The 72,089-nt window shown below is 36.5% G+C and overlaps 2 protein-coding genes across 2 annotated transcripts; both read left to right on the top strand.

Annotated features, from left to right (window-relative positions):
- The first annotated feature begins 1,877 nt into the window (after positions 1 to 1,877).
- Positions 1,878 to 7,547, top strand: LOC119767071. The gene is made up of 3 exons (XM_038254506.1): positions 1,878 to 2,001; positions 2,413 to 2,578; positions 3,492 to 7,547. Exon 3 carries the CDS (start codon positions 3,529 to 3,531, stop codon positions 7,012 to 7,014), a length of 3,486 nt encoding a protein of 1,161 aa, XP_038110434.1. The 5' UTR covers positions 1,878 to 2,001; positions 2,413 to 2,578; positions 3,492 to 3,528; the 3' UTR covers positions 7,015 to 7,547.
- An 11,009-nt stretch (positions 7,548 to 18,556) lies between these two features.
- LOC6032185 (protein sickie) lies at positions 18,557 to 64,259 on the top strand. Its single transcript, XM_038254916.1, has 6 exons — positions 18,557 to 19,450; positions 45,276 to 46,505; positions 61,559 to 61,642; positions 61,699 to 61,803; positions 61,867 to 62,260; positions 62,869 to 64,259. The coding sequence occupies exons 2-6, from the start codon at positions 45,318 to 45,320 to the stop codon at positions 63,870 to 63,872; spliced, it is 2,775 nt and encodes a 924-aa protein (XP_038110844.1). The 5' UTR covers positions 18,557 to 19,450; positions 45,276 to 45,317; the 3' UTR covers positions 63,873 to 64,259.
- Positions 64,260 to 72,089: the final 7,830 nt, after the last annotated feature.

Raw genomic sequence — 72,089 nt, 5'->3', positions numbered from 1 at the left:
CGGCGTCACCGGAAGCTGAGTCGGAGTACGGGGCCCCGAGAAGAAGGAAGAGCAGAGAGAAGGTCAGATCGACGTCGTCGTGCTATCTTGTCGCACCCGCCATTTTGACGTTCCGAGAAAAACGCGTTTTAATGTTTGACCTTGAATATTCAAAAACGAGAGCACGCAATGTAAACAATAACAAACACGTTTTGTTTGGCTTACCATTCTGTGCATTGTCCCAAAGTTTGGTTGAAGTTGGTTGCTGGAGTCCCGAGTTATAATTACAAATGTTTACGGTAGTCTAGCTTGTACGTGCGACAAACGCATCCTGACTTTCCTGGCCTGAAATCCCTTTGGCCTTTTGTCGCACTTACATCAATTTTCATGGAGTTACAAGATAGCACGACAAGATTGAAACTACTTTCATATGTAAAGTGACAAAAATACACGGAGTTTTTTCGGTTTTTGTTGAATATCTCAGGATTGAAATCGAATTTTGGGGATCTGTGAAGGTCAAAAGGTGAGGCATTGTGAGCTGCACAAAATGGCGTTCTTAACTCAATTTGACCCAAAATGCACGTACGACAAGTTAGCACGATGGCGACGAGATAGCTGTAAGAAAGTGGGAGTAAATAGAAAGAGTTCAGTCGAAGTGATGGAGTTTTACCTTGGCCGAAAGCATTTCCCAAGCTTACCGCGATTCAGGACCGCAAGCATGCCGACCCTGAGGCTACATGAGGGAGTCTCGGTAGCGCTCGTGAGCCGGTGGTAACCCGACAGTTACAAATTGCTCTAAAGTGATTTTAAAAAATATATTGGAGATGAAAGAAGTTCCCTTTCCACTTTACATGAACATTTTAAATTTAAATTTTATTTGAATTCTAAATTTGTAAAAAGTTAAATAAAATTTATGATAAATGCCACGTCTCCCAGGTAATGCTCTCGCAACCATATATTTTGAATTATCAGGAAAATTAAGTTCAACGCACGTAACTGTGAAGATACCAATACCAGGAAATATCGACAAGCCATTTTTTGTTTCTTCATATCTTTAAAATTCAAAGCAAAAAATATAATCAGGTAAATTAAGTTCAACTCAAATGTTTGTGAAGATAACGAATAATCCCAGGAAAAATCAACATGGAACTTTTTTTATATCTTCATATCTTCATAAAATTTGACTGTTTGGTAGTTTTGCAGTTTTGTCTTTGCATTCAAAATCAAATTGGTCGTAAGTGAGTAAAAACTTTTTCAAACGACCTATGCGCCATGAGTTCCCTATTTATATAGGACCTTTTGAAAAAATAAGCAAGAATTGACCCTTCCGATCGAGTAAATTTACAGTTCAATTCAAGAAGATATTGAAAAATTTTACTTTTCGATACAAGTGCTGTAAAGTTCAACTTTTCAGCACTGGTGTTGAAAAGTAATAATTTTCAAATTCGTTATTTTGTTGTAAGTAAAGGGAGGCCGTTTCATCGTTCGAGAATGACAGGAAAAGTAATGATATTTTCTAAACATTTTTGATATATTTTTGATCTGATTTTGATTTGAGTACAACAAACATTCAAAAACTTAGAATATTCTTGTTTGTATCAAAATTGAGCATGTTTACAAAAGCTAATATTCTTGTTCAAAAATGGTTCAAACTGCAGTAAGTTACCTCCAACTATGCTGAAGGTTGGCCTTATTTTTGGCAAAGAGTGAGGAAGACATCAATCACATAGGTGGGTTAAGTTAGTTTTTTTCTGATTAATATTGCATTGTGTTCAACTCTGGCGCAATATCCTTATCATTAGCAGGACGGACGGATTATAAGATAAAAACTGGTAAAAAACGAAAAAAAAAATATAAATATCACACGGTGCTCATATGGCCACAAGCGCATACTTTGTTCAGAAGTTCGATAGAAAAGGTTGAGCTCCGTGTGGTTCCAGAACATATTTTCAAAGTTTGTAAAAGTGTTAAGCTTGAAGGAAATCAGTATTGGCACAAGGACTTTAATTAAACTATACTTAGGTAAGTATTCAAAATTTTGGAACTGTACATTTGAATCTTCAATACAACTGACTGAAATACATCAATTACTGAACGATGGACAAAATTAAGCTCTTTTAACACTTGTAGCCCCTAAAAAAAGTTGAAAATGCAACTTCACCGGCTCTTTCAATCCTTGGAAAAAAGGTGGAAATGCTCTTTTTATTGCAACTTAGGGTAGACGCATCTGTTCTGGATCTACCTTGTTGGAGGTGATTCTTGACATTCATCCGGATCAAATGCAACAAGAATCATCTAAATCTAAAATGCAACTTTATGCTAAAGTTTCACTAATAAATTGATTATTACATTAACATTCATAAACTGAACAATTACAATCTCATTTTTTACTTTTCCATTTTTTTTTATTCTTTGTTTGTCATAATCTTTTAGATTTTTATCAAAATACTCATGATAACAATGAAAATCAAATTGGTTTGCTGCACAATCCATTTCCTGTCTTAATTAAGGAAAAAACCCATCCGACTAGCACGTAATCGAGGACCTAAGCAACTCGAAATTGAATCATATCTGGAATTTTGTAGGCGCCAATTGAAAAGTAAGTACTTACTGAAAAGATCATATATATTAAATACAGTTAGGTCATGCATAATTAGCTCTAGATAAGTCGAGAAAACTTGTAGACATCTAGAAAATCACAAAGTTTCATATTACAGATTATTTATTAAATCCACTTTCAGGATGATTTTCAATCACTCTTTAAAGTATAATCAAGATTTTACATGATTAAACTGAGTGAAAGACGATTTAAGCTCAAAAATTATCCATGTGCAAAACGAACTGTCAAACTTTGTGAGCGCTTTTCTCTGAACTCCGAGTTGCCACGATATCTCGAGATAGGATGGAACGGGTGCCACGATATCTCGAGATGAGATGGGCCCAATTTGCTGAAATTTGAAGTGAAGACTCTCGAGACATAGCGCGTGTGCGAATTTAGTTAAAATAAATACAAAAAAAAACTAGTGATTATTTGTATGAAAAACATCAAAATATTTTTCATCTTTTCTTTAATAAAGTTATTGAAAATCGGCCAGTTTTGAAAACAGAACAGCAATATCTAAATATTTTAGAACAATTCAAAGTACACGTGTTTCTGGGGACCACAAATTTCATGCGGGCCTGTAGCTGAGCTTGTCCACATGCTCTTAAGTAGTGTTTAATGCTGATTTATTGTTGTTCTGGAGACAAATTGACTTCACGATCGTTTTTGGCTAAACACTACCTTCCCTTTACTAAGCAATCGAGCACCAGTTTTATTGGTCCTAGCCAGGAATAGAATCCACGATCTTCCGCTTACCAGGCTACATGGCTCGGTTGAAAACATCTAAGAATCGAAGAAAAGTTTTCATCATCATCCTCCTGATTCCCCTTCCCTTCCCACGTCCTGTCTTTTAACATCAATCCCTTCCCCTACTAACCTAATAAATATAATGGTTTGATTTCATTTGCAGTAAGATCACAAAATCGATAAATCAACTCACTGCCAAGATGACATCAACTCATTTCGTGCGCACCAAGACCGGCAGCGATGGCATGGCATATCAACGGAAGATTGGCTTAAAACTTGCACTGACCGCAACCCAGCAAAAGAGAAACTTCAAGATGGCTACCGAAATGACCATTGTCGGTAAGTTCGATGATGTAGTCATCTATCTGGAAGATACCGGAGAATGGTGGCTGATCCAAGCGAAACACACAAAAAATCCTGGTGAATTGACTTCCGAAATGCTTTTTGGAGATGATAAGGGAGATTTCGCGTTGATAAAGTATTTAGAATCGTACTGTAACGTTCAAGATGATTGGCCATATGAAGAAAAGCGGAAGTGGTTTATTGTATCAACAAACCGAAAAATACACGACTCATTAAAAGGGCAAATAAGTAAAGACAATAATTTGGATAATCTGTTAAGTTTCGACACATGTACAGAGCATTTCAAGCTTGAACCAAACACAGAACAACTCAACGCACTTTCAAAAAAGGCCAATCAAAACTTTGATATGTTTTGTTCCAAATTGAAAGATAATCTTCAAAGCAGTGATTTGAAAAATAAATGTAAGTTTCTTTTAGAGCACAAAACTCCGTTAAAACAATTGTTCCTCAAATCGGAAAAGCAGTTAAATCTCAAAGATGAAATTCCAACACAAGACTTCAATCTTAGAACACGTAAACTGTTCGAGTATCTAAAACAAAACAATTGCACAACGGTGTTTGTTGACGAAAAAACGCTAAACGATTTTTTCAAAGGTGAATCACGCAAACAACACATTCCTCCTTTTGTTGATGAAACAATTTTCAATAATTTTATCAATGATTTAATTTTATCGGTCTCACAACCGAACGATGCAGAAATGTCAAAAATACTGCAAAAGGAAATGCGCGTTTGGATGCGAAACTTCATTCCACCGGATGATTTTGGGAAGCTCCCATCGAGTGTTGTTATCGATTCTTATAAATCGATAGAGGAAAAATTTAATGCATGGGACAATGTTACACAAAATGCAAACTTTCTAAATCTTGAAGAGACACAAAAATGGTTGGACAGCATTCAAATTGAAATCAATAGTTTGGTCAATCAACTTTCGAAGCGATCATGTTCAAGTTTAAAAGAAATGCAAAGGTATTACATTAATCGTAGATTATCGTATTCATCAAAGCATTCCGATAGTTCAACATTAAAACAAATTCAATTCGACGATCTGAAAGACCATCATTTTATCGATCAACTTTATGATAAATTTAAAGATCAAAAATGTTTTCTTCTAGTCGCAGAGCCTGGCATGGGTAAAAGTACTCTTTGGCAATATTTAGCTTTTGAAGCGCAGAAAAAGTGCCCAGAAAATTTTGTTTTTTTATTTTACATGAATAACATTTTCGCGAACAACCAGGAAATACAAACGATTGAGCACGCTCTTAAGATTTTTGATGGTCATTGTTTTGAAGAAAGTTGTAAAGTATTCAATAACGATGCAAATGAAATTATATTGTTTTTGGATGCCTTTGATGAAACCGAATCAAATAATATAGACATGGCACTGAAGAGCATCAAGGTTTTGATGGAACGACAAAACACTAAAATTCTAATAAGCAGCAGGAAGAAGGAACAACAAAAGCTAGAAAAGTTGCTTAAGATAAAAGCAATGTCAATAAAACCGCTAAACTATGATGACCAGTTCAATTTTCTTAAGAAGTTTTGGAACATTCAAGATCCAATTTCTGATGAAAATAAAATAAGGTTGGAGAAGGTGTTGGAACCGTTTTACAAAAAAACTCTTAATAAGAAATCTGTTTTTCTGGGAATACCACTTCTCTTGAAAATGTTGGCTGAAATTTGTTCCGACTCTAAGAAAAATTATACTATTTCTTTGCCAGATTTTGAAAAAGTTAGCAAAAACTCTTTAACAATTGCAGATATTTATGATAAATTTATAACAAAAAGTTTGCACTTGACGTACAACAAAGTGAACAACAAACCATCCGACACAGAAATTCCTCGAAAGATTCATGGTTTAATAACCGAGTGGAAAATTGAACACCAACTAATTGCATTGAAAGAATGGCTGCCATTAGAATTATGTATTCTTCTTTATGGAGAAAATTATGACTCAAAGGTACATAAAATCATAGAAACAATTGTTGACGCAAGTGAAGAATCTCTTATTATCGAAGTTTATGACAAATATCCACGATTTATTCACCAATCGTACAGTGAATTTTTAGTTGCCGACTATCTCAAAGAGTTTGTGAAACGTGGAGATGAAAATGGGCAAAAAGAAATCATAAATATTTTTCACGAACAAGATGTTATTCGTATGTTTTTTTTCGAAATGGTAAATAGTGAAAACAACGAAAGGCTTTTAGAATTTATTCGCTCCATCGGCGAAATAGCTGCTTTTTGGGCATGTGAAATCAATTGTAAAAAAATAGTTGAACATTTGCAACAATTCTACGACTACAAAACGATTCGCTACGATTATGATAGGGAGTCATTGCTCCACGTTGCAGTTCGTTCTAATGCATACCAAACATTAGAGTATTTGTTGTCACTGTCTACAAATTCGAACGTTATTGCTGATGAAAGTGATTCTTCAACTCACCAAGCTGCTGAAAAAATGTTGGATGTCAATGTTCGCAACAAATATGGGCACACTCCTCTTCTTGTAGCTCAAGGAAATGATTTGGAAATATTAAAACTACTCATATCTAAGGGTGCAGACATCGAATCAGTTGATGGAGATGAAAATAAAATTTTACACAATGCTGCTCTATGGGGTTCAAATGAAGTGATTGAATATTTGATTGAACTTGAAATGGACATAAACGCTCAAAATTCCAGTGGAGAAACTGCCCTGGATTTAGCAGCTGGACTTAACAAAATTGAAACAGTCAAATTACTTATCTCAAAAGAAGCAAACATCGCATCAGTTGATGGAAATGAAAATACAATTTTACACAATGCTGCGCGTTTGGGTGCATATGAAGTGATTGAATATTTAATTGAACTAAATATGGACCTTGAAGCTAAAAATTCGGATGGAGAAACTGTCCTGCATCGAGCAGCTCAGGGTAACAAAATAGAAACAGTCAAATTTCTCATCTCAAAAGGTGCAAACATCGAATCAGTTGATAATTCTAAAAATACAATTTTACACATTGCTGCTAAATGGGGTGCAAATGAAGTGATTGAATATCTCATTGAACTAAAAATGGACATTGAAGCTAAAAATTCCAGAGGAGAAACTGCCCTGCATCGAGCAGCTCAGGGTAACGAAATAGAAACAGTCAAATTTCTCATCTCAAAAGGTGCAAACATCGAATCAGTTGATGGAGATGAAAATACAATTTTACACAATGCTGCTCGATGGCGTTCAAATAAAGTGATTGAATATTTGATTGAACTTGAAATGGACATATACGCTCAAAATTCCAGAGGAGAAACTGCCCTGTATCTAGCAACTGAACGTAACAAAATTTAAACAGTCAAATTACTCATTTCAAAAGATGCAAACATCGAATCAGTAGATGGAGATGAAAATACAATTTTACACGTAGCTGCTTTAGGCGGTGCAAATGAAGTGATTGAATATTTAATTGAACTATAAATTGACATTGAAGCTAAAAATTCCAGAGGAGAAACTGCCCTGCATCTTGCTGCTAAAGTGCTTGGTACAGTTAAGTTACTGATGTCAAATGGTGCCAATATTTGGCAAGTTGACAACACAAATAACACCATTTTTCACATTGCTGCTCGTTTCAAGTTAAAAAAAATACTTAAATATCTAATTGATCAAACAGTGTTTGATGATCGGAATCCTATTCACAGAGAAGCATTAAATATTGCTACCAGTGCTTTAGAAGCAGAGTCGGAGTGGGAGACACTGTCGGAGTCGGAGTCGGATCACAGTTAAAAGAAAGGATTTTATTGTTTCAAAAGTGTATTACTGGAATACTGGATTATGTTATACTTATACAGCAATTCCCCACGAAAACAGCACGGCCGTATAGGGCATCGCTGAAATTTTCAAACTATTGCAAATTTAGCGAAAAAAGTTTATTTTTGCCGTTTTCACGACGTAGGTCACCCTAATGACCAAACAAAAAAATACGCGTCTTATTATTTCGCAAGGGAACTCCCAGTACAATTTCGAGCCCGATCTGATCGCGAATCGAGCGATTAGAGGGAGGGGTTCCCGTGGTTAGAATGAGCTCAAATTTGGAATTTAGCCTAGTGTGGCCTAGTGATGGGTCAATCTTTGATTTCAGAAGGCAACCCCGAGAAAGCCCGGCTTTGAACCACCCTAATATATAAATTTTAACTAGAGTTGTGTTTCTTTTTGCGAATATAAAAAAAAGAACCCATCTTGTAAGGGTGATAAATTTTAAAGTGAAAAAAAAGAAAACAAATCAAAGACAAAGGACAAAGTATCAACCAAACCAGATCATTCGCAGAAACGCAGAATGCGATAAAGTTAATGTCAGCACGTCAATGAAAATGTAATGACATATAAATACATAATTTTTAAATTTCTTATCCGAAAGGAAAGAGAGCGCTTTAAACATGTGATTTTAGTCAACATTGAGTGAACATTGTAACATTGCCAAATACATTTTACTAATATTGGATTAGAGCAATTTTGGAGGTTATTTTGGCTTTACAATTTAAACAACGGCTCAAAACAAAGCAATGGGAAGAATGTTTTTTTATTTTTTTGATTCGATTAAACTTAGCTACAATAAATAACAAAAATGACTACAGTCGTGCCTCGGTTTAGCACCGCATATGGGGGATGCAAAACCGAGGCGTGCATAACCGAGGCACAGAGCTTATGGGATTTTGGCTATATGGGAGACATTGGCTATAATTCTATGAATAATCATGCAAACATCAAAAAATTATAGTGTTTTGGAATCGGGATGATGTCAGCTATCCATTAAAATTATTATTTCATGAAAGTTTTCACAAAAATACGTATTTTTCCTGTATTTCGAAAATGCATTTTTTTTCTCTAAAAAATCCAAAAATATATTGTTATAGCAATATGGGTATCAAACGATCGGGATTTTTTCAAACATTTCGAATGTAATATCAATATTCTTTGAAAATACTCCAAATTTTCAAAAACTACGTATTTTTGAAATAAATACTCAAAATTTCAATTTTTACAATATGGGTATCAAACGATCGGGATTTTTTCATACATTTCGAATTTAATAACAACATTTTTTGAAAATACTCAAAATTTACACAAAACTAGGTTTTTTCGAAAAAAAAAAATACTCAAAATTTCAATTTTTACAATATGTGTATCAAACGATTGGGATTTTTTAATATATTTCGAATGTAATAACTTTTTTATTGAAAATACTAAAAATTTTCACAAAACTACGTATTTTCGAAACAAAAATACTCAAAATTTAAATTTTTACAATATGTGTATCAAACGATTGGGATTTTTTAATATATTTCGAATGTAATAACTTTTTTATTGAAAATACTAAAAATTTTCACAAAACTACGTATTTTCGAAACAAAAATACTCAAAATTTAAATTTTTACAATATGGGTATCAAACGATCGGGATTTTTTCATACTTTTCGAATGTAATAACAACATTTTTAGATAATACTCAAAATTTTCACAAAACTACGTATTTTCCAAAAAAATACTCAAAATTTCAGTTTTTACAATATGGGTATCAAACGATCGGGATTTTTTCATACATTTCGAATGTAGGGGAACAGCATCTAATTCCAGCGTGCCTCTAATGTTGGCAGGTCAGAACTTTGACATCCACTTAAAGCTAATTAAAAGCGTTTTCAACTAAAATCGAGTGATAAATAGCTCAATAAGAAGTGAGCAAGCAAGTTTCTATCAAAAGTTTTGCAAAATTAGTTGTTTAAATAGTGAAAATCAGCAAATTGGATGGAGTTAGGAGCGAAAGCTTAACCTGCCAAATATACGAGAATTTCCCCTAATATTTTTTTTTTAAATACTCAAAATTTTCACAAAACTACGTATGATACCCATATTGTAAAAATTGAAATTTTGAATATTTTTTTCGAAAATACGTAGTTTTTGAAAATTTGGAGTATTTTCAAAGAATATTGTTATTACATTCGAAATGTATGAAAAAATCCCGATCGTTTGATACCCATATTGTAAAAATTGGAATTTTGAGTATTTATTTCAAAAATACGTAGTTTTTGAAAATTTGGAGTATCTTCAAAGAATATTGTTATAACATTCGAAATGTATGAAAAAATCCTGATCGTTTGATACCCATATTGTAAAAATTGAAATTTTGAGTTTTAATTTCAAAAATACGTCGTTTTTGAAATTTTGGAGTATTTTCAAAGAATATTGTTATTACATTCGAAATGTTTGAAAAAATCCCAATCGTTTGATACCCATATTGTAAAAATTTAAATTTTGAGTTTTTTTTTCGAAAATACGTAGTTTTGTGAAAATTTGGAGTATTTTCTAAAAATGTTGTTAATACATCGAAAATGTATGCAAAAACCTGATCATTTGATACCCATATTGCTATAACAATATATTTTTGGATTTTTTAGAGAAAAAAAATGCATTTTCGAAATACAGGAAAAATACGTATTTTTGTGAAAATTTTCATGAAATAATAATTTTAATGGATAACTGACATCATCCCGATTCCAAAACACTATAATTTTTTGATGTTTGCATGATTATTCATAGAATTATAGCCAATGTCTCCCATATAGCCAAAATCCCATAAGCTCTGTGCTTCAGTTAAGCACTGGGCCGTGCTTAACCGAGGCAGCTGTACGGTGCAAAACCGGGGCAGTGCAAAACCAAGGCGTGCAAAACCGAGGCATGACTGTACACATTCTCAAGTTGAAGGGAATAGTGAAACACGTGCACCTTGATTTTTTTTAAATATATAGACAGCGCCGAATAGTTGTTTGCTCCAAAGTTTGTAGGCACAGAATTAGTGATTCGCTTTGCCAGACTTGTATGGTCTTTTCTTGTTCAACTTGCATAACACGATTTTCAGTATGCCAAACCAAAATCGAAAAAAAAGCAACACAAAAATGTCCTAAATCGCAGGGTCGTTTTGTCCTGTGTGCATAGCCTCTTTCTCTCTCTCTTTCTCTGTAGAGTAGGGTAACGAGACCTTGAAAGTGTGATGAACATGTTCCGGTTTGCTTTTTCCCAAATCGAACAAAAAAAAAATACTGCAAAAAACAGCCGACAGGTTAATTGAGCCAGGTGAAATTTAGAGCTGCCGCAATATCGGCAGGTTTGTCACGATGCACCGGCAGATGACCCGAAAATAATGGGACACAGAAAGTGAACGAGCCGCGGGAAGGTTTGTTGCACAAGTGGTTTGAATTTTGGGTCGAAATGATTGACGTGTTTAGTTGACGACAGTAGGACTAATAAGGGCAGAACCAGTTTCGATTGAGTTCAAGCTCAGAACGTCAGAGAGGGTGAAATTCGGTCAAAGTGTTTTTTTTTTTAATTCATATTTTCAAATTTTGTTTGTAACATATCAGTCTAAAAGTCAACCCAATTGGACCCCCTTTTTAGAAGGTAAAAATTGATTAATTTTTTATATATTTTTTTGCTTTTGCAAAATTTTTGTTTAGAAACACATTTTTTTCTAGATTGGAAAACCTATAATAATTTGATCATTTTGCATTTCAAGTATGTGAAAACTGCTGACAGATATATATTAGAACCCAAGATAGAACAGATAATAAAGACTAAAGAAATTTAATAAAAAAGGAAATTTCATAAATAATTGTATTGTTTTTTTATAAACCACTTATTAGTAATCCTCATTATAATAAATTTCATTAATGTTTTATTTTAAATTGGAAAACTGTTGAAGAACTTTTAGTAATATGAACTCTTTTCTCAATTTAAAAGCTTATTTTTGCCTGATGTTTGTTCCTGTCAATTTAATTTGTTTTAGGTAATTAAAATATTTAACAATCATTTCCAGCTTTGTTTTGGAAATATTTGAAATCAGACTACAGCTTTCTTTTGTTCTTGTTATTTCGGAATATTTTTATCACTTTTTGAAATATTTCTGGTGAATTATATGCTTTTTTTTTTCTTCAAAAATCTAAATATTGTTTAATTTTTGCTCGTATCCATCTCCTCTTTTTTGTATTTTTTTAAATTACATGCGTTATAAGTGTTCTATAATCATGTGCGCTTTGAGTCATCTGAAGTGCTTTTAATATTTTTAATAAATCTTTTAATTATAGTATCTTTTAAAGTTCTTGTTTATTCAACATAATGTTGTTTGATGTTTGTCCCAGTTTTTTTTTAAATGATTTTTGAATAAATTTAAAAGTTTTCAATAATTTCAATGTAGATATTTAACAAAAAATTAGTTACCTTTTTCAAATAAATGATTGAGTCATCTTTTACCTATTGTTTACTTAGAAATTGTTGCTTGATGTTTGCCCCAGTTTTATTTTGAAATGGCTTTTGATAAATTTATTTTTTTTCATCATGTCCAGCTTTGTTTTGGAAATATTTGAAATCAGACTACAACTTTCTTTTGTTCTTGTTATTTCAGAATATTTTTATCACTTTTTGAAATATTTCTGATGAATTATATGCTTTTATTTCAAAAATCTAAATATTGTTTGATGTTTGCTCGTATCCATCTCCTCTTTTTTTGTATTTTTTACATTACATGCGTTATAAGTGTTCTATATTCATGTGCGCTTTGAGTCATCTGATGTGCATTTTTAATTTTTAATAAATCTTATATTTATAGTATCTATTAAAATTCTTGTTTATTCTACATAATGTTGTTTGATGTTTGACCCAGTTTTTTTAAATGATTTTTGAATAAATTTAATAGTTTTAAATAATTTCAATGTGGATATTAAACAAAAATGGGTTACCTTTTTCAAATAAATGATTAAGTAATCTTTTACCTATTGTAAACTTAAAAATTGTTGCTTAATGTTTGCCCCAGTTTTATTTTGAAATGGTTTTTGATAAATTTGATTTTTTTTTTCGAAAAGAATTGAAAAATAAACCAAAAATTTTTTACAATATATTTAAATATTTATAAGTGACTAATGTTATGTTTTAAGATTTTCTTGATGTTTTTTTTTAGATGAAACAAGGATTATTTTGGATCACCTTAAAATTGTTTGATGTTTGCACCAAATCTGTTTTATATACCTGATCGTTTTTTATTATTTTTGATCCACTCATTGTTATAAAATAAACATGTTTTACTTGCGTTAATGTTGTTTGATGTTTGCACCAAAAGTTTTATCCGTGATTTTTTTTTAATTTGATAACAAAATCTGATTACAATTTATTTAAATGTTCGCTAAAAATGTACATATTTATTTTTTGCAATTCCGTCGTGAAACTACTTACTTTTCCTGTCATTCTAGAACGACGAAATAGCCCACTTTTCTGTACCAAAAATAACAGAATCGAATAGCAACACTTTTCAAAATAAATGCTGAAAAGTTCTACTTTTCAGCACTGAAATGGGTGCTGAAAAGTTGAACTTTTGAACACATGTTTCGAAAAGTAACACTTTTCAACATTTTTTTTATTTAAACGATATATTGACAAAATACATGAAAATTTGTCTTAAAATTTCACTCAATGGGTGTTTTTCGGAATTGCAAAAAATGTTGTATGGAACTCGTTGCAAAACTCGATTTTTTCAGCACTCGTCGTATTTATCCAACTCGGTGAACCTCGTTGGATAAATGTACGACTCGTGCTGAAAAAATCCACTTTTTGCAACTTGTTGCATAAACTACTATTTTGGATAATCATTTTCAGTTCAAAAACGTTAATAATATCGTATGATTTTCTTTTTACAGTAACTTTTCAAGACATTTTTAGCTGAAATCGTGGAAACCATTTTTGAGGTCATATTTAAGCTCAAGAAAACATATAATCGAGACGTAGAAGAATATTGAATAATCGAAAAGTTACAAAAAAAAACTTTAAATAAATCTGTATTGAATAGTGCATGAAAAACGAAGTTTTGCCAACAGCGCCAGCATTTTCTCTTCAGCTCAAGCATTTCAGTGAAGAAACGCAACGTGCCCATAAATTCCTGTTTTCTCAACACTGATATGCATAAATTTGCTTCTTTTCAACTGGTCTTCAACTGAAAATCATAACCAATTTGTAAGAAATGGGTTTCTCCTTACGATTTAAACGACAACACCATATGGTTGATGATTATGTTTTGAATGGTGGATAATGATGTTGGTTTAGCTGACCCAGATCTTAAGAACAGTCAGTGTGCATTTGTGTAATTAAATCCAAATAACGATTTGTGTTATGATACATTTTGATGGAATTCGTTCAAGTGTGAAAAAAACAAGTTTTTAAGACCGATAATTAAAAATCTAGATACTAAAAGTCGAGGCGTTTTATCTATATTTATCGAAAACGAATTGTTAAGAAAGATAGTATGTAAGCAAATAAAACTTAATAAAAGTCTTCCAAACTTAAAAGTGAGTGTTGTTATAAAAAGGCTAGGATAAATCACAAAAAACGATCAAAATAAACAAATAATCTTGTAGAACATCAAACGACTTACTATGAAAGAAATCCTCTGTCCCTTTAAACACATCTTCAACACTCAGCAATCGTAAAGCATCTTCACAGCATCCCTCTTTCTTCTCTTGGACCCTTTTTTCCAAGCTACGATCACAACTGCATCACGCCGAGTGTCTGTTATGGTGATTGTCATATGATTTTTATCTAATATTCTCGTACTGTTAGGGATTTCGTCTTCTTTTGCCTTGGCGTTTGCTTGTTTATTTTTTGTTTGATCATCTACTCTCCTTCAGCTTTTATGGTGGTTAGTGAGCTGCTGGTTTATTTTTTTTTTCTCTTTTTAAGTTTTGTTCTTCAGTGTTATTGTCAGCATGTTCGTGTGAATTATGAATGCAGCATAAAACGCCGGCAGCATAATCAAGTGGGTGTCCAATGGATGACAGGGCGGGAGGGGCAGTAAAAAGTGTCAGGGGACACAAATGAAAACAAAAGGTCTTAATCGTATGCATTACCCGAATGGTGAAGAGTGAGGGTATTCTTGTTTTTTTTTTCTTTCTCTATTCTGACGAATAAAAACAATCTGAACACGTGTTAAATTGTGGTAAATAAGACGGTTAAGTTGGGGAGTGTGTTGCGAGTTAGAATGGAAGAGATTCGAACGGTTAGCTTGAAATGCCGTCCATTATTTACAAACTTTCAATTCAATTCAAATTCAAAAAATAAATAAATAATAGCATTGTTTTCAGTGTGTGTTGCGTAAATGATTACTTGATGCGAAATGATAAAAAGTCAATTGAGAAACATTTATCTGAAATCACTTTCTCATTGCCCATATCATCAACTCCAGTTCAATTAGCTCACTGCACTGAAAAAGAAAGAGTGCCCACAATGAACCTGACATTATTCAGCTCAGATCCAAACTGAAACTTATCTCAACCCAACACCACCAGCTTTCGCCGTTAAAGTCACCGCAAAACGTCAGTTTTCGAGCGCGGCATCTCGTTTCAAGGTCGTTAGGCACGCGACTTGGACACGAACATAACGACACGAAACGAATCAGATGAGAAACAATTGCGCAGAGTGAGAGGTGCTAATTTGCCGGTGGATGGACGTTAATCTGGCGATAATTGGACTGCGCGCAATGTGGCAGATTCCGTCGGGTCGGGTAACTGAAGAAATGACATGCCGGAAGTGACTTCCGAATCAGTGACCACGAAATGGGCGATCGAGGTGATAATTGGGAATTTTGAAGGGGTTTTAAAAAGGGGAAAGTGAAATGATTTTGAGATTTGGAAGTTTTTTGATTTTTGAAGGTGAACATATCCATATAACGTTTAAATTGAATGTTTGCAGTCTGAGCTTCTTAAAAAACGAACAAAAATTTATTAAGATAAAAATAATCTAGATTCTACTTTACTTTGAAAAAACCATTTACTCCAACACATATTTCTGTAATTGAAAAGCCATATATTCCCACTGTTTTTGTAAACAAAAGCTTATTCACTGAAATCCCGTAGGTTTGAAATGGATTGTTGTGAAACCATTGTGGTCCATTTATAGTTTAACACCTATTGTACACGGTGCTAACACACACTACCAAACTTTTGTTTAAATAGTGTGAGCGAGGTCCGTGAAAAAATAGTGATAGCTCATTAACGAAAAAAAGAAAAAAAGAGTGTTTGCGTAAAGTTGACACTTTGGCTCAATTCTGAGAGCGGATTCTGATTCATCAGGCAAAACTATATATAAAAAAAGTTGGAGTGTTTAAATATTACGTTATTTTGGTAAAAATAAACATTTCCCTTGAAAATTAGTTATTTGTAAATGAACATATCTCAAGCTTACGGTTAATGCTCCGATTTTTATCAGCGTTTCTAGTGCTAAATCTTCCCTTTTGAATACAACCTGATACACAAGGCTTTCAAATCAGAAATTTACCAACACATTCAAAGTATGCTTACATGGCAGCTGCGGGTTTGTTTGCATCAGATCTGCTATCTCTTTCTAGCAAAAAATTGTTTGTCATGCGACTTCTAGCTGTTTTTTTGACTGACTGCCGATATGTCTGACAATACATTTCACAGGGATTGAGATAGCTCGCGCTCGATCATAGAGATCTCCACGGATTTTCTCACGCACACAATGATTCTGTATTAGGTTTTGATCGATTGTGATTGGCTGAATTCCAAGCAGCTGATTTTGACGTTTTAATTTGACTACACTCACAAAGGCTGTGATTGGCTGAATTTCAAGCACGTGGTTTTACAGCTGATCCAAATTTGTAAACAATCCAATACACTCTCATACGTGAATACCTCTATCGAGAAATTTAAAGTGAGAGTGTGTGAGTTCAACATGGAGTTAATCTTTTCGAAGTGCTATGGTAAACTTCACAGCAACTTCACGGGAAGTTTAACTCCATGTTCCCGGGCAGACGGTAATAACAAAATTCATGCCATTTCAATAACAAATACTGTTAAAATAACAGAAAGTGTTATGGAATCTTCATCAAAAATCCATTTTAGAATAAGGGTTCAATAAAAGTTTATGTTATCATAACATAATTTGTTATTGGTCAGATATTGGTTGATAGCCAAAACATCTGGGTAATAACGTTATGAAAAAATAACTCAAACTGTTATTAGGATAATCGGATTAGTTGTTAAAATAACAAAAAAGAATAACAAAGATTTATTCGAAGAATAACTGAATGTGTTATTAGTATGTTATTACAATAAAAATCCAATAACAAAAATTTCATAACAATGAATAACAAATCCTGTTATAAATAACATAAAATGTTATTGGCCTAGTATTTTCAAATATCAAAAAATGTTATTCCAACGTTATTTCCGTCTGCTCGGGTTGTACATTTGACAGCTCGATTGTTTGCATCAGGACAATGTGACGAGGAGTTCGTAATTTTTGAGTAATTTTTTTTTACTGTGCCTTAAAAGGCTTAAAAACTGATTCTTGCTCTTCTCCTAGTTATTTGAGTTTTGAATTTGCATCTTTTTTTAGCCGTAAATCATCATTTTACAAAAACGTTTGTTTTTTAGAACTCTGAAAGTGGGCAGAACATCAGTTTTCTGTAAAACTAACGTTCGAAAAACTAATTTGGAGGGCAGATGGCGTAGGTAGAATACAAGATAAAATTTTGATGTTTTCGACAAAGTTGCTTGCTTTGGGATTCCTGACAACTTTCTAGAAAATAAAAAAAAAACATCGTAAAGTAACAACTCTCATGAAGACACCTTGAATCTGAAAAAAATCTGATTCTGCGATCACTGTGTTTTTGAATGGCGGCCTAAATTAGATGATTTGATTTCAAATGAGAACAGTTTGTTTAAAAAAAAGAAAATACATTATTTTAATTAAGAAGGCTTTAAAATACATCTATCAGTTGAAGTTTTTTAAAATTGAAGCTATTTTTCAACTTTCAACTTTCAAAATTGATAGAAAACAGAAAATGACAGGTTTTCCAAAGTTTTTTTTTATATTATTGTTTTAGGAATTGGAAAAAAATTGTATGTAGTTGAGTGCACTTGTGTTTTCATTGAAAATCTAAAGTTTTTTAAATAATATTTTGAAAATGGTGACATAAACTGTAAAAAAACATATGCAACGAATTTATTTTATTTTAAAAGTAAGGCCGTTGCAAATACTTTTCAAAGTTTAAATATTAACAGATTCTCAAAAAAGTGTCCACGTGGTTTATGGATGGTCCCTTATAAGCGAAGAAAAATGCATTAGAAATTAGTTTTCATGTGATTAGACTTCTATTTCCATTACAATTTAGAATTAAAAAAAAAGTTTCGCCCCCTGATTTTTTTGGCCGATTATGACGAGGTGGGGCGACAGAAACTTTGAAAAATATCACTTTACAAATGATCAAAGGGCAATTTTTCATGAACTGGGCAGCAAATGACGGCGAACACACTTAGATTTTATCGAATTTGTTTGTTGTCAAATCGAACAAAATTTTACCGAATTTTGGTTGTACGCTGAACAATAATAAACTGCGTTAGCGAATTTCGGTTATTTTCAGTTTTACCGAACTGTTCAGCCGTTGAAAATTCGGTAAACTTTACCAAATTCAGTAAAAAATCTAAGTGTGTAGGTTAAAACTACCAGAAATAAAAGAACTATCAACAACAACAACAACTAGTAACTGCATGCAACATAACTCAACACATTGAAGCTAGAATGAATCCCAAACCGATTTGTTTACGCAAATGAACCTTCCATTGCCGGCTTCTTGCGTGTATTTTCAAATTCATCCCAACGCAAAACAACACAACACGCGAGCTTTCATTCATTGCTTCATGAACGAGTCCAGCCGCCTACTGCGATGGTGTGCGTTTCATCGCGATCGCCCGTTGGTGAACTCCGCAAATGAACCCCCAACAGCCAGCGCCTGCTACGACGGCGTTCGCGCTAGTTTGTGTGCTGCTCAGTTCAAGCCCAGATAGCGACGCGTTCGGTTCAGATCTTCCCGCGGGTCTTCCAGTCGAATTAACGAACTTTTTTTTTATTATTCAGTTGTCTCACTTGATCGGTTGGTTTAGTTGGGAAAATTAACGGTGCAATGTTGTCCAGAGAAACCAGAAGAGAGTGATCTTTGCGCGCGCGAGTCTTTGGCAGCTGAATTGTGTCGAGTTGTGTCAAAATTGAGCGTTGATAAGTACGGCGACGGTGCGCGATTATCGCGCGATACAGCGCAAGAGGAAGAAAGAAGGTGTGCTGCAATTACCTGCCTACTTTGACGTCGTCTAGTAAAACTGTGAAATGCCGTGGCATCCTAGCCCCGTTGTGAGCCCATAATTGGCGGATCGAATTTGAGTGTGATACATAATCAAATATCTTTATTTGGGGGTTTCGCGAACCATCGTCATCCGTCGACGACCCGCTTCCGGCCATTTCGGATTAACAACAACGGTGCGGACGATGACTTTTAGGATCTACCTTGAGAGATAATCGGCAGGAAATATTATTTGGATGAAGGAAAGAAGAAAGAAGCAGCAACAACGAAAAGAAAAATATAAATTTTCTCAACCTTCATGAAACGAAGCCTTGATTAGGCACATTGTGTGCTAGTGTGAGTGGTTTTATTTCGATAAAAAAAGAAAAGGAAGAAGATAGCCCCTCCGTCAGGTGAATGAATGTATGTGAATAAGATAAATTAAGGTCCATTACGTGACGGTGAGAAGAGATTCGAGAACCCATCGAAGAGGGCGCTGCGTGGCGTGTGTGTGTGAGTGTGCGTGAATTAAAGCCAAGTGGCCACTCTTAATTAACGGATTAATATTCTAAGCTGAGAACCAATCCAGTCGGTCGTCCAAAAAAAAATTAAAGAAAAGAAGGTAAGCGAACGAGTTAAGACGAAACGAAACGATTGACAATGAAATGTTGTTATGATACTTTTCTGACGATTGAGGTTGAGAGTCTTCTGGAGATTGGAGATAGCTTTATTTGGAAACGTTTTTTTGCTACATAAGCCCTTGAGAGAAATTCTGGATATGCGAAGTTGCGATGAGTTTCTAGATCAACAACCCCACCGTATTCAAATTTGAGTGATTGGCTGCTTTTTTATGATACCGAATTATGAAAAAATCTTATTTTGATTTTTAAGGTTAAGCGACCTTAAATCAGTTTAATTCAACCTGTTGATTTCCTGATTTATAAAACAAATATGATGTAACAATATTTTAATGCCATTTTCGTCGCTTTCTTTCCATCCATGAACCACGTGGACACCTTATAATACACCCTAATATTACACAAAATCAGAATCCTTTTTTGAGTCATATTTTTGGTCAGCGACTCACTTACAAGAAATTCTTTCCGAATTTCGCCGATTTGGTGCATTTTATTTTATTTTTTTATTTTACTCAAAAATTCTTGGAGCCTTACCAAAAAAGCTGCTACACTAATTCTCCATACAAACTTTGAAAATTTGTGGAAAATAGTCCTCATAAATATGTAACTCAACCAAAGGCCCCAAATCAATCAGAAAGTCAGAAGATTCGATTATCCTAAGAAAAATTGTGGTAGAAGCTTCGGATAATCGATTAAGGACTGTATTCTCAAGCTTTCTGCAATTTGGATCATTTTGAATTCATTGTTGAGCTCAAGAGTTCAATTAAGAAGGTATTAGACTATGACAAACAAACCAATTCGCACCTTTTAACTTTTAACAGTTCGACTGCACTTGTTTGCAGAAACGTCAGTCTGCATACATTTTGCTTTGTTTGCGAGTTTGGCATCAAACACGAAAATGTGCGAGTTTGCTTGATTGTTGGTCATAACCTAAAACCTCCTTTGCAACAACGAAATAAAAATTATCTGTGATTCCAAATCCAAAATTAATTTCTTGAGCAGATTTTCGACAATCGAAAACAATTTGTTTGAAATTAAATATTAACTTTTTTTCTAATAAAAAACCTTTTTTTTAAACTTCAAAGTTTGTTAGGTCTTTTTCAGTTTGTTTTACTAGCATCCGACCAAAGTTTGGAAAATACCACATGACAAGTGTTATTCGATGAAAGCGTTGTCAAATTTTCAAAAAATGTTCTAATCGAGGCGTTAGAATCAGGAAATGATGACAGTTTTTTGTCAAAAAAATGTGTAATCTTACATCAGAAAATGATGAATTTTCATCAGTTTCGGATGAATATTCATCAGGTTCACATTTTTACATAGTTTTAGGTTATAATACTCAAAAAGAGGTAATATTCAACCAACAAAATTTTCAACATTCCAAAATCATCATTAAAATTTCAACACGACCAATTTAAGTTTTCTTCCATACAAAAAAAACTTTTTGTTTCGCCTCCACTTTTTATTTATGACTTATTTTTAAACCTCCTCATCTCATCGTCCACCATCCAGCCCCAGTTACGGGGAGACCATCATTTAGCGATTGTCAGTTTGCCAAAAATAAAAAATAAAACTATTCCATTCTACAATAATAAAAGCCAAACATTTCCCATCCGTCTTTTTTTTCGACTTTCCTGAACAAAGGCAATTTACGTAAATGGGCGACCGGGCCGGACTCTTTTTCAGTTTGGCCGGGAAGATCCGGTGAAATTGACGTAGGTTTGACGGGGTTTGTTGTGAGGATGGCCTGAAGAAAGGCAAAAAAAAAGTTTAGTCGCGAAAAGATGCTGAATTGAGGCACCACCACCTGTGGGTATAATTAACAGTTGTCATCAATCGTGTAATTATTGGGGCGGATTTGCGTCAGTTTGGTGAGAAAAAAAGAGAAGGTGTCAAAATAGTTTTTTTTTTGCTGGTGACGTTTTGAAATTTGGAACATTTATATTGAAGTTAAAGTTTTTTTTAACTGTCAAAATTGTCAAAATTGTCAAAATTGTCAAAATTGTCAAAATTGTCAAAATTGTCAAAATTGTCAAAATTGTCAAAATTGTCAAAATTGTCAAAATTGTCAAAATTGTCAAAATTGTCAAAATTGTCAAAATTGTCAAAATTGTCAAAATTGTCAAAATTGTCAAAATTGTCAAAATTGTCATAATTGTCAAAATTGTCAAAATTGTCAAAATTTTCAAAATTGTCAAAATTGTCAAAATTGTCTAAATTGTCAAAATTGTCAAAATTGACAAAATTCTCAAAATTCTCAAAATTCTCAAAATTCTCAAAATTCTCAAAATTCTCAAAATTCTCAAAATTCTCAAAATTCTCAAAATTCTCAAAATTCTCAAAATTCTCAAAATTCTCAAAATTCTCAAAATTCTCAAAATTCTCAAAATTCTCAAAATTCTCAAAATTCTCAAAATTCTCAAAATTCTCAAAATTCTCAAAATTCTCAAAATTCTCAAAATTCTCAAAATTCTCAAAATTCTCAAAATTCTCAAAATTCTCAAAATTCTCAAAATTCTCAAAATTCTCAAAATTCTCAAAATTCTCAAAATTCTCAAAATTCTCAAAATTCTCAAAATTCTCAAAATTCTCAAAATTCTCAAAATTCTCAAAATTCTCAAAATTCTCAAAATTCTCAAAATTGTCAAAATTCTCAAAATTGTCAAAATTGTCAAAATTCTCAAAATTCTCAAAATTCTCAAAATTCTCAAAATTCTCAAAATTCTCAAAATTCTCAAAATTCTCAAAATTCTCAAAATTCTCAAAATTCTCATAATTCTCAAAATTGTCAAAATTGTCAAAATTGTCAAAATTGTCAAAATTGTCAAAATTGTCAAAATTGTCAAAATTGTCAAAATTGTCAAAATTCTCAAAATTCTCAAAATTGTCAAAATTGTCAAAATTGTCAAAATTGTCAAAAATGTCAAAATTGACAAAATTGTCAAAATTGACAAAATTGACAAAATTGTCAAAATTGACAAAATTGTCAAAATTGTCAAAATTGTCAAAATTGACAAAATTGACAAAATTGACAAAATTGACAAAATTGTCAAAATTGTCAAAATTGTCAAAATTGTCAAAATTGTCAAAATTGTCAAAATTGTCAAAATTGTCAAAATTTTCAAAATTGTCAAAATTGTCAAAATTGTCAAAATTGTCAATTTTGTCAATTTTGTCAATTTTGTCAATTTTGTCAATTTTGTAAATTTTGTCAATTCTGTCAATTTTGTCAATTTTGTCAAAATTGTCAAAATTACTATTATAATTAAAATTGACAAAATTGACAAAATTGACAAAATTGACAAAATTGACAAAATTGACAAAATTGACAAAATTGACAAAATTGACAAAATTGACAAAATTGACAAAATTGACAAAATTGACAAAATTGACAAAATTGACAAAATTGACAAAATTGGCAAAATTGACAAAATTGACAAAATTGACAAAATTGACAAAATTGACAAAATTGACAAAATTGACAAAATTGACAAAATTGACAAAATTGACAAAATTGACAAAATTGACAAAATTGACAAAATTGACAAAATTGGCAAAATTGACAAAATTGACAAAATTGACAAAATTGACAAAATTGACAAAATTGACAAAATTGTCAAAATTGTCAAAATTCTCAAAATTCTCAAAATTCTCAAAATTCTCAAAATTCTCAAAATTCTCAAAATTCTCAAAATTCTCAGAATTCTCAAAATTCTCAAAATTCTCAAAATTCTCAAAATTCTCAGAATTCTCAAAATTCTCAAAATTCTCAAAATTCTCAAAATTCTCAAAATTCTCAAAATTCTCAAAATTCTCAAAATTCTCAAAATTCTCAAAATTCTCATAATTCTCAAAATTGTCAAAATTGTCAAAATTCTCAAAATTGTCAAAATTGTCAAAATTGTCAAAATTGTCAAAATTGTCAAAATTGTCAAAATTGTCAAAATTGTCAAAATTGTCAAAATTGTCAAAATTATCAAAATTATCAAAATTGTCAAAATTGTCAAAATTGTCAAAATTGTCAAAATTGTCAAAATTGTCAAAATTGTCAAAATTGTCAAAATTGTCAAAATTGTCAAAATTGTCAAAATTGTCAAAATTGTCAAAATTGTCAAAATTGTCAAAATTGTCAAAATTGTCTAAATTGTCAAAATTGTCAAAATTGTCAAAATTGTCAAAATTGTCAAAATTGTCAAAATTGTCAAAATTGTCAAAATTGTCAAAATTGTCAAAATTGTCAAAATTGTCAAAATTGTCAAAATTGTCAAAATTGTCAAAATTGTCAAAATTGTCAAAATTGTCAAAATTGTCAAAATTGTCAAAATTGTCAAAATTGTCAAAATTGTCAAAATTGTCAAAATTGTCAAAATTGTCAAAATTGTCAAAATTGTCAAAATTGTTAAAATTGTCAAAATTGTCAAAATTGTCAAAATTGTCAAAATTGTCAAAATTGTCAAAATTGTCAAAATTGTCAAAATTGTCAAAATTGTCAAAATTGTCAAAATTGTCAAAATTGTCAAAATTGTCAAAGTCAAAATTGTCAAAATTGTCAAAATTGTCAAAATTGTCAAAATTGTCAAAATTGTCAAAATTGTCAAAATTGTCAAAATTGTCAAAATTGTCAAAATTGTCAAAATTGTCAAAATTGTCAAAATTGTCAAAATTGTCTAAATTGTCTAAATTGTCTAAATTGTCAAAATTGTCAAAATTATCAAAATTGTCTAAATTGTCTAAATTGTCTAAATTGTCTAAATTGTCTAAATTGTCTAAATTGTCAAAATTGTCAAAATTGTCAAAATTGTTAAAATTGTCAAAATTGTCAAAATTGTCAAAATTGTCAAAATTGTCAAAATTGTCAAAATTGTCAAAATTGTCAAAATTGTCAAAATTGTCAAAATTGTCAAAATTGTCAAAATTGTCAAAATTGTCAAAGTCAAAATTGTCAAAATTGTCAAAATTGTCAAAATTATCAAAATTATCAAAATTGTCAAAATTGTCAAAATTGTCAAAATTGTCTAAATTGTCAAAATTGTCAAAATTGTCAAAATTGTCAAAATTGTCAAAATTGTCAAAATTGTCAAAATTGTCAAATTTGACACTTTGACACACTTAAGGCTGCGCTACAACAGATCGCTTTCGGTGTCATTGCACCGTTCGTTTCCGATTACACGCTCAACTGTAGTTTGGTAAAAAGTAATAGTAAATAAAACCACTCGACTAAAACCGTGTCTCATTACCGTAAATACGTTGAATGGTATCGCTCACCACAATCGCTAACATTGTACCTACGCGTGGAAAATCGAGCTCGATAGACCGAGGGGGAAGCCAATCCGCGTAACCAAAACCCTACATGCGCTACATCAGCCACCGTTCCCGATCAATGGCAGATTGATGGTGGTGAAATGCTGAACTAAACAAACAACAGGCCTAATGTGCGAGGGAAGATCTTCTCCAGCATGCTGCGATGCTCAACTCGAAGGGGGAACGCCAAGCGTGATGAGTTTGTGGTTTTGCGTGCGTGCGGCAACTGTCAGAATATCCGGAGCAGACGCTTCGCCTCAGTAGGCCATGAACAGCTGCGCCAGCACCTTTTGGCCGGATTAGAGCGAAGATCGATCTTCTGTGGGCAAACGGTACCTACAACTGCAGCGCGGTAGGGCCAGCAGGGTCAACGTTCCAATGCCGGACTTTTAAACAAAACGAGGGGAAGGTCGTTCCCGGAAGTTCGTTTTGTGCCAAAAATTCTTCGGAAAACGGAGTCATTAGCAAAAAGATGTTTACCACCTTCGGTGCGCTCGAGCTCGAGTTTACGATCGGATATTTTCCTTCCAAAAAAGTTGTCGCAGTTTTATGGTCCACAGAGATGATTTATTGGCAAGGGCAGAAACTTGGGCTACCTGCAAACAACGCAGTCAAGAGGCCAAACTGCGCGCGAACCGCTGAAGAAAGCAAAGAAGAGAAAAAAGGTCGTAAAGAGTAAGTGTAAACATGAAGCTCGCAGTTGGCCACGACGAAAGGGCCCGGACAGTGCGATGAAAGAGAAGGAAATCGAGAAGGCCATGGAACGAGGACGACGACGACGACGATCCAGGAAAGAACAGCCGGATAATGAATGACTGCACGAAAAGTTATTAATTTTCGTTTTTTGGTAACTTTATCGGGGCGATCATTACTTTCGACTGTTTTCCAAGCGGAGAAGAGTCGTTTAAAAGGAAGGAGAAGAAACGTCAAGCGCTCAAGCGCTGGGAAATAAAACTTCAATTCATGTTCGATAAGTTATGGGTTTAAGGCATTAACGGTTCAACTTGAACCGTGGTCGGGCATTTCAATGTCACAACATAAAACCAATAATGGGACGCGGCGATAAAAATTGGTTGAATGATCGCGACATGTAAAAGCTGCATTATTGACTCGGGGGACACAATTGACTTTTTGATCGAAATGCGGACGGCGTAATCGATTGTAGAAAATTAAATTTATTTTATCTGCAAAGCCACCAACAGTGATCTTGATTAATTCAGTATCTTCAAGCGTATTTTTTTATAGCTCTTCACATTGTCAACTTTTGTTAAATTTGCAATCTTTGGATAAAAGGTCCAATGTCTGGATTTTACCTTGAATTTTACTTAAACACTTTCAGGCCTCAATTTAAAAAAAAAATGAGTTTATTTTATTATTGAAAAATGATTTTTAGGGCCATACGGAAATTATAGGCTACCTTTGAAAATTTAGATTTTTGGGTCATATATGACCCATGATGCTTGAAGGGGTTAAAGCAGGGTTACTTTGATGGTTGAAATTTATTTTGCAAAATTGAAATTGCAACAAACTAAGCAAGCTTGAACTAAAAAACTAACTTAATCCACCTATGTGGTTGAAGCCTTCCTCACTCATGACCAACAGTAGCTGTACGCAAATTTCATCTATTTTTTAGATCCGGAATAAAAAAGTATTTAAATATCACTTAAGAGGCCATATCTCGAGACAGGGTTGCCAGATCTTCAATGTTTTGAACTCGTTGGAAAGGTCTTTTAATTACCTATCCAACGTTAGGTCGCATGAGAGATCCGGATTTATAGCATTACCGGTTTGTTTCTAAAAAAAATCCAGAAAAATTAAATTATTGAAATAAGAAATTAAAAACATAATCAATACGAAAAACTAATTAGATTGCAAATATCAAGGTGTTTAAGAAAACAAAACTAAAGAATAGAAGTGGAAAACTTGTTATTTATATTTCTAAAAACATTTTCATATAGAAAAAAATCCAATATATATTTCGATAAAATATTGTTCAGCGGAACAAATCGATTGATTGACAAAAGCTTAATAAATTAGCAAAAATGACAATAACTAGGTTTCAAATATCAAGGCTGATTTTCGAAAATTTTGTACAAAAAGTATTACAAAAAGCTTTTTATATAAATCAAAATATGCTTTTACCAAAAAATTGCAACATATCAATCATTTGATAAACTTTTTTTCCTAAACTTAACGCCTTTCAGTGAACTGTGGAACTTGAATTCAAAATTTGTCAAAAGATTTGAAAAGTATATCCTCGAAAAAAACAAATGTTCATAAATAAGCGTTATAAAATGTATTCTGAACAGTTTTGAATCAATTTTTTTTTTTTTTCAAAGAAAACTTGGTAGAAATAGCTTTGAAGAGAGGAGGGGATCATTTTTTGACGATTTAAGTGTGATTTATATACACAATATATCCCAAACTATTAAATAAGATGATAGCCGAGGAACCCTAAATTTTTATGAAAAAAATTGAGCAAAAGTTTTCCTTTTTGCTATTTTACCCAGAAATTTAAAGTATTTAGTTCAATTATTATCAAACTAAACAAAAACATTGTTTTTTTTCGATAGTGTAAACTTTATTTATGGGACATTTCCAGAGCTTTTTTTTTAATTTAAAAAAGGTTCAATAAATTTTCAATTTTTGCTTTTTGGGTATTTTTGAAACCACCTTTGAGTCAAGGCTATTCAAAAATACTTAAAAAGCAAAAAATATTTTTTTTCGCTGATTGAACCTTTCGTTAAAAAAACTCCAGATTTAATGAAAAAAATAAAATTTTGTATTTAAAATCCGATTTTAAATTTTAAAAAAATTTGACTATAAATGCCATCCCGGGTTTCCAACGCTTCTATTCTTAAAACATCATAAAAAAATTTATTTTTTTTTCAAAAAAAAGGTCAAGGTTATTCAAAAATACAAAAAGGAAAAAATATTTTTTTCGCAGATTGGACCTTTTCTTTAAAAAAAACTCCAGTTTTAATGTTAAAAAATGAAATTTTATATCCGATTTTAAATTTAGAAAATATAACTATTAATGCCATCCCGGATTTCAATAATAGAATTTCCAACGCTTCTATTTTTAAAATATCATTGAAAAAACTTCTTTTTTTTCTATTATTATTTTAATATGTACAGAGGTGTGCCTCACAGAGTTAATGCACCAACTTTGTGAGGCACACCTCTGTACATATTAAAATAAAAGTAATCTTGAGACAAAGCTGAACTATTTACGGTGTACAAAACTACATTATAATTAAAACAAATAAATACCGTTTATTTATATTTTTGCGGGACTTTTAGCAACTTTTAAGCAGAGTAATATATTGCATTTTTACTGCAAATAAGTTTTCAAAGTTTATGTCCCCCTACCTTTAAATATTGCCTATCAATTAGCTTTCGCTTAAAACAAGTTTATTTTCGTGTGTTTTAAAACCGTTTTTAGTATGTTTTGACCACCCAAAATATATGTTGATCTTTTTAGAAACTTCGATTACTAATGATTGCAAAAACAACTGAACTAATATTGATGCATTTTACAATACATTTTTCTTTGAAATGTTGTGGTACTATGGATTGTAATTTAAATTTTATACATTTTTGGCCGGGACCGTGGTGTAGGGGCAAGCGTGATTGCCTCTCACCCAGTCGGCCTGGGTTCGATCCCAGAAGGTCCCGGTGGCAAATTTTGAGACGAGATTTGTCTGATCACGCCTTCCGTCGGATGGGGAAGTAAATGTTGGCCCCGGTCTAACCTAGAGGTTAGGTCGATAGCTCATTCCAGGTGTAGGAGTCGTCTCCCTGGGTCCTGCTTCGGTGGAGTCGCTGGTAGGCAGTTGGACTCACAATCCAAAGGTCGTCAGTTCGAATCCCGGGGTGGATGGAAGCTTAGGTGTAAAAAGAGATTTGCAATTGCCTCAACAATCAAGCCTTCGGACATCAAGTTTCGAGTAGGAATCCCGTTATCGGGAACGCCAAGGCAATGCTGTAGAGCGAATAATTTGATTTGATTTTTTTTTTTACATTTTTTGAATTTTTGGCGTCATTCTTTTATTCTTCATAATTTTTCGTTTGGTTTTGTGTCAATTCTTCCTTCAAAGTCACATAGCCTAGAACAAACGTATTTATTGCTCTTTTCATGACAATCCGTTGCATTTCTCAAGTTATTCCAACTATTTCCCCCTTTAACACGTCGAGCCAGACAAAGCAGCCTAACAAACGATATGCACCATTTTGGCGACATCATAAACTTCCCCCAAGCGGCTGTCCTGTCCGGACCCTAGAAACTTCAACTTCAACTCCTTACCCCAACAAGTTATTCCGTTTCTTTATTGTCACAGAATGGATATTTTTACCTCGGACCCAACCCTAGCCCTAGTGTTACTTGCAGGCTCCAACTGCAAGTACAAGCTGTGACGCTAAAACAACAACTTCAACAACAACGCAGCTTGTTTCTTTACACACGGAACTTGTTCGTCGTTCCCTTTGGGGGCCTCTGTGGCAAATGCACCAGTGGCGGCGGCGTCGTTAAAAGACAGCAGCTTTTTATTTTATTTTCATTGAATATTAATTATGCGCCTCTCTGGGCTTCGCTCTCGCGCCCGCTCACTCTCCCGTGTTGAGGTATGTTTGAAAAGATGTTAAAAATAAAAATAAAAACTTTAAGCAAAAAAAAAAAATAACAAAAAGAGTTGTTGAGTGGCATATCGTGCGGTTGGTGCAGCTGCACCATCAGTCCCGGCACCACTCTGCCACTGAACTGCAACCGGCAGTCGAATGGGACGGAATGAAAATAAGATATGAGTGAAGGGGAGAGAGATGGTCAGGGAGATATTTTTAGGTAAAAAGGATTTTAAAAGTGTGGAGCAGTCCAACTTTCGTTCCACGGAAAACTTTACTTTTCTCGATTTTAATTTTTCTCTATAATTTTAGTATTTTGATGTACATTAAGTTATCTTAGTTAGTTTTTTTTTTATTTTTGGTCTTAGGTCTACTCTTCAACCGGCAATATTTGACTATTCTAATAATTTTCCAGCAGTTTTTCGAATTTTTCGTTTTTTAAATTTTTGAGTGTTTTTCACACTATTTGGCTGTGGAAATAAAAAAGTATTAAAATTTAAATTACGAGCCATGGATTCATTATTTTAAAGAAAATAGTGTTTTAAAATGCATTATTCACCTGTCCAGTTGTTTTGCCATCATTAGTTTCCAAAATATCTAAGTATTGACGAAAATTTTATTTTCGCGAAAAAATCCAAAACATTTTTAAACAAGCCCAAACATGCTTAATATGATTTTCAATGCAGAAAAATGCATTTTTGATTGTTTTCAGTTGATTAGACTTCTATTTTTTTTTGCCCCCTGATTTATCAGACCAATTTTGAAGGGGGGAGCGACATAAACTTTGAAAAATAATTGCAACGGCCTAACTCGAATACCAGATTTTGCACCATCTTCAACTCTAGCGCAAAAGATGGCCCTAAAACATTTATAAAAAAAAAACGCAAATAAAAAAAACGGTTTTTTCGTGAATCCCTTCTCAAGAAACAGATTTTCGAAAATTCACATGCCCATTTTATAATGACAAGCCCGCAAATTTGAATGAAGCCATGAATGGAACAACTTGTTATGCCAAATTTGGCTTATTTTGACAAAGTTTCATTCGAATAAAACAAATACAGAATTGAAAACCTAATCTGAGAGATTTCTGCAATTTTTATTGTTTGTTTTTTTAATTTGGTTTAAACTTTGTGGGGGCTTTATTTTCTAAAAGTCCTGAATAGTCCTCATCAATACCTACAATTTTGCCCAAAACACCAAATCGACCAGAAAATTCCTTCAAACTGATTTCCGAATATTTACGTATATTTTTTGTATGGACATTTGCCAAAATTGTACGGGCCCTTGTATGACTTAAGGAGAGACCAAACAAGTTTGAACCAAATCAAGAATATAAATATAATCCAATTCCGGTTTTTCGGATGTGTTTAAAAACATCAACAATTTTAAATATTTGTTTTAACAAAACGTCGCTTGTGTGCTATCTTGTGACACGTCTGCTGTAAAAAGCGGGCGAGCATTGAAAGCAGAATTTTACAAATTCCCTGGAAATCTCAGGACCCAGTAATTTTTGTTTACAAGCTAAATTAGGGACATATTGTTAATATTTTTTATTGAAAAACTATTATGCATTAATTAAATGTGTAAAGTCATAGTTAATAAATAAAACACTACATAACTCAAGCAACAATTTCTATACTTCATTTCTTTTCGGTATTTTTCCTTCTTGTAAAAAAAGTTTTTAAGATAAAAAATCCATTTTCGCACAGCAAAAAAAATGTAGTAATAAAGCTGCGTGTAAAATACCTGAATGTAAAATATGTTTTGCAATATTTTATGATTTTTTTTATGTAATTATACACCCAGAAATATTTAGCTAAGCATCACTTGACCAAAATGTGAGACTGATAAGGCGTTTATCCTTTCCACACTTCATCGGTCTCACAGCCGAGCGGGCTAAGGCGTCAGTCCTCACTGCTGCGATTGAATCCCGTCGGTTGCAACTTTTTTTTGTGTGTGTAGAAAAACAGTCCATGCAGTATGTAATATTAAATTACTTTTCTCACAAAGTTGATGTGCATACTTTTTCATGCGATTTTACCATCGTATTTTTTACTGTGTGGTGCTTGTTGAGATTGCACTGTATTTTTTTTTATTCATTACAAATTTTCTTTTAAAGGGTGCACAGTAACCAAGGAAGTTTTTGTCTTCTTATTCCAAAATTGTCAAACTTACGGACCCAATCCTGCAACAACCTGATTGTAAACTTGGTTGTAAATAACTTTGAAGACAGTACTTTAGGGGATGAACAAAAAGTCATATCGATAGTTGCCGTAGTTTTGAAGATACTAAAATGTCTGTAACAAAAATCTTGGTGCAAAAGCTCTGATTGATGTGTATCGTTTTAAATCGTACAATTTCAATCCTCACTGATTTTGTCATTATATGTTTAATCTTACCGTCTGTGTCTTTATAGACATGAACTTTTCATTATATTATCAAAAATTCGTGTTTTTGGTATCCCTTTTGCTAACAACTTGTTGGTATTCTTTAATTGATTCAGAATATTAATAAAATAATGATTGAACATTTACGTATTGTCTTGAAATTGAATTGCTAATACCCCCCAAAAAAAGTTTTATTCTGGAAGGTTGAACTATTTGTGTATTTTTATCCAAGAAAAATGTGTAAAAAGTGATTTTCACCTAAAACTGATAAAGATTTCACCAGTTTCGAAGTAAACTTACATATGTTTACCACAAATATTTCATAAAAGTATTTGCGTCAACAAATTTAACTTTTTTTTACTATGTACGGTAACTACCGCCAAATGAGGTAATCGGGACAGCAATTTTTAAATCATTTGAAATCATGAAATTTAGAAACCGATGCACGATTTTTGTTGTTCTACATCTGCTCTATCCGAAACCGAAACAAATATTGTGTAATAAAGAGGCTATAGGCCTTAAATTTTTTCGGGATTCAAGAGTCTAATAATAACCTATTTTTGTTTTTTTTTTCTCCTGAAATTTCCACTGTAAAAAAACTTATGTTGGGTAATTTAGCCTAAATATGTCTCCAAACATACTCCAAAGTGATCTTGGAATGAAAAATCCATAAAAACGAATCAAATTGAACTTAACCCAAACATATTTTCTTTTGTTAATGTTTTAAATTTTATAATTTTAATAATCTATTTCAGACACTCCTTGTTGCAATATCTTTACAAATTGACCATCCCAACCAGCTGGCACTCAAGTCCTTCAAGTGCGAACCGTTTCGCACACCAAACTGACAGCGTCTTGTTTATGTGCTCTCTACGCGCGAGAATGATCGCCACAACGATCGTTTGCGCGCGCACGCCAAGAACGTAAACAGTGGGTACAAGAGTCTTATGAAAGGGATCGTCAGCAAAAGATCAGATATAATTGTGCCAAGAAGAACGCACATCAAAAACTGCATCCCCATTCGGTTCGTTGCAATGCGGCTGGTTATAAATAAGTGGCTCAAGTGACGGCAGCAGGCAACAACTACAAAAAGACAAACTGCGAAAAATTGCATCAGAAGTTGGGGTTTTCGCCACGTGACACTTGGTGTCACGATTCTTGCTGGTTGAAACGCTGCTGATGGATTAATTAGAAATTCCTGCTTTCGTGACGACGCCAAATCACAATGGAAATGACACTTGTAATTTCACCTTAAAGACGTTTAATATGACCCATTAGGTTGGTGACATCCGAAGCTGGACTAGTTTCCCCTTTCTGAGAGCAAAAAAAGAAAAAATGGCGCAATGCTATGCGAGATCATGCCGTTTGCTGGCTGGCGAAAGAGGAAATGCCGCGATGGGACGCGATGCGATGCGATGGCGGTGGGATTCCGGGAAGCTGCTGCGCTACCTAGTTATGGATGGACGGGAACGAACAACACTCGAATGATAATGAAGATGACGGGTTTGGCTCGGTGGCTCTTGTGGCTTTTTCTGGCTAGAGTAGGACGCTGCTGGGGAACTTGATGGAGCTGGAAGAGAGATTGTGACAAAAAAGGGGTAGAAAAATGATCAATATGTCTTTCGGATTCAGAGAGGAATTCATCCATGATTTGTTCAATGTATAAAAAAGTGGGTTAACCAAGTCTAACGCTACATGCAACTTTGCACAATATTACACATATTTGGTACAATTACTGAATGTTGCCTACTGAATTTAAAAAAAAGAATGACGCTCCAAGATTTTCAAAGTTTGCACGGATTGTCTTTTTGAATATTGACCTCAGCAAAATCAAATGACGTCGGAAGTGCCACGAGGTTGACATAAGGTGTTAGAATGTTGATCCAGGATGCGTTTTAAAGAAAATTGGAAGTAGAATCAATTGATTGAGCAAATGAAAACTTGTTTTATTTTAGACTTTTCTTAAAAGAGATGAAATTCTGATCGAAAATTGTAATATAATTAATGAATAGTTCATGAATAATAAATAATTGCTGCATGTCGCATTTTCAATAGTTTTTGCCTAAAATGTCTTCAAATATAAACATTTTTTTAACTTCAGCTTGAAATTTTACATTTGAGCAGTTCTCTCAGATTTCGGTCATTCGATTTTTTTTGTTGTATTTTTTAATTTAACTGAAACTTTTCTGGAGCCTTTGATATGCCCAAAGAAGCCATTTTGCATCATTAGTTTTTCCATATAATTTTCCATACAAATTTGGCAGCTGTCGTCCATACAAAAATGATATATGATAATTCAAAAATCGGTATCTTTTGAAGGAATTTTTTGATCGATTTGGTTTCTTGGACAAAGTTGTAGGTATGGATACGGACTACACTGTATAAAATGATGCACGTTAAAAAATTTTTTGGTGATTTTTTATTTAACTTTTTGTTACAAAAACTTGATTTGCAAAAAAACACTATTTTCATTTTTTATATATGTTTTAGAGGATGCCAACTTTTCAGAAATTTCCAGGTTGTGCAAAAAATCTTTGACCGAGTTATGAACCGTTGAATCAATATTGATTTTTTCAAAAAATCGAAATATTGGTAGCAAACATTTTTCAACTTCATTTTTCGATGTAAAATCAAATTTGCAATCAAAAAGTACTTTAGATTAGAGAAAATTTGATAAAGTGCACCGTTTTCAAGTTAATCCCATTTTTAGGTGACTTTTTTGTGGGGCGTTTAATTTTCCCGGGTTTTTAATTTCCCGGGAAACGGGAAAAATATTTTTTAAATCCCGGGAATTCCCGGAATCCCGGGAAATTTTTGGAGCAGTCACAAAATCTTTGCTTTAATAATATTTCTTATGTTTTTCAAGCTTAAAAGCATTCAATAAGCTCAATACTATTATTTGGTGATAATCTACACTTCAAACATCAGTTCATAAATAGCTTAGAATTTAGAAATTAAAAAGTTTTTTTTTCTTTGTTGTGCTTTGGATTTAAAGTTGAACTCAATTAATAATACAAAGTGATTCAAATGAAAAAAGTCTCTTATATTTCTTTTATTTATTTATATTTGTATTACATGACCAGAAAAGCATTATAAATATATTTTAAAATATCCAATAAAGACAAGATTTAACAACAAATACAATAATTTCAGTCAATGTGAAATTTCAGATAAGATTAGACTTCATGTTTTATATAAAACTTATTTCAACAGTTATCTTTAAGTAACTATCGCCAACTGGAGAAAATGGGACTACAGTCTGAATAAGTATGAAGATTTTAGACCAATCAATTTGCAAATCGATGTACTAATTGTTTTGGTCTGTGCCTATTTCCACCAGAATCAATAAAACAAATCAAATCATTATGCAAAAAATAGCTTAATTTTATAGCTTAAAATTCCTATTAAATTGTTCATCTATTTTTACAACACAAACTGAATTTCCAGACCAAAATCAGATATATTTTTTTCAATTTCGAGAATTCCCGGGATAAAATATGAATATTTCCGGGGTTCGGGAATTCTCGGGTTTGAAAAAATCCCGGGAATTTTGTCCCGTGATTTCCCGGGATGGACGCTCTAATTTTTTGAAATAGTCGCAGTTTTTCATTTTTTATTATTAGTTACATGTTTGCATGTTTGCCCACTTTTGAAATAGTAGTTTATGCAACAAGTTGCAAAAAGAGGAATTTTTCAGCACGAGTCGTACATTTATCCAACGAGGTTCACCGAGTTGGATTAATACGAAAAGTGCCGAAAAAATCTAGTTTTGCAACGAGTTCCATACAACATTTTTTGCAATTCCAAAAAACACACACTAAGTGAAATTTTATGTCAAATTTTCATGTATTTTGTCAATAAATCATTTAAATCATTTTTTTTTTTTGAAAAGTGTTACTTTTCGAAAGAAGTGCTGAAAAGTTCAACTTATCAGCAACCATTTGAGTGCTGAAAAGTAGAACTTTTCAGAATTTATTTTGAAAAGTGTTGCTATTCGATTCTGTTATTTTTGGTACAGAAAAGTAGGCCATTTCGTCGTTCAAGAATGACAGGAAAAGTAAATAGTTTCACGACGGAATTGCAAAAAAATATTTTTGAAAAGCAGAAAAAGTTCTCTATATTTTGCTTTTTTGAAATTTGTTGATACGACCCTTAGTTGCTGAAAATTGATGTTTGTTTGTTTTTTTTTTAATCAAGACTAACATTTCAAAAGGGCCAAACATTCTATATTACACCCTTTGAAAATGTTAGTCCTGGTTTAAATTTTTTTTGAATATTTTTTTGAAAAGATAAGAAAATTTCGGACCATTCGTTGCTGAGATATGCAATATCGTATCAACAAAACTCAAAAAAGCAAAATATAAAGAATTTCCTTAGCTTTTCAAAAATATTTTTTTCAAAGGTGGGCAAACATGTGCACTAATTTAAAAATGAAAAACTGCGACTATTTTCAAAAAAGTCACCTAAAAATGGATTTAACTTGAAAACGAAGCACTTTATCAAAATTTCACTGAAGTACTTTTTGATTGCAAATTTGATTTTACATCGAAAAATGAAGTTGAAAATTTTTTGCGACCAATATTTCGATTTTTTGAAAAAAATCAGTATTGATCAAAAAATTCATAACCCGGTCAAAGATGTTTTGCACAACCTGGAAATTTCTGAAAAGTCGGCATTTGATGTCCTCTTAAACATATAAAAAAATAAAAAAAATAAAAAAATTATAAAAAATAGTGTTTTTATGCAAATCAAGTTTTAGTGACAAAAAGTTAAATAAAAAATGGACAGCTGCCAAATTTGTATGGAAAGTTAAATTGACATACTAATGATGCAAAATGGCTTCTTTGGGAATACCGAAGACACCAAAAAAGTTTCAGCCGGATTAAAAAATACAAAAAAGAGCGGCTCAAAAAAGAGCGATATTGTCTACCTCTAGCCTCAACAATAAAAAAGATGACATTTAATTTTTTTACGGAAGTAGGTCAATATTGAGTTTTGCCAATTTTGTATAATGTCATGATCCTTTTGAAAATATGTATACTTAATTTAAAATCAAAAGTTTATTAAGGTGGCAAAAATTTTATTTAAAGCTTTATTCGCTCGCTTCTTGTCAAGGTCGGGGAGAGGGGCTTTAAAAAAATCATTTTTTATATAATTTAAACTTTCTTTGAAACAAAAAGTATTTCAATATTATTATAACAATAAATTTATGAAAATATACGTTTTTTTAAGGCTTTCGTAAAATTTTGATCGTGCGTCTAAAAATTCAAACACTTAAATAAAATTTGAAATGGCCTTAATAAAATTTGATAAGGTATACCGATTAGAGCAGGACGGGGCAAAGGTGCGCACTAACGATTTTAAGTATCAAAATCGTTTATGTTATATTCGGAATTCCGACTTGTTTAAGGATCAACTTTATTTGTATGCAAAAATAGCGAGTTAACAAAAAATAAGTTTGTTAAAATAACGGGTAAAAGTCACTTTTTGGCATATTTATTCAAAATTTTAGGTTTCCAAACTAAGGTATGCAACATTTCAGGTTCACGTAACCTTAAAATACTTTTAACTTTTTTTTTTGTCGTGCATCTTGTCGCTCGTCGATTTTGTGCAAAATTTAGTTAGGAACGCCATTTTGACTTCACAGATCCCCACAATTCGATTTCAATCCTAAGATATTCAATAAAAACAGAAAAAAAACTCAGTGCTTTGTTATGTATTATATCAAATAATTTTCTTTCTGTCAAATGCTGCCTCAAAACTCAAAACAACCTTAAAACACAATTCGTCGAGTGAGAACCGCACTAAAAATGGGCCTAAACTGATAACACCTTGCGTATCGCCGCAGTGAACCTGCCTCTTCCCCCTCCCGTTCACAAAACTGATAAGACACCGTTCGACACAAGCTCCGGTTGGCGTGCGTAAACTTCGTTGTCCATTTCATTTTTTTTTTCATATTATTTCCAGCCAGCAAGTGTTTTTACACCCGGGAGTAAATATTTACCACGGGCCAATATCAACACACAGCTCCGTTAGGCCGTCAGGGTCTAGCTGTCTGGGTTGGTTGGCTGGTTTGTTGCTACTTTTGAAAGATGATTTAACTGCGGCATTTTCCAGTAAACAACAGTTGAGGAGATTATGCGCGGCCTGTAATGACGCTTAACGAGGTTAAACCTTGGTTGACTCACTTCTGGGGTAATCTTCGGTCTCTTCGAAGAAGACGGATGATTCTTGGGGAACCATTTTTTAAATTTTAGCCTATTATGAAATGAGTAAGTAATTACCCCCAAAAAAGGGACACGCATATCACATTAACCCCCAGTTCAAATAAGATTTTAACATAAAAAGCGTGAAATCGTGACATCGTGCAATAAAGTTGCGACCAGTCACAGGGAGTGGTACGTGGTACGGTAGCACCCCTGGGAATGGACTTTATGGGTGCTAAATCGAAAGAAAATGACATTTTTTTTCGTTCCCCACTGCGCAGCATAACTTCGTGGTGCGGTGAAAGTCCATTAATCAGAGTGGAAAATGAAAAAGGTGAGCACGTGGTGGTGCATCGCGCATGTTTTTGCTTGTGCGTTGGAGGGACAACTTCAGTCGTAGGGGGAGGAGGTTGTTTTTGATGCGTGTAAGCGTTATCAAATTTGTCATCGCAGATTAATGTTTGCGGTGGAGGGAAAGGCGCTGATTAGCTAACTTGTTTTGATAGTGGTGTTGATGTAGGAAAATCAAGTTTAAACATTTAGTAAGTCTCCATTTTCATCAATTTTTGTTCAGTCACACCACTGTCTACTAAAGATGGTGATCAATATGAAGCCACCTGTGCCTCTTTCGACGCTAACTTACCAAAAAACTGCCGGCTCAAATGATTCGCAAGTCACGGTGAAATTCTCGGAATCGCTGGACACTTCAAAAGGAAAAGAATAATCATCATATTGACTCATTCCATTATCCCATCTCCGATGATCGGAAATGCCAACCGATCAAGCCTGCACAACTCGAGCTCCAGCCATGTCTCAAATCCAATAAAATTTCGTAACTTGCCCATGTTTGGCGAGAATCGCCCAGACGTCATAACCGTTTTGCTCGCGACTCGAGAATTAAACTTAATTAAAACTGCCTTGTCGATTAGCCTTATTCGATCGTCGATCAGATGTTTCCTTCAATTTGATCGATCGTCACGACGTCAACGTCGTCTTGTTTGGATCAGCAACGTGCGATCAGCTGCGCGATCAACAGGCTCGCGATTTTGGGCGCGAAAAGGTGATAAAACTCGGGGCGAGACCAAGATTAAGTGTCGTGATGTCCGGTGGGAAGAGCATGGCATGGAAAAGTGTCGAATTTTAGCAGGTTTAACGCGCTTGAGACAATATGACACTTGATTTATTTTTCTGGCTAAAATTAATCAACGTCATCATCATACTTTTTTCTCGACCCTCTCCGATTTCAATGAAACATTGTAGACATGTTATCCTAGGCATATATAAACCATTTTTGTGTATATGGGCCCAGTTACACTCGATAATGACATTTGAGAAGGGCGTAAGTGTTTTAAATATTTTTGTGTTCCGTAATTTGAATATTGCTGTATCTCGAAGCCGTTGCATCGTACCAAAAAGTGAACAAACTTGTAGGAAATTTACACTGAAAGAAAAAAACACTCCACTTTTATCAGATTTTTTGATTTTTATGTTTAAAAGTTTAATATTTTTGTGGAAATAGCCTAAGATGTTACGAAAAGACTCACGAGTAATGCAGGATGGAACAACTCACTTAAAAAATACAAAAATAATTTACTGAAACTGTTTTTTTTTTTTTCAAAGGTGCTCTAAACATCAAAATTTTCAAAATCCAAACACGAGAGTCGATACTCTAGACAACTTTACATAAAAGTCTCCATATTGACCATTGTCCTAAGTCCAATCCTTGTGAAGTTACATCGGTTTTAAAAATAAAAATGTTGAAAAAAAAGGTTTTTTTATGGTTTTTCATAATTTGTATATGACAGACTTGATTTTCAGTCTCGAAAATATTTTTACCAGAAAGCTCGTCCAATTTCCCATAAGTTTGCCTTTGACCACATTTCAATTTGATGTATGGACTTACAGATATAAACTAATTTACTATCCAGGTTACTATACTACACTGAAAAAATATTATGTTTTCAGTTATGAGCAATGTAATTAGCTTTTATTAACAAAAAGTATTATTATTTTTTGAAAAAAATAGTGATTTTGTAAAAAATCGAAATTTCATGCAAAAACAAATTTGACATTACTTTTTAATGCAAAATTGAATTTGCAATCGAAAAGTTCTTTACAAATTTTTTGATAAAGGGTTTTCAAGATATAGCCACTGAATGTTTTATTTTAGCGAAATATTTGCAGTTTTTCGATTTTTTAAAATAGTTACCATGAGTGACCATTTCCAAAAATATTTTTTTTGAAAAATTCAGAAAATTTGCAATAAAATTGTCTAAGAGACATTGCAGATTGGACCTCGGGTTGCTGAGATACAGCGGCTTAAAGGAAAAGAAACATGAAAATTGAAGTTTTCTAAGTCTCACCCAAACAGCCCACCATTTTCTAATGACGATATCTCAGCAATTAATGGTCCGATTTTCAATGTTAATACATAAAACATTCGTGAAATTTTCCGATCATTTCGAAAAAAATATTTTGATTTTTTTTAAATCAAGACTAACATTTTAAAAGGGCCAAACATTGAATATTACGCCCATTATTGTATCGTCACACCCAAAGTTAAAGAACGAGGGGATAGCCCTCACGAAAAGAAACGTGAGGAAAGTACTATTTTGCGAGAGTAAAGACCTCTCGCGTGTTCATTCGTTCATTGATACAGTACATCCTATTGAGTGGCTTATATGGACAAATGACCGCCACTTAGTCACCGAACCATGGTACGGTAAAGGCACGGTTCAATATGCCGAAGGTCTTGGGTTCGAGTCTCGGTACCGGTACTTTTTTTTATGGATGAACTTTTTTTGAAGATGAACACATGAGTAAAGTACTATCGGTAATTTCGGGATTTATCCTCTCCGTCCGCACACAGTACCATTTTACTACCGAATCGTGCTCTTTATCCTCTCGTATCACGATGCCCAGTTATGGGTGCACAAATTGGACCTTATCAAGACACCTTAGGAAGACAATAAACTGTCACTGAATCCGCTTTGTAAATGCCGGCCCCGATACTCTTCACGGGTGTTCCCCTCAGGAACAGGGAAAAATTTATTTTTTACTTACTTCTGAATATTTGCCGATTCAAACTGTGAACTTGTACAGTTAAACATATTTTCAGAACATGGGGAATTATTTATAAATTTTACAAATTTCTGATAGAAGCAAAAGTGAATGATGTAAAAGCATTTTGTGTGATTTTGTTATGGCTTTATTGTCTTCATCATAAACTACAACTTTGAGAAAGAAACCAAATCGATCAGAAAATCCTTTCCCAAGGTTGGGGAATAGCATCTAATTCCAGCGCGCCTCAAATGTTGCCATATCAGCACTTTGACATTCAATTACAGCTCATTTAAAGCGTTTTCATCTGAAATCGAGTGATAATTATCTCAATAAGATGTGAGCAAGCAAGTTTCTATCAAAAAATTGGCAAAATTAGTTGTTTGAATAGTGAAAATCAGCATATTGGATGTAGTTAGGAGCGAGTGCGTATCCTGCGAAACATACGAGAATTCCCCTATTGATTTTCGAATATTCACATAACATTTTTGTTTGGTTAGCACAACAGTTATTTTTTCAACCAAATACAAAAATATTGAAATTATAATTTCATGAAATCGGACGATTTAGTGAAAAACTGCTCCAGACTTTAACGAAATGGACCAAGCCATACAGGTAATCCTTATCAATCCAGCTCATCGAATTCTACAAAATGTTAATTTTCAACCAATATGTCTTAAGATGTTGTCAATATAGGGTCAGTTTCACGTGGTTATCTACACTATAAATTTGAAATAAGTTGTTTTTCAGTAAGCTTGCAGTTAGTAGTCTGTTATGTATAGTTTTGAAAACGGACGTTCAAGTCCGCTCCAAACTCACTTTTACTTTATCTAACAACAAAGTTACGATCGTAGCACACCTGTTACCAGTCCATTAGTGAATCCTCAAATCACAGCCTACTCCGTCACATCCCACCAGGTCGTGCGATGATCCAATCTCTTATCATAGCATTGTGTCCCCAAACAGTGTCACCCGCTAGTCGGACATAACCCCAAAAACTAATCGTGGCTGCCACCAACCGAAGAAGCCACCAAACCGTGTGCGCAGACCTCCCCGACGGCTGTCGAATGTCCGCGGTTTGGAATATGAATGAGTGGAAAGTACCGCCCTAAGTCGAGTCGCTCAAGTGGGATGCGCCGTCGGGCGTATCGTTTACAATTTAATAAAACGTCAAAAACGGTGCGTTCAACGGAATCCTTTGCCTCACATCTCTTTCTCTCGAAGGTTGGTTTAAGAGTCAATTTTGTACTGTTAAGAGTGAGTGAATTATTAATTAGGAGGTGGACGGAAAAGTGGTGTGTGTAATTGCGGTACTTTCGAGGCAACAAACGTGACACAAACCGAGCCTAACGAGCAGCTTCGGAGCAGACGGGTTATGAATTATAGAAATTGGTAATGGAGAACCCGTGGACTCTGTTGGTTGGGTTGAAAAACGAAAGGCCGCCGTCCGTGATCCGGACTCTCTTGAGGTGCGTCGTCCAAATCTCGCCTCACGTAAGAGCGTCACAATGTCAATCATGCAATTTTTGTTATCAGCAAGAATCGGAAATTAATAAAATTGCCCAATTAGTGGGTGAAACATCGACCACTCCTCGTGGTTATCAACTTAACAAAAAATAACAAGCTCGTTTTCGGTTTCACAGGTTGAATAAATTGTCAAGGCCGAACCACCTGAAAGTTCGCCTGTAATCGGAGACAGTTCATTAGTCTTTGATTACGACGCCATCAATCATGAGTTCATTCGTACGAACGAACGTGCGACGACGACGACAACGCGATTTTGCTGTTTTGGCGAACTGCTTAAAAAAAATGTTTGCAAAGCCCTCTGGGAATCACCCAAGTTGGTGCACGTTTGAAAACACAAAACCTTTGGTCGTAACCGGGTGTTGAGTACGCTGTTTGCTTGGTTCTTCTGAAGAGTTACTCAACCTTTGGAGGTGATAACGGGTTGTAGTGGGTCGGGGACATTTAGCTGATAACGATATTATGTAATGGTTAGCTCTGAAGTTAAAAGGAACACAATTTGACAGCAATCACAATTTATTGTTGAAAATATTCTCAATTGTTTGAATTGGACCTGGAACAAGCTTAGCATATTTCTGATTTTTTAACGCTACGAAATTATCGTCTCATGGCAGTGTTTCCAGAATTATTCGTTTATTTAAATATTTAATAATTAATACATGAACTTGCCATGTCCTCTAACAATCTTGCTAGAATGCCAATGTGTTACAGCAGGGTTGGCAGAAATGCTGAAACATGAATCCAATAACAAGTTTATTTGAGTTTAATTCAATTCGTCATGACCGAATGTCCAGAGTCAGAGGTATTAAAAACACCCAAAAAGCAAAACCTGAAAATTTGGTTTTTTGGACCTTTTCAAAAAAAAACTCCAGATCTCTATGTATTCCTGTACAATTGGGTACTAAAGTCCTATGTCACTTTTTATGTACAACAGTAAAAAACACGATTAAAAACCATTTCTGATCACTTTTTTCATTTTAATGCAAAAATTTTTTTTGACAAGACAACATTTTTTCGATGGATCAACTATGGTCCCCTTGGAACGAGCTGTCAAGTAGGAGCTTTTCTGTCAAGAAGGACCGCGAGGTTAATTTTTCAAAATTGATTTAAAAATCCATTTTAAACTCTTTGTGCTCGTACAAAGGGTCATTGTACTCAGAAAAATAAGCTTTATCGCTGTAAACAATAATATCAACAATCTAAGCTTCATTTTAGGACCCAATTATGAGTAAATACTGAACTACTATCATTTTTAAAATAATTAAAAAAATAATAATAAATAAATAAATAAATAAATAATTTCAAATGAGAAGATTTAAACAAAGAGGATTGTGTTTGGTTTTCATTTGACTTTATAATTATTAAAAAAAAATACTTGTGACAACTCTCCTATCAAGGGAAGTTAAGCTTGTATGAACGTTTGGAATTTCCGATTCTGTGACAGTCACAAAAGCTTGGAATAAGTCAAAACGATCATTCCTTTCCTTTCGTAAGGCTCAGCTATTCCGGGAATTTCACCGTGACTCGCGAATCATTTGAGTCAGTATTGCTGCGAAGTCAGCGGTGGCTGGTGGCACAGGTGGCTTACCTTCAGTGGTGTGAAAATTGCCTCTCCTCGATCATCATCAAAAACTGTGAATTCAAATATTTGTTTTCAGGTTAACGAAATAAAATGCAAAATTTGTCATACATCATTTTCCGCAAATAAATTGGTTAATTTTGTAAAATTTGGCATCACTGCACCTTGCCGACCTTCATCGGCCATGACGACGACTCCGACGCTCAAAACTGTGCCGTCCTTCCCGGGAGGGCTGTGAGTTTGCTTATTTTTCCAACGAAAAAACAAAGAATACAACCGGTTTTATTCTCCCCTCGCATGATAAGTGAGCAAACCGCCGACTATCAGCTTAATTGATCGTACACACACATTGAGGCAGCGAGGGGCTTCATTTGCATCAAAGTTGACCGTGGTCGATCCTCCTTCTTGAAGGCGCAAGCGCGCGCTGGAGAATCCTACTGACATCATGGGTTATATTTAAAAGTGGTGGGGATGCGTTGTTTGCGTTGAAGAGGCTTAAGGTTTTGCTACTTGGTAGACTTTGAATCGTCGGTTGTTATCAGCTGAGAAACTTTCTTTGAAATGAGTGTTTGCCGATCTTTACTTTTAAAGAAAAGAATATGAAATTTCCAAGAATAAAAAAAGGAGACTTGAAAAATTGATTTTGAGATTTGAAGATTATCGTTAATATCTTTAAGACTTGATGACTTGAAGTCATAAATACTTGAAATCATAAAGACTTGAAGTCATAAAGACTTGAAGTCATCTGACTGGAAGTCATAAAGACTTGAAGTCATAAAGACTTAAAGTTCTTAAGGATTCAATAAAAGACTTGAAATCATGAAGACTTGGACACTCGCATTGTTGATGACTTGAAGTCTTGAAGACTAAATTTTAAAGATTTGGAAACTGAAGACTTGACTTGTGGACTCATTGATGTATAGAACCTGAAATTAGGTTACATTTATTACAGTAATTTCCGTTCGAACAACCAATCAATCCACTATGCTCAGAAAAGACAACAAACTCAATAAAGATACCCCCGGAATCGTCAAGTTGAGTAACCCCACGACTCCAGAAGCTCGCGTATCATAACACATTTCTAGATTGAACTCAATTAGCTAAATTGGTTTCCTCTCGTATCTTCCCGCAGGTCCGCAACCATGAACTGACCGTCACACCTCGTCCAATCGAAATGAGCGTCGCCAAACCCGAGGGCTTTGCCACGATCCGGACCCGCGGCCTATCGCGCAGCACCAGCCGGTCCGAACAGTTGGCCGGCAATGTCGTCGTAGTGCCGAATCGCCGCCAATCGGCGTCGGCTTCGATGAAATCCGCCGACTCCGGACCGCTGTACGAGAACGCGTACAAGAGTTCGTCCGCGGCGTTGATCTGCGTTCCGCCGCCGGTTCCACCGCGGACCAGCTCGGAACTGTCGTCCTCCAAGCAAGAGCAGAAGGAGAATAGGCATGAAGATGACGATGTGTTTTGTACGGCTGGGTTGACGTACGAGACGTTCAAGCCGGTGAAGAGTCCCTCGATCAAGGAGGACATGGACGACTACGTGAGTCTGGTGCAATCGTCGGAATGCATTGACCGCTTGAACTACGACTTTGAACTGCCCCCGCTGAAGAGTCCGCAGTACATCACCGAGCTCAAGTTCATCCAGTCGAAGGCCATGGATAACGGGAGTCTGTTTTCGCGGCCGGAGAGTCCTCCGTACGGCAAGATCCGAACCAGCTATCGATCGTCAACTCCGGAGAGTGTCGACAACTGCTCGTCCGGCTCGTCCACGTACTCCAACTCGCTGGCCAGTGGGAAAACGAGCAGCTTGAGCGGGTTCATACTTTCAGAGGAACCCGTCAAGACGGGCAAGTCGGCGACCTTGCAGTACCGCAAATCCTACTCCAACTCTCGGTCGGAGATCATCTACGAAGAACCAAAGAAGCTGCTGCTGCTCGGTTCCGCTGGCCAGTCGAGCGACACCGACTCCGGGTACGACGGCAGTCAGAGCAATAGCTACCTTAAAGCGCACAAGAGTGCCGAACTGCTGAACGGCCCCCAGCCGGCGTCAATTGCCGATCCGACGGTCGGTCGACCAAAGCTTACGCGAGGATACTCCACGTTGGGACATCCGCGGGATGTTCGCATTGCTGGAAACGGTTATCCCGTGGCCCCGGCCCGGACGTCGTCCGCGGCGGGCGAAAGCAAGTCGACCTCCTCGTTGAACGAGGTCGCCGCCTCCGCCGCCGTCGGAAAGCAACCTGAGCAACTGCTGGACCACAAGGTCGGCAGCCTGACAACTCTCCGGAGTAAGCCGATTATTCCGTGGTACGAGTTGGCCATCCGGAAGGATCACCGCCAGAGCTGCCCACCGCTGCAGGTAAGAGTCGTTACGTGATTTTCGAATGTTCCCCACTGCTTCAAATGTAAACATAAAACGGAAAATTTGCCGCTGTCAAACTCAGCGATCCCAAACGAATGCACCAAATGTTCAAGCAAAAACATGACACTTTTGTTTGTGTCAAATGAAGATTTAGCGCGTTTTGTGAGTTTCAGATCTCTTTTAAAGCGACAACTCCAATCTCGCTCAGCATACCCGATCCGCTCAAGTGCACTTCATTGCGTGCAAAACATCTGTTTTGCTTAAGGCCTAGCAAACCTTCTGTTGCGCATCATAAATTTCTGCCTGCACACGCCGGTTTATTTTCGTCGATCCAAGCAGTCGTCGCGTAGCATTTTAATTTCTCTGACAACCAACCGCAATCGAAGTCGTCGAATTAACATTCTACGAGTGCGGCACTCACTTAATGTCACGCGCGTTCAGGCGAACATCGTCTGCTAGATTTTTGCGCGATAATTGGCTGATTTGGAATTCACTGGGTTTTTTTTACGCTGGATTGAATTATTTATTGCTCTGGGATGAGACGGGGTGAATTCACCTGGGTGAAGGCTGCAACACAAAAGGTTGCTGATGTCGGATGTAAACAATGCACTGGAGGTGATGTTGTATTGTTATTCAGCTGATGAGTTGCTTTAAAGACTGTTAAGTGATTCTGCGATTAATCGTGCGATTAGTGGCGGTTATCGCGAGAAAGTTTTAGTATCTCTGCAGTTAACTTTACGCAGTAGGCCTGGCTGCTAGACCATTCCTGTAAAGCTGTCAAAACAAACACGTTCACCAAGGAATGTAGAATAGATAAGGTAAGGCAGATTTTCCAGCTGTCAAAACTAAATTTTTCACTTTTCTAAAAATCTCTCTGCAAAATCCGTTCTAGTGTTAACTATTTTTTGACAGCTGGAGAACCCCGGGAGCCTTGACCAAAGGGTCCCGCTTGACCTCGCAAACGTTTAGCGCCTCGCTCAAGTGTCAAGTTCCCCACTCTCCAAAACAAAACAAACCGTTGTCATCGCCACGGCAACCGTAATCCGGTTGCGGCGTTCCTCCTAATGAAGCATAATTAAGCGCGGTTAAAAGAGGCAGGTGCCTAACGTCACGCCATCTTGTTGTCGCCGACGTCGGTGATGCTCTTGAGACCGGCGCGACTGACCAGCCGTATTTGGGTAGGCGTCAAAAACGCTAATGACTTGTAGCACGTAATTTGTGTGTGTGTGTGTGTTTGGATTGCGGACTGGACCGAGAGGTGAGGCCGGTTCGTTAAACAGAGCAGCAGTATCCAAGTTGGCGCTGGATGAACTTCAAGGGTCGGAGATCTATTTTGGGACGGGTCTCCCCTTGCGTGTCACGAAGTCACGAGACGGCATTACGCGCGAAACGGAGTAGGCCGTGCGGCGGCTCGTTGAAATGTTTACCGCCCTACAACTGTCAGACGCAGGGATGCATAACGGGACAGGGTGGTGACTTCAATAATTTTTTTTTATTTTTTTTCAAATATTTGATTTTAAAGGTAAATCGTATTCAAATCCAGATCATTTCGTCAAAGATCTTATGATAATAACTATCAAGAAGCAATTGACACCCTGTAAAACCGCCGGACGACAACATAAAGTGCAAAATGTAAATAAACATGATAGTTAATTAATGCAACATGTGATCAAGTGTATTTATAAGTGCAGTGGAAATGGTCCATTTTCGCCGCACCGCTCAAGCACTGCACTGTTACTTAATTAAGCAAACTGTCACAGCAGCCGGCCAAAACAACAACAACGCCAGCAGGCCATGATGGACTTTTACGAGCCCCAACATGGAATCTGAATTAGGTGCAAAAGGCGATGCCTACTGCGCACAGCGCTTGGAAAGTCGCCATTTTTGCTCCGGGAAAGAACCCCCGGTTCAGCTCCAAATAACCGGTCATATAACCTCAAAAAATACGACTCCCAGCATGGGAGTAAACACGAAAAGTCACGATCCTCAGCATAAATTGCTCCGAACGAGCAAGGCAAGAGCCATTCCGAGTTCCCCCAACCGCACCGCATTCGTAAGCCAAACAAACAAAGCCCTGTCATTTGGAACCTTTATCTTAATTCCAATAATTTGTGTGTTTGTTTTCTGAAAACATGATCTCCTAGAAGTCGAACCCCGCTGGAACTCTAGGGAGGGGCCGGCGATCGAATCGCCGAGAACCCTGCGCGGAACATATGTAAACAAAGCTCTCTGGAACCATCAGACTGACGGGAAAAGAATAACAATAAATTAAACACGCGCCCGTCGAATGAAAACAACATTCGGGGCTGTGCCCCACGGAACCAACGGAATGACCCTTTGTGTCCACAATTTGGACGTGACTGAATTATGGCCAATTAAACACACGCGGTTTGTTTACATGCTTGACAGCGCGGCGCGGTGCCGCAAACCGCAGCTGACGTGGCGTTCTTTTTTGACAGATTGACAGAAGTTTGACTAAATTGACAGAAGTTTGACAGATTGACAGCCCCACTGATGCGGTAGCACTTTTCCGACCCCCTGCTGCCTGTTGATCGTCGCCGGCAGACCCAGTTCGAGTGACATTACTTTTCCGTGACCATATTCAATTTCCCAAGAAGTACACTGTGCCCTGAAAGTTGTTGCTCGAGTTGCGCCAGATGTTATTTTTTCTACACCGCTTCTTCCTCCTCCTCCTCCTCCAACAAAGAAGGGCACATAAACATTACCGCCAGATTTACGAACGGCAAGCTCAATGTCAGGGCTGACAAGCCACCGGAGAAAGAAGTAAAAAATGAGCAGAACAAGCCTTACAATATTGCTTCTTTCTGCCGTTTCCTTTCTCACGATGCGTTACGCTTATCGGGGAAAAAAACCTTTTCAGCCTACTAGATCCGAGAGCTGTCAAACCGACGGCAGCTGGTTCTAGAGCAGTTGGCACCTTGTTAACGCCTGCTTGGATCCTCTGAAAAAAAAAAGAACAACAACAAAAATTGACAGGAAATCGAGTAACGTGAAGTTTCCGCTTCTTGCCAGTGTGGGGTCCAAACTTCAAAACTTCAAGGGTGGCTTTCCGCGAAAAAAAATCGCGCAAACCTTAAGCCGCGCCGATTAATTCAATGGAAATTAATGTGTTTTGAAAACACCGGCGACGTTTCAATTCGCGCTCGTGCGCGAATGACAAATGACAGCTGTGGCGGAGTTTGCCGACGGTGCTTTCTTTTGAAGCTGGCGCGATGTGAAAGTGCAACGCAGGGTGACCCAGAAGTGGCGGACTGCGTGTGATTTTTATCTTTTCAATTGTTTTGGAATCGACTTTTACGATTTGGAATTGCTGCACGGAATGAGATGTGGTAGTAGATAAAATGAACTGTAAACAAAAGAAAAGTTGATTGCGTTTGTTATTCTGAGCGAGTTACGGTGAACCTAAAAAAACAACAACAATTCTCATTGACGATCGCAGTAAAAAACAACTTTTGATAACGGCCACCCACAAAGGCCATTATCGAAGCTGCGACTTAAGCACAGTAAGTCACCGCCTTAATCCAGCAGTAACTTGCACCTTAAGACCCCCGCGTAAAACCTACTAGAAAAAATGGCGACAAACTTGTTTTCTGCCCCCATTGTTGCTTTTGTTGACACCGATATTGTATTAACACGTTAAGTGCAACTTGCGCAAAAAGAAAGAAACAAACTTAATACAAATTGATGGACCCATTTTTGAGATAACCTTCGACGGGGCACTTTTAAAAACTCGCAAAATGTGAATTTTATGGTTGACACTTGGGAGACCTTTTCGGAAAAGGAATCTTTCCTACGTTAACCTACAATTGACAGTCTTGTTTTTGTATGTTTACATGGCAGCTGCGGATTTTTTTTTTTTTGCACCAGTTCTGCTAGTCTTTCTAGCAAAAGTTTTTTTTTTGTCATGCGATTTCCAGCTGGTTATTTCTTGCCTAACTGCCCGATATGTCATCCAACATATTTTGCAGGGACTGTGACAGCTCGAGCTCGATCATTGTTTGCATCAGGACAGTGTGTGTGTGTGTGTTGGTAATTTTTTAGTTGAATTATATTTTTTTCACTTGGCCTAGAGCCTTATACGATTATAAAAATGAGATAATTAGAAATAAAATAATGTTATATTAATGAATGTTAAGTTCCATGCTTTTACTAAGATTTTTTTTTTGAAAATCTAGTAAGTTTCAAAGCCTAAATATGTGCTCAAAATTGTTCACAAAATACTGTATTTTTTCGAGAAAAAAACTCCAATTTTCATAATTTTCAATATGGGTTTCAAATGAAGCGATATTTTGTATGTTTTTTTTAACTTTATTGAAGTATTTTTGTATAAAACTAATTTTTTTACAAAATACCGTATTTTTTCGAAAGTACTCGAATTTTCATAATTTGCAATATGGGCTTGATGCCGAATAGACATTTTGTATGCTTTTTCAATTTATCAGTTTTTATTTTGGAAAATACCATAATTTTTACAAATTACTGTATTTCTTCAAAAATACTCAAATTTTCGTATTTTTCCGAAAAAACTAAATTTTCAATTTTTTTTTTCACTTTATTGAAGTTTTTTTTGTAAAAAGTATTTATGTAAAATGCTAAAATTTTCACAAAATACCGTATTTTTTCGAAAGTACTCGAATTTTTATAATTTGCAATTTTGGCATCAAACGAATTGAAATTCTGTATGCTTTTTTTCAATTTATCAGTTTTTTTTACAAATTACAGTATTTCTTCGAAAATACTCAAATTTTCACAATTTACATTATGGGTATCAAACAATTGAAATTTCGTTTGTTTTTTTTCAATTTATTAGAGTTTTTGTAAAATACTTAAATTTTCACAAATTACCGTATTTTTTCGAACCAATTTAAATTTCAAATTTTGCAATGTGGGAATCAATTTTGCATGCTTTTTCACCTACTAGAATTTTTTTTTGGAAAATACTAAAATTTTCAAAAAATGCGATATTTTCCGAAAACATTCATATTTTTAAAATACGCAATATGGGTATTGAGCAAAATTTTGCATGCTTTAAACACACTTTTAAATTGTATATGCTTCATATCATACACAATTTTGCATTGTTTGATACTCATATTGCAAAATTTGAAAATCTGAGCTTTTCGAATAATACGGTATTTTATGAAAATTTTAGTTTTTTCCAAAAAAAAAAAAACCTTAATAAACCAAAAAGGCAAACCAAATTTCTGTCGTTATCGTTATCGAGCCTTGATAGTTTTATCGTTAACAACCTCGATAATTTGACAGTTCTGCGCAGTGTTGCCAGAGCCACGGAAATAGATTTTTTTTTAATTTTGTTATTATCTAATTATTTAAATACTGTATTTCAACATCATTACAATTAAATTTTCAGAAAATTGCATTTAAATTAAGTTTGCAGTTTTTTTTTAAATTGATTCATTATGAAAACGTTGTTCGTCAAAATTAGGCAAATAATTTCGTTTTGTTCAGAGCAAACTTGATCAACCTAAAATTACAAGCAAATCAACATTAATCCACTTTGTCCACCCTAAATGGCACTCCTCTTTGAGAAGCCACCTACAAAATGTTTCGCGCACTGCTTTCCCAACTTATTTTCGTAAGGCAGTGCACCCTAACTGTAAAATAAAAGTCTTGTTAAGCAGTGCAATTTGACACGGTTGTTGCGTAAGTACAAGCTCAAAGAAAAACAAGAACAAGTGCAACAAGAAGTTGCAGAGAATTGGGGTGAAACAGGTGAATAAATCCATGTTTTTTTGTAGTTGCTTGAGCTTTTTCTCTAGAGGGGACTGAATTAGTATCAAATTTCAAAGGAAGTGAACTACACCAAAAACAAGACCAAGAGAGGCACGCTGCTTGAAGATTGGACTACTTGGATGGTTATTTTTATGACAAGGGCGCTCTCGACTTTTGAAGTAGGCGATGCGTTCATAAGTGGATTTTCTGGGAGGAACGGAAGTGGCCGTGCAGGGTTGCCAGATTTTCCGTGGCAAGACCTACTGCGATGCTCATTAAATTGTTTGCTTTCCAATCGCGCAGCGATCATTTGGGAGAATATTTCAATTAGCCCAAACGGGGCAATTTGAAAGTAAACGAACACCTGGTCATTAATGCTGCTAGTTGGTGAGATCGCAAAGTTCGATTAGTGCAAGTGCGTGCACACGTACAAATTGAGCTATCGACAGCTAGACGCGATCCCCTTAGCTGACTGGTAACAACAAATCGCCAGTCCTGTTCGAGAACAAGATCACGCCAAAGTGATACCATAAATTACCGTCTGGCAACACCGAAAGACGCAAGTCCTGGGCGGGAAATTAAACTGAACACGTTGGTGTAACTTTTCGATAAGTAACCTGATTTGCACTTGAATGTCCCCAAAATTTTGCTCGGATTTTTTTCCGTGTATGAAATTTGACAGTTCTGCGCAGTGTTGCCAGAGGCACGGAATTATTTTTTTTTAAATAATTTAAATTCAGCTCATTTAAGTGCCAAACCAAGCAAATTGAATCTTACCCAGCCATCACACACATTGTACGAGCAGTGCTCGAACACGTTGGCCGGCGCAAGTCACAAGATGAGATAATTTCACGGTGACGATACCGGGGGATATTGGTTCCGCCCTCGTCGCCCGAACCAACTTAAGCCGCTCTGCCACAGATGGCTAACGGGAACGAAGCAATCGCAGATGGTTGCAAAAGGTCTGAAAGGAAAAGTTATTGACGGACGCTGGTTGAGCTTTGAGGTTGCGAGGTTCAAGAAGATCGTTGCCTTCGCCCCCCTCTGCGATTAGCCGTAAATCTACGATTCTATTAGCAATAAAGCCACCCCGAGAGGTCACTGCCACGGGACGTGGTTGATTTGTGGTGCGGTGAGCGATCGGAATTGAATTTCTTGCGGTTGTTTACCGCGTGCTTTCCCTCGGTTTGACGTTTTAGTCTCAACTGGTTTGGCAACACTGCAAATAAAATGCAATTTTCTGTCAAATTTGACATTTTGTTGCACTGAAAAAAGTCTTTCATTTTTTTAATGCATTTAAACTGTCAAACTGACCGCACTTCGCAAAGGGCGTATCGCGTCCAATCTGCGCGCAACCGCGCGCGTGTCACTTTCCATTTGCAGCATTCCGAATCAATTTTCCCCGCGGTCGAGACTCCGTGGTGATCGGAAAATGGACACAGATTAGCGTCGGGTTTAGGCCGATAAATTAGTTTTGTGCAACTTTCGCCAATTTTCTTCAAAACAAACGAAACGCCAGAAATCGCAGCAATCTGTGCTCGCGCCCAAATCCTAAGCGATGTTTGGCACACGGAAGTGATACCAGGAAGAAAGCAAACTTTGCCGAATGAATGCTATCACGATCCATGCAGCGTTTAGTCGCGCTCGTTGACTAGCGAAATTGGCGTGACTAGCTCAAGATAATGGCGTTTCGATTTCGAAATTGGCGAAAAATCCACCTTAAACGCGCGCGCGCGGATAGCCCCTTTCGTTACGTCAACCCAAGCTGTCAGCGGCTCCGTTATCTTATCGAGAAAAGAGCTTCCCGCAGCAGTTACCGATACTTATCTGTCGATTCGTTCGATTATGATCTACCACCATGTTTATCACGTGTCGTAAGCGTAATTTAATCGAAAAATCCGAAACTCGACCCGCGTTCGTCAAAGGGCGCAACTGTCAAAACATTCAACCGGAACATTAATCCTGGCGACCCGCAGCGCGTCGCAGCAGGCGCTGACGCGGCCACGACGTAGTCGAGTTAGCTCGTTATGTCATTTCTATGCGCTGATAAATGGCCCTTTCGGAAAGCCGTAATTACTCGTTTCCGCGTGCGCCTTACGTCAGCCGCCATCTTATCAGCGAACGACTGATTGACAGCTGTTTTTTTTTCCAAAACAGTGATTGGACGCGAATCGCCCAAACATTCTGCGACGTGCAGTCTGGCACAGACTTCGTTTCACTCGCTTTTATCATCTAGTCGAGAATCTGTGTCAGGCCGTCCCGATTCAGCCGATTCAACCTGGAGCGCTGTTGTATGCAAATGCACTGTGACACTCCTTCCCTTTTCAGGTCTCTTTTTCCAGCTTGACTTACTTTTGAAAGGCCCTTTTTATTACGCCGTGAGTAGATCACAGCTTGCCATGTGCAATTTGTGGTGGGGCTTTGTTTGCTCAAGCTAGAACCCCACATCTGGATCGCAGCCTGCTGGGATCTGAATGGAGGTCGGATTGAGGTTAGGTTCTTGTTTACTATTCCGTGCCTACTAGATTGAATTCTATTCAATACGGTAAACGTCAGCTGCCCGCAGACGTATTTCCAGGTTAATCACTCGCGATAATTGCCCATCGGTCTTAATTGTCACCCTGTGTCCAAAGTTGGAGACGCGCAAGATAAGTCGTAAACCGTCTAGACCTGACGCTGATGATGGCAACACTTTCCGAGCCGTCAGCGCGTCAATTATGGGCCCGTCTGGCGGTAATTACGGCTAACTGCAGATCTTTGCAAGCGTCATAGACAAATTTGTTTAGACTCGGTCGGTCTTATCGTGGCCTTCTTGGATTGTCAAAACCGTTGGGCCAAGTCCACCTTAAGCAAATTTGCTCACCCGTTCCAGTCAACGCCTGCTGTTTGTCCAGTTGTGTTTGCACTTGGCCGCGCACATCTCGAGCACTTTGAGGCGCTGTCGCGTTTTTTTCGGGCACTTTCGTGATGTTTATCTGGCTGGCACCTTCTCTCGCCGTCCAAAAAAGGGCAACAATGCCGGAAGTGCGCAGAATGGGTACATTTGTTCAATTGCCACCCACCTTCAAGTGGCTTAAGCGCGCTGTCAGTTGGGGTGATCTGTCAAACGTTTTTCTAAGAGGATTTATGGCGGCGAGTGTGCCGCCTATAAATCAAAAATGGCAACAAGCGCATTTTGCGTCAAACGAATGTGCCAGCCGCGCCGGGAGAAATGATAGCGGTGCCCGCAGGGTAATTAATAATAGCTTTTAGACGCTAGGTAATAAGCTCCAGCTCACGTGGTCTGGGCTTAAGGAGATGTTTGTTTTCCAAGCGGACAGACAACCGGCGCAAATCCTTGTCCAGCGGCACTGACAAATCGCGCCCAAGTGAGCAAATATTATGGCCATGTAGACGAACACGGAAAAGTGCGGAACCCGGAATTGTCCGATCTTGCTAGCTGGTTGGTGCTAATTGGTTCCCAAATTCCTTCAAAAATGAATATTTAATCTGCTGAAATTTGTCCGGTGAAGAAAAAATTGTTTGGCAAGCCTTGATGATTTTAGCAACACGTCACCAAATGTCATTTTAGTTTGACGTCTCGCCACTGCAATCGGTAGCGCATTTTTGTTTTTATTTGTTTGACGATTAAAAAAGCAAAAAAGTGATAAGAAAATCACTGTTTACTGATTCAAAAATATATTTCTGAGCAGAGCTGACAGTGGATTCTTGTTGCAAAACTGGATTTGGACTTGAAGTCACTAAATCTTCAGAAGATGGAAGAGTAGCATTACCTGACTTTGTCTGTATTTTAATTAGAGTAAATAAAAAATCTGGCATATTCTGAACTCTGAAGCGCTGTCCCAATCTTCTTTCAAACTTCATTTTTTTCACGAAGTTCTTAGAAACATTTGTTCGAAAATATATTTCAAAGAATTAAACAGTAAATCTGGCAACCTTCTTGAAGACAACTGCTGATTTTAGCAACACGACACAAATGCCACTTGGTTCCACTTCTCACCACCCCAACCTGTGGCGCTGCTGTAACTGAAGAGAATTGAATTTTGCCTTCCACATTTTATTTAAATTCCAAGAAAATCCGAATAAAACGTGTTTCCAACGAATCAGGTTCATAACCTTTCGTTCCCGAAAACCAAAAAAAAAATCACGCCATTCTAGCAGAGATAACGTCACAGACCAGTCACGGAGTGTCATCAATATTCCGCTGAGCGCGTCTCATTCGATTCGGCTTGAGTTTGTAACGGCTATTTGGGTGCGAAAACCCCTTCACAAAAAAGAAACACCAAATCGGCAAAAAGAACACCAAACAGGAAGTTGTTCGAAAAAAAAGCCAAACCCAAACAAACTCTTTGTTGAGTGGTAGGGTAAATTTGGATAAAACTCGCAGAGTTGAATGCCTTGCGTCCACAATGGACGCCGTCACCCTAACAACCTAACCTGCAAATAAAAAGTCGTTTCTTGTCAGGCACATATCAACCGTTCACCAATGGAGGGCGCGAAAAGGCAATTTTTGGTTTTATTTGGAATCGACTCATTTCGCGGTAAAGTGCGTCGTCTTTTTATTTGGGACGAACATGACTTTTCGATTTATTTGCATAGCAAACAACTTTGTTTGGAGCGATTTTTTCTAGGTTAGGGTAGAATTGGAGAACGGAGTAGGCTGCGATGCCAACTTCAAAACATCAAAACTAATCAGAAATTACTTATTGAAAATGGGTGATTTTACAGCAGCGTGTTAATCACTGTCTTATTACTTTTATCGTTGGAATTAACTTAACAAGCTATTCATTTCCTATTTGTTCAATTAGACACACAAAGTGTGCAGCCTTACTCCACGTGCAAACTCGTCAACATTCCTGCGTGATAGCATCAATTTCAGCGCAACCCGACGTCAACGAGCCGCCATTATTGGTCATCATCGAAGGTGGCTGTGCCTACTCCAGCCTGCCTACTTGATTTAATTGATGCTGACCTAGCAACGGCATGCTTTGATGATTTACCCGTTCGGATTCAATTTCCCACCAAGGTTGCTAATTTTATTGTGACAAGTTTATGACTAACGTCGTGAATTGTTTATCCAGCATACCTTATCGTAATTTATGGTTGCCCCCCTCGCAAGTAATGGACTGCTACCTGCGAAACACAAACAGCGCTTAAACACACGTGTTTACTTCTAACCTCCCCCCTCCCCTTCCTTAAGTATAAAGACTTTACCTGAGCTAAACTACCGCAATAATTGCGAGTTTCCCTATCCCAGATCTCACACTCCCTGTTTCAATAGTAATTATTGAATTTACTTGTTGTTCACGTGCACTGCGCAGCAAGTAGCGCACCAATTTCTTAATAAGTCCAACTTTATTACTTTATGACCATTAAACGGTCGCCCCACGAATGCCACCCAGGGTTGGAGATTCCGGGGCTGATATCGTCTGAATTCTGGCCTCGTTTATCATAAATCATTCCCAGCGCAGCATAAATTATACGCGACGTTTTTTTTGGGGAGGTTGATATTTCTTAGGGTGTCAACGGCGAAATGTCAAACAGATAGTAAAATTAGGGTGGTACTGGTAATTTAATTTGAAATAATGACGTTGGTTGAAAGATTTTTTTTGTTGAATGACAGTTCAAAAAGCACTCTAAATTCATATCAATCTGCCAGTCACACTAAAAATGTGTCGAAAATCATGATTTTTTTTTTTTTAAATTGTACACAAGAGCTGCTATTGCAGTGTTGCCAGATACCTGATTGAAATGATTAAACTGAATTTTGTTTTGAATTACATCGAAAAATTATTTTTTTTTTAAAGAAGCGGCCTTATGAATTTTTGAAAACATTTAATAAGGCCGTTGCAACCAATTTTCAAAGTTCCCTTCAAAGTTGGTCTGAAAATCAAGGGGCAAAAAAATATTTTTCCAAGAAACTTCAAAGTTTCCATAAAAATAGAAGTCTTACCAACTAAATACAATCTAAACTGCATTTTTCTGCATTGATAATCATATTTAACATGTTCAGGCTTGTTTAAACATGTTTTGAATTTTTATGGAAATTCAATTTACAGCATCGCAAAAATTTTATTTTTTGTAAAAATTAAAATTTTGAGCAATAATTAGATATTTTTTTTTTATTATTTTGCACTTCCCCCCCCCCCCCCCCCCTCGACTTTGGTCAGAGTCGAGGGACATAAACTTAAAAATATTTGCAACGGCCTCATTTCAAAAACAATAAAAAAAAATCGAAAAAAGCGTGTAAAATCGAAATAGATAAGTTTTTTTATGAAATTTGGATTAAATGCATGATTTGTAGATGGTTCACATTTAGATTATTTTTTGTAGGAAAAATGTATTTTTTTTTTGAATTTAAAAAGGTTTCATTCTTGTTCATTCTACAATATATTTTTCTTCCATTTGAGAATAATCCATTGTAGAATTAACAAGAATGAAATATTTTTAAATTTGTAAAACAATTTTTTTCCTGCAAAAAAATAATCTAAGTGTGAACCATCTACAAATTATGCATTAAAGAAAAATTTCACCAAAAAACTTTTTGATTTTCGATTTTACACGCAATTTTTTTATTGTTTTTCAAATTATTAAATGTTTTCAAAAATTCACAAAGCCGTTGCAAATATTTTTCAAAATTAATGTATCTTGTACCAGTTGTACTCAAAAATTTAAAATTTCACAGAAATATTTAAATATTTTTAATGATTCAACCATGCTAAATGATTCGGTGCTGAAAAGTTCAACTTTTTAGCATTTGTTTTATAAAAGTGTTGCTATTCGATTCTGCTATTTTTGGTAGAGAAATGTAGACTGTTTTGTCGTTCATGAATTACAGGAAAAGTAAGTAGTTTCACGACGGAATTGTAAAAATCCTATTTTCAACACAGGAAAATGCATGTTATAATGTTTTCAGTTGGTTGCACTCTATTTTCATTAATTTTTTTTTAGTAATTCGAAACAATGTTTTGCTCTCAGATTTTTCGAGGCAATATTGAACTTTGAAAAATATTTGCAACGGCCTAAATTGAAAAACAGAAAAGAATAAATTGTGACTAAATCGAGTTTTTTTGTGATGAAAAGTAGAGAAACATCGGGACTGGCAACACCAGCCAGCAACAGTCAAGTGTTCGGAGCTCTTCAGACTTTTCGATTTTTTCGCCGTAATTTACCGTGATTACCCGCGAGTTTGCTGCTCCAGCATGCCAAGGGCCAGCCGTGGCCGAGGCAGTTCGAGTGCGGCCTCGAAAACCCGCGAAGTTCATCTACCGGCAGAGTGCAGAAAGGTAAACACAACAATGCCGCATCGACCGCCATCGCGCACGGGAGCGTGCCCGGTGACGTCACCGATCCTTCATTTTTACACGTGTCATACCGTCCACGTGAGTCCCCGGTACGGACGAGACAATCGACCCGGGCATCCGGAAGCACTTCCGGCCACCAGCAGCAGCAGCAGCAGTCCACCAGCACTACGACGACAACCACTTCCAACGTTCCCACCAGCAACGAATTTGAGATGCTGAGTGGAGATGAAAACAACACCGACAGTGACAGCAGCAGTGCTGGCGACGACGATGACGATGATGAACTTGCGCGCAAGCAAGAAAGCAGAAAAATGGTAACTCTCCGAAGGAACGACGACCACCTCCAATTTTTGTTTTGGATACGTTGGCTGACGATGTTGACGAGTTGCTTGAGGGACTCCAATATTGTCTCAAAATTAGCAAAACTTCTGTGCAAGTGATTACCCACAAAAAGCTGCATTTCGACTAAGTGGTGAAGAAGTTGAAGTTGCGAAACTTCAAATTCTTCACATTTGATCCTGCAGAGAAGGTCCCAGTGAAGATCGTCCTTCAGGGATATCCGGACCGCCCGATCTCCGACCTGGAAGAACACCTGACGGGTGTCAAGGTTAAGCCTCGAGAGATAAAGGTGCTCTCAAAATCGACTACGGTGACAGGTACGTACACCTTGTACCTCCTGTACTTCGATCGCGGATCCGTCAAAATCCAGGACCTACGGCGGATCAAAGCACTGGACGGCTTCTTTGTGACGTGGCGATTCTACACGAAGAATCCGGCCGACGCAGCCCAATGCCACCGCTGTCAGAAATTCGGACACGGCTCAAGAAACTGCAATCTCCCACCCCGGTGTGTAAGTGCGGTGAGACCCACTTCACCGAAAGGTGCAGTCTTCCGCGGAAAGACCAACTGGGGGAAAACGCCCAGTAGCACAAAGCACGTGTCAAGTGCGCCAATTGTGGTGGAAACCACACGGCGAATTTCCGTGGCTGTGCCGCGCGGAAAAAGTACATCGAGGAGCAGGACAAGAAGAAGAAAGCGCCAGCGTCCCGCAAACCTCCGAAGACTTCGAGCTCGACCGCTGCAGCAGCTGGCAACAGACGTAATTTTTGGAAAACTAATAACTTTTTCAATCATCTAAAAGTTTCAAATTTGATTTCAAATTTCTGCTATCGAAATTGTGCTAATGGTCGAAGTTTTTAAAATACTTTGAGAAATTCCTGACAGCTAAAAATCTTGATATTGAACATTTTGGTTTTGCTGCTTGAATTTTATTTGCCGCCAAGAAAAGTGTAAACAAAAACTGTATTGAAAACTATTACGCTTCGATACAAGTGCCGAAAATTTAAAATTTCAGCACTCAAATCGATGCTGAGAAGAACTTTTCAGAACTGTTATATTTGGCGATGAAAAGTAGACACGAATGTTAGGAAAAGTAAGTCGTTGCGAAACTTGGAAAAAAAGTTTTTAATAAATTTGGAGAACATAGTCCAATAGATCACAATTTGAAAAAAATATAAATCCATAAAATTTTCACTCAAAAATGAAATCTTTAAAACTTGATTAAACACCACCCTAATGTGACATTAACCTGCCGTAGCATCCAAGTAGCCAAAAAAAGGCGGCCTCACCTCACCGCCAACTTGGTCGACAATAAATTTTACTTCCAGCTCGATATGCAGCGCCACCTCCCAACCAACCAAACCATCCAAGTAGCCACACCACACGACACGAAACTCCACACGCAGATACTAGATCGACGATGGCTACTGCGATCGATTTGAGTTTTTTTTTATATTTTTTTTCGGGGAGGTCCGTCAATCATCACACTATTCAAATATGGTGAATTTGATGAAGTTTGGGCACTTCCTCGTGTTTGTGATTAATGAGTTTTGATGTTTAATTTAAGACTTGCGCAACTAGATGTTATTGATATTGGAAAATTTTGATTAATTCAACTCCTCTTTTTTTCTCGCTTCCCTATTTCTATTGCAGGCCCACGTCGTAGCCGCTTTCGAGCAAAGTTTGGTCAACGTGTCGCAAAAGCTGCAGAAATTGAACGTTTCCAACGATGCAAAGGTAACAAAAATTTCTTGAAAAAAAATTGAGTTTGACTCTAATTTTGATTTTTTAAGGACAACGAATTGCAAGAGATGAGACAAACCATCGAGCTTCTTCGCCAGCAATCGGCTGGAATAGCTGCCACCCAACTTTTAGCACTAAGTAGTAATGGAAGTGGGGTTAGTAATACTTAACTTAAGTCACTAAACTCTAGGTTTTAACTCAAAATTCTCCTTCACCAGAATCCACCCCCGAAACCTCCCAAAGCCGGCGAAATGAAGCGCCACCACAGCACGGATTCGGTCATCAGTCCGGCTACGTCATCGATGGTCAACCCCCAAACAGCACCGGCTCCGGCACCGCCGGTGGCCAAACCGAAGAAGAAAAGTGGCCTCCGTCACTCGTTAACGAGGGCCTTTTCGCGTTCCAGCAAAAGCTCCAAACAGAGCCGGCCCGTCAGCCAAAGCTCGAGTCCGGACGTGGAGATGAAGCCGCTCACGAAGTCGACGTCTTCGCTGGCCGGGCCGGCGTATCCCGGCAGCAGGGAGGACGTTTGCGTTTCGGCCCAGTCGTTCCACAATTACAGGCCGGTTTCGCCGGCCAACAGCAACACACCGGACTCGATTAGTTCGATTGGTAAGTTGAACGAAGATTTGTTAAGAGATGAGAATGAGATGAGAATGAGATGAGAATGAGATGAGAATGAGATGAGAATGAGATGAGAATGAGATGAGAATGAGATGAGAATGAGATGAGAATGAAATGAGAATGAGATGATAATGAGATGATAATGAGATGAGAATGAGATGAGAATGAGATGAGAATGAGATGAGAATGAGATGAGAATGAGATGAGAATGAGATGAGAATGAGATGAGAATGAGATGAGAATGAGATGAGAATGAGATGAGAATGAGATGAGAATGAGATGAGAATGAGATGAGAATGAGATGAGAATGAGATGAGAATGAGATGAGAATGAGATGAGAATGAGATGAGAATGAGATAAGAATGAGATGAGAATGAGATGAGAATGAGATGAGAATGAGATGAGAATGAGATGAGAATGAGATGAGATGAGAATGAGATGAGAATGAGATGAGAATGAGATGAGAATGAGATGAGAATGAGATGAGAATGAGATGAGAATGAGATGAGGCGACGTAAACTTTGAAAAATATTTGCAACGGCCTTATGCTATTTTAGAAAAAAGTTAAATAATACTCATTTCCTTTTTCATTCTAGGCGACCCCCCAACGCACCCCTTCGACCTGGACGGCCCGCCGCCGGTCGTCGAACAGCTGGTCAAACAGTTGCGCGCCAAAGACTCCGTCCTCACGGACATCCGGCTGGAGGCCCTCACCACGGCGTCCCAGGTCGAGTGCCTCAAGGACACTGTCATGAAGATGCGCGCCGAGATGATGAACCTGAAGCAGAACAACGAACGACTGCAGCAGATCGTCACGCGGCGTTCGATGACCGGCTCCGATATGTCGTTGGGATCGACCAGTCCGACCAGTTCCGTCGGAGAGTTCCGGCGATACAGTGCCGCTGCGGATTATCTGAGCGGACGGCAGCAGTTGGATCTGCCGCTGGATCTGGACGAGGGCGAGGAGGAGGACAGTATTCCGCCGGCACCGGCGCCGGAGCCACTCCCCGAGCCGCTGAGTCCGGCATTTATTGCGGACATGTCGCCGTCGATCGAACGATCGCCCTTTGCGGACGAGATCATCGCGATCCAATCCGAATCGATGGTCGACAGCATCGAAGGCAAGAAGGTCGCAATCGCCGTCTACCTCGGCCAGATGGACCACTTTGGGCGGTACTTGGACGAAATGAACGAGCACGGCCACAAGGAGAACGGCAAGATCAAGCAGAACGAGTTCACGATCGCGTTCACGTACGTTTCGGCCAAGACGGGCTGGCAAGGCCTCGATTACATCGTCCGGCGAAGCTTCAAGGACTTCCTCGAGCGGGTGGACGCCGCCGGCAATCTCGGCCTATCGTCCGAATCGATCGCCAGCTATCACCTGGGTGAGGCCAAACGTGCCTACAACGTGCCCCTGCCGGAACTGCTCCCGTACGGGTACATCATCGGCAACGTGGACACGCTGTACATCTGCCTGCGCGGGGTCAGCAACGTCGCGCTGGACAACCTCATCATCAAGAACATGGTGCTGCGCTACAAGTCGTCGTCGGCGGTCATCACGAACCGACACGGTGGATCGGCGGATTCGATCGCGAACTGAGAGCAGTTGCTTTAAATATTTATGCTATTACTTAAAAAACGACGCAGAACGCGCATCGCTGGCGATTGCTGTTGAGATTTTTTGTACAGAATTGGAAAACGGCTAGCTAAAGTGTTTAACTTATCTTAAAATATCGTGCTATTTTTTTTTTGTTTTCTTGTCGAAGGTGTTTTGTAGCTATTTGTATTTAAAATCGTCCCGAAATGATGCCTTACAATAATTTAAAATAGATAGCAGTGTTTACACGTAATTCACGTTCTAGTTGAAATCTAATGAGGAATACGACGACGACGGTTTTTTGGTCGTTGCAATAGCCATGAAAGTTGGTACTCCGGTTTATGTTAGCAATAGTAATGAAATAAAGACACCGTTGAATAAACGTCAAATTAATCTATGTTGAGTTTTATTTATTCTGAAAGAAAATTTCAATTGATTAAACACTCTGCTTTGCTTTTCAAACACACTTTAACACAAAGATCTGCTTGGCAGCCCTGTGTACGGCATGACTACTCTTACGTTTTAACCAACTACACGCGAAATAATCAAGATATTTGAAACAACTGCTTTAGTCGTTAAGTGAACGTAGATATTAGCCCGGGTCAAAAAAAAAATGCTCAAATCAAAAAGTATATGAGAATGCCCGAAAGAGTACTCAAAATGGTGCCTCCAGCCCAAATGTCAGCCCATTTGGTTGAAAATTTATTTAGTCAGATCAATCAGCCACCGCGTGGTAGGAGGGTATCTAAAAATTGGAGTTTAAAATGATATTTCGTCGCCATCGTGCTAACTTGTCGTACGTGCATTTTGGGCCAAATTGAGTTAAGAACGCCATTTTGTGCAGCTCACAAAGCTTCACCTTTTGACCTTCACAGATCCCCAAATTTCGATTTCAATCCTGAGATATTCAACAAAAACCGAAAAAACTCCGTGCATTTTTGTCACTTTACATATGAAAGTAGTTTCAATCTTGTCGTGCTATCTTGTCACTCCATGAAAATTGATGTAAGTGCGACAAAAGGCCAAAGGGATTTCAAGCCAGGAACGTCAGGATGCGTTTGTCGCACGTACAAGCTAGACTACCGTAAACATTTGTAATTATAACTTGGGACTCCAGCAACCAACTTCAACCAAACTTTGGGACAATGCACAGAATGGTGAGCCAAACAAAACGTGTTTGTTATTGTTTACATTGCGTGCTCTCGTATTTGAATATTCAAGGTCAAACATTAAAACGCGTTTTTCTCAGAAAAACGGCCTCTGATCGAGGCAGCCTTCTTAGTGTGCTTTGATTTATCCCTGTACATTTTGCTGGTACCATGAAAATTTCGACGACGCCGGAATGAATCTGCTTCTAGGCAAGATTAGGGGCCTCGGATCATCTTGCACCCTTCAGAGGAATTGTTTCCTAGACCATCCCCTTGGACCCCATGGTATGCAAAAGTCGTTAAATTGCAACGACAGACTTGTACAGAGCAATGTACCCAATTGCTCAAGTTTTACGGGTTAATTCCCATTTAAACTTGTTCCTGCTCAAGGCAAGCCAATTTTCAATCAAATGGGCTGAAATTTGGGCTGGAGGCCCCATTTTGAGTACTCTTTCGGGCAATCTCATATACTTTTTGATTTGAGCATTTATTTTTATTTTTATTTTTTGACCCGGGCTAGTAGATACACATCGTTAGATTTAAAAGAAGATTCATTTAGGTTTAAACGAAGAAATGCAAAAATCACAAACTAAATTTCGTTTGTTTTCACAAGGCGAAACGTTTTGTAAATAGAAACTCGAAACTTTGTTCTTGAACAAATGTTCTTTGTAAATAAACTTTTTTTTCGCTTTCCATAAACAACTGAAGCAGGACAAATAATTATCACTAATCACTAATTTTTTACCACCCCTGTTCACAAGATTGTCCCATAAGCATTTCTAAAACTTTTTAAGTAATGATGCAGTTTGATAAAAATCATGTCTTCTATCAGAAAAAAAAAACCTTAAAATATGTCATTTTTTGTTCCACAAAACCGAAAAAAATCGATTTTTTCACGAAATCGTATCCTTATGTTTGAGGCAAACTTGGGACATTCATGCGAATATGACCAATTTGCATCCACAATGTATCATCATAACTTTGTTTTGCATGTTTTTTTAACAACTGAAATAAATTTTACAATTTTCCACACCATGCTTTGGGACCCACTTGAAATTAATCTGAAAAAAATCCGAAAAAACAAGTGCATAACTTTGACATCATACCCACGCACAGACAATTACTAAGAATTTGATTATAAGTGCTTGAAAATAAGTCCAGGAGGAATATTATAGAATTTCCGAATTCCGGGCATTGATTTTGTTTGTAATATTTTTATTTGATCCTTATGACCAAAAAATAAGTCATTTTGTGTCATTGGTTCACCCATTCAAGTCTCCATGCAAATTTGGCAGCGGTTCATACAAAAATGAATCTCCTGAAGGAATTTTCTACACGACTAGGTGTTTTTTTTCGGCACGCGGAAATTATTTTTGCCAATTTTTAATTTATTTATTTTTCTTACAGAAAATCGCAATATTGAATATTAGGCCGAATTTAGTCCTGATTCCCAAATTTTCAAATTATTTTTTTGAGGAGATCAAAAATATCATTTTAAGCTGAGATATACTGCCGTTCTACGCATAATTGTCCCATGTCATTTTTGGACGATTTTGACTTTTTGACATTTTTAAGTTCAGTTTATCGTATACTTTTAGAAAAACACATAAAATCTAGTACTTTGTTCGTAAACTCATCAAAAACAACACCAAGTCTGTTTGTCCCATCGTTGCACTTCTACGCATAATTGTCCCGCCAAGTATTTTCTCTCATAGAATCATTAGTTTAACGAAGCATTTTGTCTTGTTTACTTATTGTATAGCAAGAGGATCATAAATAAGAGTGATAAACTACTAACTGGGGCGATTAGGGACACTTAGGGTTAATTGGGACCCTCGGGACAATTATGCGTAGAAACACAAAATAGATGCCCTTTATCAAAATTTTTGTAAAATACTTTTTAATAAAAAAAAAACAAATTTGTTTGTGTGAGATTTCAATTTTTCTCAAAAAAAAAAAAAAATAAAACGCGCATACATACACAATTTATTTCACAAAAATATGACACGGCTGCAACATTTTCAGCCGTACTTCTCTATGGCTTAAGGTTTCCGGGTTTTGTCTCGAAAAGTTCAAAAAAATCTCAAAAATTTAATGTTCGGAAATATTGTAATATTATAATACAATTTTACAAAAAAAAAAGTTATGAAAAAGTTGATCGTCGTTGATCATGGTCGTTCATGGTCACCCGCGACAGACACGGACGACGATACAAAGAGAAACGTAACTTTTCTCAGCATTTTTTTAATTGTCTCCCCTATCACTTTGTAGAACATTGTTACATTCTAAAAAATAGCCCTGCAAAGTTAGAAAAAACACGAAATCATGACGTTGTGGGTGGTGACTTCTTCGATGCGGTTGCGTAATTGTTGAACTGTAGATTTGAGTATCGATAAAAATATATTTCGAAATCTTAAAATGAAAAATTGTGTTCTAAATGAAAAATGACCCTTCTGGGTTAATGTAGATTCGTAAAGTACATTAAATCTCCCTTAAAATTACATGTTCCAAAAAATTTTACAGTCGACCCGAGCAGACGGAGATAACTTGGGAATAACATTTTTTGATATTTGAAAATACTAGGTCAATAACATTTTATGTTATTTATAACATGATTTGTTATTCGTCGTTATGATTTTTATGATTTTTGTTATTGGATCGTTATTGGAATAACAAACTAATAACATTTTAAGTTATTCTTCGAACAAATCTTTGTTATTATTTTTTGTTATTTTAACAACTAATCCGATCATCCCAATAACAGTTCGAGGTATTCTTCAATAACAAAAAATGTTATTCCAAAGTTGTGTTGGCTTTCCTCCAATGTCAGACCAATAACAAATTCTGTTATGATAACATTAACTGTTATTAAACCCTTATGCAAAATGAGTTTTTCAAGAAGATTCCATAACACTTTCTGTTATTTTAACAGTATTTGTTATTGAAATGACATGAATTTTGTTATTACCGTCTGCCTGGGGAGTAACGGAAAATGGCAGAGTTTTTAAAACTTTGTTTGTGTTTTTCGATGAAAAATACGTTTTTTCAGAATTCCGAGTGCGCCATCAAATCGGGCGTACAATTTTACATAAAAGTCCCTTTGACACCAAATTTCTATCTCATCACCGTTTCAGGTTGCAAGTTATTGAAAAACACCTCTTTTTTCGCATGTTCAAAAATGAAAGGTGTCCTACCGCCCCTCCATCACGAGATATCAAAAAACGGACTTCGGATTCGTAATCAGGGACAAAAGTTACCTCTTAGGACAAAGTTTCACGCAAATCGAAGAGGGGTCGGGGCATTCTTTCCAATTTCGTGTGAGTTGGTAGAAAATTTTCCCTTGTACAAAAGATTTGCAAAATTCAGGCCTGAAATTGATTTTGAAATAGATGAGTTTAGTGTCAGATTGTAAAATAATGATTAGCATGTTATAACACAAATTTGTATTTATATCAATTATTTGGAAATATTGGATAACACTTAATAATTTAAAAATTATTTCGTCTTCTATTTTCTGCTGTTGGTTTTATGGATTATTTTTCAAAGGCAGACTTTCAAAATTTTAGAGTGAATTTAAATATGAATCGCTTTGCACCTCTGAAACATTTCATCCCTCTATGAACCACTAGCTGCACTTCCCTGCTATAATATTCCTTATTCGTTCCCAACTCACACTCATTTTCGAACTCCCTCAACTCACAATCTTCGCGAACGTACCCTCCCTCACTCCGTGAACGCTCTCCCACCCTCCACTCACTCTCTGTTTACATGTACTTTTCTCTCTCAATTTAGGCATTTTCTCTCCCTCACAATTTTCCCTCTCCCGGAAAATTCCCCGGAAGCAACTTCCGTTCTCTTTCTCAAATTTCCCTCCGCGCGCGAGGGATTCGCGGCACATCCCGAATAACTTTACACGTTCCGGCCCCCAGTGCCAATTCGGCGTTCGGTCGCGAAGGATCTTCATCCGGGTGAGGAACGTCGTTCCGTGTTCCGCGGCAGTCGATTCCCGTTATCATCAACAGAACGAAATTCACCTGACCCTGGCGATGTTCCCCGCCCCCTAGTTTTTCGGTCCTGCTTGGGGAAAGATGTGGCAGATTCTCGGGGTTGGCCGGTTCGGTTGGCGCAGAACGTGTTTCGAGTGGCTAATGAATTGTTGCTGCGAAGGGGTTCAGCTGGCCGGGGATGAAGGTGACGGTGACGGTGACGATGATTATGCCGTTAGTGGCCACCGGAGCCGCTGCGGGGATGGTGCGGGAGGATGCTGCGACCAGGATAACACGTTCATCTGAGCGGAATTGGATTACCAGTGCTTTGTACACGTTGCGCGCGAAGTAGATGGAAAATGAGAGTTGGGGAGAAAAAAGTGAAGTTTTGTGGAATTTGGGTGAAATTTGAGTCTCTCAGTTTCTCAGTGTGGCAAATTAAGTTTCGAAAAGGAAAAGAATGTGGCAAACAAATAACGAATAAAGTGTATGATTAGTGGGGTCGACCTGCCTCAACCGCATGTGTTCAACGTCGTGGCGAATTGTTTACGGCGGATTTCGATCGATCGAAGAGGCGAAAGGAGTACCAGCAGCAGCAGCAGCATATTGTTAGTTTGGATTAGTGTAAACATAAAGTGGGGTCAACATTGCCTGATTTGAAAGAGTTGTGAGATGTGGAGCATATGGAAGTGATCTAGAGAGAGGTTTTGTTTCAGTGTATCATAAAAGACGGGTAGAGTTGCCAAGTTACTGGATTATTATTGTTGCAGCAGTGAGCTGAGTAAAATTAGTGGGCAGCTTAGTGAAGGTAAGTAACACTGATTCAGGTTATTTACACGTTAGAAGTTTATTTTATGGTTGTTTTCGATTCAACACAAAAATTCTAAGACAATAATAATTATTGATAATATCGATTTTAAAAATTAGCAATTACAGCTCTAAAGCTTAAAAAATCGGTCAAAGTGAAACGAGAAGCCTGTCACGACTCGACTTTTTAGAAGTATTCGATCGAAAATTCGATACACTTTACTTAAGTGAAATATGTTTTTTTTTTCTCGATAAAAATATATTTCTTATAATTCTGAATAATTTATTCGGGAAACTTTGTTTGACATTGTTAAAAAAAAACTCAAGCCCCTTTGATTTGGAAGATATTAAGTATCTCATGAGATATTTTATGGTCACTATTGCAAGTTTCTGCACGAACCAAAGAGTCCAAAGGCTTGAATGTGGAGAGCTCCCGAACCTTTTCCCAAGGAACCTTCTACCCCAGGGTTCGAACTGACGACCTTTGGATTGCGAGTCCAACCGCCGCCAGCGATTCCATCGTAGTAGGCTTGGTTTGGTGTGTTGTTTGCCTTTATAGCATGGAGACAACTCCCAAACCTGGAATTACTCTGAGCGACCTAAAAACCAAGGTCAGGACCGACGTTTTACTTCCTCATCCGATGGAAGGTGTTTTTTGGATTTTTAAAGTTGTATACCAGAATCAATGAATAAAATTACCAACTGAATGATTTTTTTATTCCAGCATGTATTTTAATTTTGAAATTATAAAGTAAAAACTGTAATACGTTTGATGAAATTTGAAAAATTTGAATTTTTGTTCGTATTTGCTTTTAGTCATTTGAAACAACTTGATATGTCAATTTCGCTGTTATTATTTTTAAAAACATTATTCATTGATGGTCAATTAGCATAGCATAGCATTGGTGTCTACCCGTAGTTGCTACTCTGTTATTGGCCAGGACCTCCAAGAATTGCTCCGTGGACCACAGATGAAGAGTAGGAACCAATCATCACCACTTCGCAACTTTCAAATGTCCCTATCATGCTAGCCAATCACAGCGCCGGCCACGACCAGTGGTAAGACACGGGGGAAGTGGATAGGAATTTTAGTCCGATACTTGAGTGATGAAGACCGCTAAATCGGCTGCGTCTTCGACAAAGTATCACGTGAGGTTTGAGGGTGTTAGTAAGATGGGTGTGAAGCCAGGATTCACCGTGGTAAGTGATGCGGCCGGTCAAATCTATTTATAGTCTTTAATTCTTCGTATGTTCTTGGATTCATTTTGGAAGCTTTCCAATTTGGTTCACCAAGCTATTTTTGTGGTGAATTCTGGTCGTGTTGAAAGTTCAATATTCGCCTAACGAGTATGCAACCAGTAGTTCTTAAATTCAACTTGCATTCAATATTGCATGTCCTGTTCTTAGGTTCACATTCCAATCAAGTTTCTTGGATTCTTATAGCATTGTTAATCCTTCTAGTCAACTGAGCCTCGATGGTCTGGTGGTTAGCATTTTTGTCTGCTGACCCAAAGGACGGGGGATCGAACCCCGCCGCGAGCTAATGAATTTTTCGTTCATATTCAAGTGTTCAGAATTCCTTCTTTTTAAATAATTTCTCGATAGGAGCAGATGGGAATCGAACCCAGAACCTTCCGCTTTCAAAGCGAACAGCGTAACCATTCAGCCACGCCTACTCCTACATTATTCATTGATGGTCAATTGTAAAAAAAGTGCAGGATATTTTTGAAACTTGATTAGTAGGGTTAGTTAATTTCTACGATTTCGCGGACAGCGTAAAATCCATAAAATTTAAAAATTTCTGTGAAATCCCGTGAAAATTTACAGTTTTATTTCATCAAAATAATAACAAAATTCAACAATGATTTCATACGTGATATGAACTGTTTTATTTGTTAGTTAATTAGAACTAGTTTAATAAACTTTACACAAACTAGTGATTCCTGTACTACTCCAAAGCTGTAGTTAGAAAGCTATGGTACTGCTCGGTACTCGGATACAGAATGAATCAAAAACGAGAGAAAGAAATAGAGCAATTCTCTGAGATTTCGGTCATTGTTTTTTTTTTATTCCGGCTGAAACTTTTTTGGTGCTTTCGGTATGCCCAAAGAAGCCATTTTGCATCATTAGTTTGTCCATATAATTTTCCATACAAATTTGGCAGCTGTCCATACAAAAATGATATATGAAAATTCAAAAATCTGTATCTTTTTAAGGATTTTTTTGATCGATTTGGTGTCTTCGATAAATTTGTAGTTATGGATAAGGACTACACTGTA

This window comes from Culex quinquefasciatus, chromosome 2 (assembly GCF_015732765.1).
Source record: "Culex quinquefasciatus strain JHB chromosome 2, VPISU_Cqui_1.0_pri_paternal, whole genome shotgun sequence".
Classification (NCBI taxonomy): domain Eukaryota; kingdom Metazoa; phylum Arthropoda; class Insecta; order Diptera; family Culicidae; genus Culex; species Culex quinquefasciatus.
The sequence above is the reverse complement of the archived record's forward strand: the minus strand, read 5'-3'. Positions and strand labels throughout refer to the sequence as shown.

Bases quoted from the DNA above. Each gene is read 5' to 3' on its own strand.
- LOC119767071 (XM_038254506.1), top strand. From the start codon at position 3,529: ATGACATCAACTCATTTCGTGCGCACCAAGACCGGCAGCGATGGCATG.
- LOC6032185 (XM_038254916.1), top strand. From the start codon at position 45,318: ATGAGCGTCGCCAAACCCGAGGGCTTTGCCACGATCCGGACCCGCGGC. The intron at 46,506-61,558 runs GTAAGAGTCGTT...TTTCTATTGCAG, and splicing joins AGAGCTGCCCACCGCTGCAG to GCCCACGTCGTAGCCGCTTT. The intron at 61,804-61,866 runs GTTAGTAATACT...CTCCTTCACCAG, and splicing joins TAAGTAGTAATGGAAGTGGG to AATCCACCCCCGAAACCTCC.